Source organism: Brachionichthys hirsutus, chromosome 3, assembly GCF_040956055.1.
Source record: "Brachionichthys hirsutus isolate HB-005 chromosome 3, CSIRO-AGI_Bhir_v1, whole genome shotgun sequence".
In the NCBI taxonomy this organism is placed as follows: Eukaryota; Metazoa; Chordata; class Actinopteri; order Lophiiformes; family Brachionichthyidae; genus Brachionichthys; species Brachionichthys hirsutus.
The window spans coordinates 1,850,303-1,920,132 of record NC_090899.1 but is presented as its reverse complement, the minus strand read 5'-3'; the positions used below and the strand labels follow the sequence as shown (position 1 = coordinate 1,920,132).

Sequence of the window (69,830 nt, the reverse complement as noted above, 5' to 3'; positions counted from 1 at the left end):
TGGTGCAGGGAGCAGGAAGAGCTGGCAAAAACGTCCATTAATCCGGATGTCTGCTAGGCCGCTGGTGGTCCCCCCCCCCCCCCCCAGTGCCAAGGTTGTTAGATTGTGTGATACACTGTGTTTGATGTGGATAAAAAGAAAAAAGAAAAGGGGGGGGGGAATATATATGGGGACAAAAGAACCATATTTCACGTCTCGGGCACGGTTGGCCCCACGGTCCCTGAATTCATAAAAGTGACACTTGAGGGAAAATGAATGGACGGATGTTGCACACTAATCGGAAGCGCTGGTCCTTCTGAAGCATCACAGCTCCTCTCAGAAAATACGGCACATACCACAAAGCACAGAGCTGTAAATTTCCACTGAGCACCAAAGCTACTGCTTCGTTGGCACCCGGTCCCAGAACGGCAAGAAACACAGAAAGGAATAAAAAAGCCACTGCAGAAAGTCGTGATGAGTTAACCTTCAAAACAACACACGCCGCCGCCCCGCGCCGCAGACTGCATTTGTTTCAGCTCCTGGAATTTAAGAAACTGGCAGCTGATTGCAGGCATCCCCCCCCCCCCGGGAGTAGATTTTAGCCGCTGTCCTCTGAGTATCCTTCCTTCCTGAGACGCCATCAAGGTGGAGACGCTCGCGGCTTCGTCTGTGTTCTGCTACAAGAGAGAGCGTCCTGTTGAGACCAGCTTCTGAAAGAAGTGCTACGTCGGGACATGAAAGAGCTGGTGTGAACACAGAGAGCCGGTGTCAGATGGTGGGACTAACTGCAGGATGGCGTAGCCTGGGGAGGGGGCCGGGGGGGGAAGGGGGGTTCTGAGGCGAAGCCAACAACGGTGAAGGTCGCACCTTGCCATACGTCCCACGAGTGCCGCTCACTTTAAAGCAGCTCTGTTCCTCTGAATGGGGAAATGCCACGGCGAGTGTTTGTGTGTCCATCAAAGCGAGGGAACATTAAGATTTCATGCGGACGCCGCTCTGCTTCCAGCCGCTAATATTCTTGGCTAACGTGCTAAAGCTGTATCGCAAAAGACATGCAAACGCAAACACATGAAGACCCATCTCTGCTTTTAATAATCCGGTTGGACCAGCAAAGCGGGAAGGCAGAGAATCCGAGTCTCTATTTCCAACAGAATCAGAGACGAGCGCCATAAATCGATGATTCTCACGCACAAAACTGCACAGTAAAGCAGTTCCTCCTTTCTGCATATTGCTTGCTGTAATGAAATTACTGCACAACCTCCTTGATGAAAAATATACAAACCAGCATCCCTTCTTTATGAGTCCGGTGTGGGAATGCACAGAGTGTGTGTGGGCTAATTTAGTTTGCATTTTGTCAAGGCAATTACCAAATGAAAGGTGTCGCCGTTTATCAGTTTTGTTATCCCAGAGTCTGTAGGTCCTTTGTAAAACACGTACTACTGGATGGATTGCCTTGAAATGGAGCTTTAAGCTGGGAAGGGCCAATCTTCTAATGTTTCCAACAGCATTAATGTTAGCATAGCATTAACGCTGGCGTAGCATGCTGCGTTCAAGTCCTCAGCATCAAAGTCGAGAAGTGTGTATCCACACAGAAAAATAGAGGTAAATATCGTTAAAAAAGAAATCAAAATCATTATTTCTTATATGCATTCATTTCCTTTAATGTCATTATTTCACACAGTAGTTGTATTTGTTACTGTTTGGAAGGATAGTTATTGTCTAACATTTCCTATAAAATCAAGGCAAATGAATACATCCTTACAGTATTTATACCACCATGACTGTAGTGAATATCACATTAATCACTAATCAGTGTGACCTCATCAGACCAGGAAGCAAAAAAAAAAAAAGAAAGAAAGCCAACTTCCCTCTTCTGCTTTTAAAACTCTCGTCAGCACACAGTGTTTTATCTGCCCTCTTTTAGCAGGAAGGAGCGGCGGAGAGTGGCCCGAGCACACTTCTCGACTAATGAGTACCAGTAAACCTGAATTAACCTCACATTCTCCCAGCACTTCATTGATCGGGTTAATAAAGCCAGAGCTGCCTTATAGTGCTTCTAAATATACATAACAAGCAAAGTGACTGCAGCCGTTCTGACTGAACGCCACTCCGTGCAGCAGGAACGCGGCGTGCGTGGAGGAGTAGCGAGCCCAGCCCCCGGGTAATTTCACTCAATGGTTTTGTGGTTATTGAAGAAATAGCAGAGAGAGGGTTCAAGCGAAGCTCTCTCTCCAGGTTTCCAGCTGTTGCCATGGAATCCAGAGGAGACAAATGGGCCGCATTGAGTATGAGTTATGAGTTACAAAATACTTGTTTGTGTCTTTTACATATGGATCAACGCCTTCAGCATGGGAGCGTCAACATGCGTTTCATAACCCGAGCTGTCTATAAATAGCTAAAATGGTCTAAATCTTGACACGCTATCTCGATGCCAACACGAGTTTAAGTTGCTAAATGTGGTCATTTCCCATAATCACTCCTACATGAACAGGAACAAGACCGTTCGACGACACACTTCTGCCACCTTTCCCAGCATAATTCATCACTGACAACTTGACTCATGGAAAAGAGCCAGAACGCCCTTCTACCCCACTTCTGCTTCCAGCATGGGGGGGGGGGGGGACACCTGGAGGCTATTTTTACTCTGCGTGTGGAAGGAATTGATTGGTCAGCTGAAGAGACAGTGACATAATCTCCGCTGCGAGGTTGTTACGGGTGAACAAGGCAGGCTGGCACTCGGGCCTGGTGTGGTGCCAGCAAGCAGTCCCACTATCCATTCCACTACCCCCCCCCCCCCCCCTCCCCGGACAGAACAAACACTTAGCATTTTTAAGACTGAGTTTGAAAACCATATATATCCATCTCAGGTGGTCAGTCCCACAAGGACAGTTTTCAAACTCAGTCCTTGTGGGACTGACCACCGTTGCTGTGACCCTTCACCCAAAAATAAATCACAAATAGTTCTATGCGTGAACGCTGGAGTGGGAATATCTCTTTTACTCCACGTGTGGAATGTTTTGGCACTGTGGCGCAGCCATCTTTAATCCATCCTAGAATGCAAACTGTTCTCCTGATGGCTTTAAGCATTCTTGGCGACTTTCATGTAACGAGCAGAGAAGAAATAGATCAGCCGTCGATTAGGATTTTAGCAAACTAGTAGAAACAAAAGAAAAGCTAGTCTGAACAAGACGGGAGTCTGCCCTGACACGGAGAGATGGGATGGTGGTGAGGAAGAGGGAGGAGATGGGAGGAGGTTGTTTTTGTTCAGCGTGGCAGGTTGATGCTGCAGGCTGGTGTGTCCATATGTCACTACTGCTTCCTCAGGCCCAGCTGTGAGGAAGCAGATGAATTTGGCGTGTGTGTGTGTGTGTGTGTGTGTGTGCGTGTAAGACTGGAAGAAATATGCAATCTATTTCTTAACATGGCAGCAATCAAACACAGCTGGCTGTCCAACTGTGGCTCACATTTGGCCATGCACCTCCACAAAGACAGAAGAGAGCTTCACTACAGCGTGGACGCGCACACACACACACACACACGCACACACACACACACACACACTCCCATGTATTCTGAGAGGCAGTCGGATGAGCCAAAAGCAGCATTTGTCCTTCAGACCAACAATAATGTTCTTTCACTGGCGGATGTTCCTCCTCCTACTGACCTCAAGTTCTGGCTAGTGTTTGGAAATATATATATATATACACTCACAGGCACACACCCCGCTCAATTTGGGCTGGCGTTTTTGTCTCTTTTATTCTCTCTCATTCAGCGTCTGCTATTATTTGCATTTATGAAATCGTAACTTTCAGTATCGTGATGCTGCAGCAAAGATTTTAGTGAGGGAGACTCAACCTCGGCGCACTTTAAGTTCTACTTTATTTCTCAAGTTGTTTTGTTATCAACGCCTCTCGCGCACGCTGGGCCCATTCTTCACAGATTGCACCATTCATCAGCCGCCACCACCATTCTCTGAACTCCAAGGGGGCGATACATATTTATGTCTCAGCGCTTGCCCTTTCGTCTCAGCCTCCCTGGAGAGTCTAAGCGGCAAAGACAAAAGTCTAGTTAGCTGCGGGCAAGATTCAGTTTAGGAAAGGTTTAACTTGTTTTACTAAGTGAATAACGCCATCAAATAAACATCTAGAGCGCAAACATTAGCTGGGTTGGTTTATTACATGCATTAAGTGCATAGTAAAAGTTCAAATCACCCATGAGGGTTCACATTCCACACAGAGAGACCTGACCAGCGCAATTCTTCTTCATAAAACTGATAAATGGCAGAAGATTGCCTTTAAGGTCATCCAGATCTGGCAGTTGCTGCCGCTAAGTTGGCAGGAGACAAATTAGTCCTGGTTTTCCTCATCCTTTAGTTGCCTCCAAGGTATTGCGGAGAAAACGAACAGTTCAGCATCCGCAGAGGGGAATTAATCCAAGCCCTGAGATAAAAGCCGCTTAAACCCTGATGTCTACATGATGACCTTTTGAAAAATGTTTTATTTCTGAGTGAGCGGTGATTTATTTATTTATTTTCCCCCAAAATAGGATGTAATAGTTACTTAAATACAGAGAGCCTCTTGTTCACATTGCCTCAGGGGTTCAGCTCAGCCATCTTACTAAAACAATCAGCCTGTTGCGCGCGTCTCTTCTTTCGAGTCGCTGCCCACCTACATTTATTACATAATTAATCCTTAAGCTCCCACGCGACAGCTACCTGAACGTGTTCTCCGGGGTCGCAAGCAAACATCCACGCCGCCTCTCCGTGCACCGTGGCAGGCTTTCAAAATGCAAACGGAGACGTGAAAGAGGAAAAGCATCCTCAGCAAGCAATTTATTTAGAATTGGTACAGAACTAAATTCAACTCTCTGTGTGTTTTAAAGTCAATATTTCGAAGCTCTTAGAGATTGAGTAAAGATTGTACACCCCATCAGCTTTTCTTGCGTAACACTGGTGCACTGGGGGGGGGGGGGGGGGGGTGGCAGGCAGGGCACATGACTTAGGGGATGGGGCACTGGTGCGTGGCAGTCATATATGAAAGTCTGTCAACTCAGATTAAAGTGAAATGAGAGGAGGATGAAGAAGAGGAGGAGGACGGCAAGCAGACATCACTGCCAGCGCTCTCACTCCCCCTGCAGGACAGAAAGAGTCCGCAGCGGTGCTCGTTGACACAGATCCCACCGGCTGTTCAAATATTACGCATTCTCCTCATTGCCTGCATTGATTTGTCCAGATTTTCTCCAAGCAGTCCACTTAGCGATGAGGTCTATAACCAGCCCCCCTTGTCGGCGCCCTGCAAGTAGCGCAAAACCTTTTGACTGGCATAAGTATATTTAAAATTGTCATTAAGCACAAGGCTGAGTCTTCATATCACTCGTGTCGTCTGACCAACAGTCCAAAGCGGAAAGATATTCAGGTTGCTGTCATCCTGACAGCCCATCCATTATCCTTGGCAACTAAAATGAGGTGGAGTTGTTGACAAGGCAACAAGGATGCAATCCTGATCCAGCCCCATGAAGTGCCTCTGAGTGAGGCGCTACACAGGCGCACGATGAACACGACCTTCTGTAGTGACACATTTCAACCGTAAAGTATCCCTGGAGCGACGCCCCGGCGTTCTGCCTTCTGATGGCCATCATTCGCAAAACAAACAAACAAACAAAACAGAGCGGCAAGCGGGAGACACAGGTGGCCTGTGGGAGAACTCCAGACTCCTTTCCAGTTGTCCCAGGCAGAATGAGGGAGGAGTAAGAGAGAGGGGGAAAAAAAACCCACATGGGGCAAAAGAGTTGAGGGCGGAAAACAGAGATGGTGAGAACGAGGGGGCAGAAAGACGGGGAGGATGTGTGATAGCGACGAAAACGGCAACAGAAGGAGGGGAGGGAAGCAGGAGAGATGGAACAGATGGAATTGATAAAAGGACAGAGAGAGGAGGTGGGAGAGAGAGAGAGAGGAGAAAGGACAAGTGGAGTAGAAATGGACTGGACTGGAATTATATATTATATAGGGCAGTGGTGGCCTTTTCATAATTGTATATTAGAGAGAGAGAGAGAGAATGGGTTTGGAAAGGTGACACTGAGTTCACACAGCCGGAATATGATGGGAAAAACGCAACCGGAAGGCGAGATCCGCTGATCCACCGTGTGGTTCTGGGAATCGGCAGCGTGATTGCTATTCTGTTTTTAGCTCTCTAAAAAAAAACAAATGAGAAAAATAAATAGAAGAGCGACTGCGTGAAAGCAAGTCTGTGTATGAAAATAACAATGAAAAACAAAACAAAAAAACATTAGAGACACCCGCTCCACATGGGGTGACTGGCAAGCATACATATTTAATGCCTCACGCTGTCGCCGGGACGACGGTGGTCCCAGATGTGCATTATTAGGACAATTACACAGGATCAGGGCTGGGATTAATCGAACCGGGCTCAGCGCTGGTCTCTTATCAAGCTAACAGCGTGATCCATTCCTCTGAGTGATGACAAGCTGAAATATTATTGGCAGGTGTGCCACACAAGCCACAGCAAAGTCAGCACTAATCGGCTTTGATTGGCCACGTAGATCCATTTCTTAATTACTTAAATTGCCAACACGGGCCTTAAATCAAACACACACACACATATACATATACAATAGAGTAAAATAAATGACTGCAATGATTAACCATCAGATTTAATGTATTAGCACATATCTGGGTGGGCAGAGTGTGTGGCTTTAAAGCAAATTAAAACTATATCAGTGTGAGACCAGAGCTGCTGGATTCTACGTGACTCCGGTCTACTGATGGCGGTGTTGTTAGCGGAGTTAGGAATCAGCAGACTTAGATTTAAACTGTGTAGTTTTGGGCGTGGAGGCGGTTTTGTTGCAAACCAGTACCCTCTCCTGGCCTGCAGAGCAAGAGGAGAGTTTACCAGCACACAGAAGCAGGCAGCGGGACGCCGAGCACTTCAGGGACGTAAGACAGAAAGACGTCGATTTTCAAGTTCCCACATTTAAATCAATACATAAATAGAATGCCAAAAGTATCAAATAATAATTTCTATATATTACGATGCTTCTGGCTGTTGGATCAGTGGATGTGGAAGCTTTGCACGTCCACTCCATGCACGATTAGTACCCAGATTTCATCGCTATCTCCGTCTCCTCGGCTCTCCGCCCGCCCCGAATGCATAAAGAGCTGCAGGTCCGTGTCTGTTTGACCGAGGCAAAGCTACACGCGGGCGCACGGAGCATAAAGGCCAACAGCGATGATCTCGTTAAACAGTGGGGAGGATTACTCCCCAAAGTTTTCAAAACTTTCCACAGAATTAACAAATTAAAGCTCAGAAGCGAGCCTGAGGTGACAGTGATCCAGGCTGGCGGGGTGGAAACTCTCTCTGACCTCCTTTTTAAAAGATAGCTAAACAAAGCAGGGTCATTTTAAACAGTACAATGTCTGTTTTCTAACAAGTCCATGTTGAAGACGCAGTAAAAACGGTGCTGGAAAAAAAGCGTTTTCTGTGAAATATGTCAGATATATCAGAGGAAGGGAAATATTATGGATGTGAGAGAGATAAACCATTACTTTTACTAGTAGCAGGGTGTTAATGTGCTAAATGTGAGCGAGTGTGTCGTAATCTCTACCTGTTGTGGGAGGAGTCAGGTTTAAACCCACGTGGGCGGAGCCCATTTTCTGTATATGTAGCTAAATCCTGGCTCAGCTGTATAAAGTTGACTATAATTCAGTATATTAAGAGGCTCATTCAATATAAGAGAAAAAACGTATATTAAACTCAGATTGGGAAATTTCCAACCTTGTATTTACATTTTGGATGTTATAATTCCATTTTACCATCAATAATCCAAATACAGGTCACAATAATCTGAGAGATTTGAGACTTGACTTCCGAAAGAATTAAGTGGAGTGCAAAAAAAAAAAACACAACACAAAACAGACATGACAGATTTGTTAGGAATATGAGTGTGGAATCAAGAATTGTGATTAAATGTGTTTGTCAAATGTTTCGTAACCATCAGTATCAGCGTCAGTGCATTTTTCTGCCGTGTGGAGTACAATACCTCCTCCTGGTCCAACATGTAGAGCTGATTTCCAGAGCTCACACGAACAGCGGGGTTCCAGCGGTCGGGGTGAGGACGATCGTGCGTGGGGCGGTCGTAGATGGAGCGATCGTGCAAGGGGCGGCTGTAGATGGGACGATCGTGCGAGGGGCGGCTGTAGGCGGGGCGGTCGAAGGAGGGACGGTCGTAGATGGGACGGTCGAAGGAGGGACGGTCGTAGGAGGGACGTTCGTAGGAGGGACGTTCGTGAGCATAGGAGGGAGCGTGGAAGTTGTGGGCGTGGGTGAGATGATGATGGTAGGAGGGGGGGACAGCACACCTTGCATCTGGACAGGAGAAAAGGAGGAGAGACAAGCCAGGGGAGAGATGGAGGCAAGAGGTCAGTCAGGATCACTAGGAGGATGGAGGTCATGCTGTCATCTGAGCTTTACAACAATCAATACAGAGTCAATAATCATCTTGAAAGGTGTTCCTGTCAAATGTATTTGAGTGCAATCTAAATTTCATGCAGCGTTTAATTCCGAATGATTGCTGAAACTAACATTTTAGCCATCCTAGATTATGCAAAGTAGAATTTCCAATAAACACACTCGTCATTGGCCTGCCTCAAGATGCCCCACCCATGAGAAAGCAGCCCTCCTCTTCCTCTTTTGCTAGCTCCACCTATCGGAAAATATTTCCGACGAAGCACCGTTCAGATCTGAGCACAGTTGTGATGTCATTGTCGGCTTTCTCAGGAGATACCGCAGACGCTCAGAATTTGCTCTACACACACACACACACACACACGCAGGCACGCAAAGCCACACCCACTTCTAGAAATGGGTGTGGCTAGCTTGAACTCATTTGCATTTTGAACCACAGACAGGAGATTTAAGGCCAGGGGGCTGGAACAGAAGGCTGTACAGACATCCCATAAAATGATCCCAAGAGACTTCGACAATGTGCTTTGGGGACGTTCATCACATTGTTAATGAGAGTATAATCCATGACCTTCACTTGATGCACCTGTAGTTCTGATATTGACCTTGTATCGCTCCTCACGCCCTAAGCTTTAAAAGGCAACGGCAGGATTCTCTAAGGTGCTTCAGATTGTGCAACAGGGCACTTTGTAGTTGTGAGGAACAAACGCAATAGCAAACCTCATTAGGCGGTTCTCACACTTTATCCTGCCCGACTCTTCAAAGCCTCCGTGATCCGTTAGAAACCGTCCACTCAGCCCAACGCACAGGCTTCAAACATGGGCAGCAGGAGGAATCAATTGTTTAAATCATCATTCTCTGCATGCTCTGGTCCAGTCGGGGGGGGGGTATTTGGATTCAAAACAGGCCTTTTCCTTTTCTTTTTTTTTTTCATATTTGCTATTTTTGTGACGTTAAAATAAAAGGAAGAATGTGATTTCGACAAAACAACCACACGACAAACAAGCTGAGAAAGACCTCTGCAGTGTGTGTGAATCAAAGCTACATTCCCCCAGTGGCCCAAATCCACACGTACAACATCCGAGGGCTGTGCTGCCAGGCTGGAACACACACACACACACACACACACACACATGCTCAAAAAGAAAAGAAGCCCGTGTTTATTTGTCCAAATACATGCATATTGAAACTAACTCGTCCCTCTTAAAAATGAGCCGCAATCAATCACTTCCCCCCCCCCCCCCCTCCTCCAATGCAGCATCACAACACGTCTTGTTTTATTGCACCACCTAATTGCGGCGAAATCAGATCTCAGTTGATCATTCGAGTTCCTGTTTGAATTATGAATCGAGCTGCTGAAAGTTTGATGAGCCCCAAAAACAAGTACGGCTAATTAATCGGGACGTTTCAGGGAATGGAAGGAAGAGACACACAGAGTGGGTTCGTGGAAAAGAAGACAACACACAACATGAATTCTTTCATGGAGCGAGTTTGGTCATCTCATTGAGAAGCGGGGCGGAGCGTCTTGATCTTCCTTGTGCGAATCCTTCCTATAAACGTGGGGCAGATCATTTCTACACTTCAAACCATCAAATGTTGTCATATTTATATATTTAAATTATTGTTGCTTTTTCTCATGGTCTATAAGTTGTTGTACAGGTTGTCTGGTAATTTAATCTTCATCGGCTACATGATGCATTAAAGGTTGCTAAACTCTTCTGGCTAGCAACAAACAATTAGCATCTCCATGTATTTCCTGACAGGCGATGCTCCTCACTCCTGGCTGGGTGCGTCAACTTAAGGCCAAACTGCAGAAGCAGATGAAATGGATGCTGAGTAAGCACACTGCGACTCCTTGATTATTATTATCACGCGTCTTCAGAGCGATGAGACGCCGCTCTGCCTTTCTCCAAAAAGCGCCCGAGCCTACATGTGAATGCAAACTGTGCAGAGCAAAGTCAAATCGGCTGGAGGATGGCGGTGTGAGTCATCTGCAGCCCAATCTGCGTTACTCTACTGTAGGCCTACCTCTCCGCCCCCGAGGCGGCCTATTAAGGGCTTGTGAAGCGCAGTGGACGGAATTTCAATGAGCAGCTTCCTCCGTCTGTCCATCGGAACGTTCGGGGTGCTCGTATACGGATAACTGCTGAGGCAGCCTCTTTTCTCTGCTCGTCTTCCTCCACCTCATGTCTTTCACTCACTCTCGGCCGTCTGCCCTCTGCCTCTCCATCGTTGTTCCGCTCTCTCCTTCCTGCCCTCTCTGTGGGCTCTCCCCCCCCCCCCCTTTTCTGCCTTCCTTAGCAGTTTACAAAGAAGGCTGCCATGTGCCAATTGGGTGACTGCTCAGCCTTCTTCAACGTTGGCATAACTGGAGCCCAACAGGGCTAATGTTGATTTATACGCATCGCTGAGTTCCAAAAACAGCGCTAAAAATAAAGCGTGCAATATCCCCGGGCCGCCCGGGGGCAAATAATGGACTACTGCAAGCATGGCGAACCGAAGCGTCTCACTTTCTAGGCAGGACAGCGCCACACACACACACACACACACACACACACACGAGGCAAACGTTTCATTAAGGTGACCTCAGCTGCATCAAACCTCCGATTGGACAACTGGAAAATATACCAGTGGCGTACGTTACTCTGAACAGATGCAGCGCTGCGCTTCGACATGAGGGGAGTCGGAGTTGTGTTTGTGCACAAGGGGGGGGGGGGGGGGGGGGTCAAAGGTGAGGTCAGAAGGCGGGTCACGCTGAACAAGCAGCTCGGCCATGCCAATACGCTGCGAGCGGGAAAACCCTCCAGCTCGTTAGACTGACATTAGCATTAGCATCAGGAACACTGGCGTGATCAGGAAGTGCAATAAACACAACGTACAGTCAGAAATCGGGGGGTGCCTTGATTCAAAGATCATTAGAGCAATCAACCAGCGACCAATTGCTCAGTTGTGGAAATGACAGCCACAGAGAGTCGTTACTGCGACATCGCCGCTATAATCCTCACGCTTCTGTCGGATTTCTACGTTAATTAAGGAACAGAACGAAACTTTATTTGTGCCAATTAGAAGCAGCGATCGCTCATCTGTTCCGGGGGAGTCTGAGTCGGTGTCGGGATTGGGCTGGAGATTAAAAAATAAATCTGTGTCGGGTGCGGTTTCCTCTGATTACTTAATGTCCTTTTAATGATCACATTTTAAAAGGCAATTTGTTTTTCCGTAATTATAGCGAATACGCGTTACAGACGAAAGCTAGCTTTTCTAGCTTAAAAAACAAACAAATCTACTGTCGCTTTTTAAATCCTTTTCGGGTCGTATTATTTAAAATTATAAATCATTATTTGTTTCCTATTGTAATTACATGCTGTTGGTTGTGTTGTCGTTTATTATCCGTCTCTTACAACCGGAATTCTGGCTCACAGATCCTACACATCCTAAAAAAAAGCAGCGCACGACTCTCTGGACGATAAAGTGGTTAGAGTGGGATGATCTAAAATAGAAGGACAATGGCACTGCCATTTTTCTTCTAAACCGTTCCCAGGACAGATATGTCACCACATTTTTGTATTTTTTTTTAACTGTGTAAGATGGAACAAGCTTGTCTGTCCACTAACGCGGCGCAGGCTTGCATCAGAATGGCTTTCGCCTGAAATGGTGTGGTGATGAGATTAATTTCTTATTTCTACTTTTAGAAACTACGAGGACGAATGTCCCTAACTTAATTTTGTCACTAATCCCGTGACTTCGGCCTTTTGATGAGCGCTGTGCCAGTTCTGAGCTAAATTCTAAGTGTTCCATATCCTTGATATGGTCAGCTTTGAAGCTCTTATGGATTCATGTGTATGAAAGCTGTGCATCCCCACTTGATATGTGGATTTGCAGTCGTCAAATTGCATTTGCAACCCCAACTACCTGCTCATTACCTGAGGGCAAACACGGTTAGCAACTAACAGTGGATCATATGGCAAACAAGAAGTCAGACATGTTTCCTCAAGAGTTGTTTTAAGGCTGGCAGAGCGTAAATATCACCAGCTTGAAGATGAAGCACCAGATACATGCTAATGCTGCACTGTGTACATTTGCTAGATTTTGCTAACACATTAGCCTCGGAAATATTACGACATGAAAATGTATGAAGGTTTTGTAGATTTATTCTGACCCCATCTTCCCATAACAATTGATTAATGCATAAAGGATACCCTCAGATCACACTTAGCAGCTCATGCATAATGCATTGAAGTCGCAGCATAGCTCCGACCACACGTATGCATCACCTTGCCCTAAGCTCTGAGATCCACCTTCCATCAGCACTTTATCCTCCTCTCCAGAACGCTCCTCCTCTTCCTCCTGTACTCCTCTCCTAAGCATTCTCCATTCCCTTCAGGGATACTACCAAACTGAACATAACGCTTCCTAATGACTGTGAGAGTGGGGCAAAAGGCTTGGTTTAACCAGCTGCCTGTGTAATTCTAAATGATATCAATCTGCCTACATGTGTTTTCACGGGTTTCTGTTGTAGAGAGCAATAAAAAATGCAAAAACGACTGGATAAAGCCCGGAAAAGCTCGGCTCTCTGCATGATTCCACCTACAGCAATCAATCCAGGAGGAGGAAGGGAGGATGGGGCTAAAGGTGTGTTTTATGTGTGTGTATGTGTGTGTGTGTGTGGAAGACAGATGGAGAGCGAGTATTCTCACCTATCAGATCATTCACCCAGCCCTCACGCGGCACGTCCCGGGTTCCCCATTGCTCACCCAAAGCGTCCACACGGCGTCACTGTTGCTGCGCTGCTAGCGCCTTGAATCCGCCCCCAACTCCACCACACAGGAAACAAGGTTACTGCCCAAGAGATGTCACTTCCGAAACACCCACTCCCGCTCGCTTGCTCGCGCTCGCTCCCTCACGCCCCCAGCCTATTGCCATGACAACCGAGAAAAGAATAGAATATAAGTGAGTGTTAAAGAGACAGGGAAAAAGAGGGATGGAAAGCGAGTGTGAGGGGAGGATGGAGGGACAGGGAGGAGAACTGGGGGGGAGAATGAGAGAGCAGACAGAGTGAGTGAGTGGGCGTGGAAAGGATGGATGACGGAGGATGAGAGAGGGAGAGAGAGGAGGCATGTGGTGGGATGGGAGCGGGGAGAAAGGGAAGAAGAGAGAGAGAGGCTGCGGTTGCCGTGAAGTGGAAGAGAGAAAAATGAAGCGATGAGAGAGAGAGAAGGAAGGGAAGGAAGGAAAGTAGGAAGGAAGGAGGACACTTTTTTTGGGGGAATAGGGAGCCCACATCTTGTTCCTATAGCAACGCATCCATCCATGCAATACCGACTTGTACCTCCCTCTGACTCTCTCTCTCTCTCTCTCTCTTTCTGTCTATCCATCCCTCCCCCTCTCCCTTTCCATCTATAACTATATATATACACACACACCGTGAGCGTAAGTTGGCACTGAGTAAGTATGCAGTAATCCAAGCTCTGTGATGCCGTCAGACATCAGAAGGGATCATATATACCATCAACGCGTCGCTCCGGCGCAATGAATCTGTGTCCGAGCCATCGGAGGAGCTGTTTCTACGAACTGATACGCCTCAGTCGGATGGCAGAATAACTCCTCTGATCCCTAACGGAAGCGTCTATACACCGCAAAGACGAGGAAGTTCACAGGTCATCCCTCCGAAGTTTAACGTGACCAACAGAAACACTCAATCCAACAAAAGCACACAACAGTGCCCACTGAAGGAGAGCTGTGGCGTTGCACGCGGTGAAAAAGAAATGAGCTGGAATCTGGAACGTTTGCAACTCGCCGCCTGAAGAATGCACAGCTGTCAGCTTGAGATGATTGTATCAAGGCAAAAAAAACTACAACTTATACAATAAAAAATAAAAAAAAGCACCTGGAAGTGACGCTACCGGCTCCAATAACGCAGAAAAACGACAGCAGGTCGGACAAATCCCTGAAAGGCTCACCAAGGAACGAACGCCAAAGCAACACCGAGGGAATCTGTCAACCGTCATTTTGATTTGGCTGAGATTTTTTTCGTTTTTTACTTCAGGTGAACTTTAGAACAGATTTTCGGAGTCTCGATATGAAGGGATCGGCTCATCGGGAGGAATGATTAGAAAAAACAAAGGGAAACTGGGCATGTGCAGCCACACTGGGCGCCACCTCCAACCGTGACCCGACCTTGGTGGAGACGGATGTGTCCGTGATCCCACCATGACTCCCAATGCTGTCCAACTCCTGGCAGCCTCCGTTTTCCCATCCATCCCTCCCGTCATCCTTCAGCCCATCTGTTTCACTCTCACTATCTGCCTTCTTCTTCCCGAATGTGACCTACTCTTTCATACCCCCCTTCATAAACCCTTTATTTATAACTGTGCAACCCCTCCTTTTGTGTTTACGCTGTCACTCTTCACCCTTTCATCTTCAGCATTCCTCTGTGCGGGATTATAGAACAAAATCATCTGCCCTAGAATCCTTTTTTTTTACTCACCTCTCTGTATTTATATTTCTAGATCGATGATGTTTTCGCCACCTTTCTTTTGACTTCTAGAATGATCTCCCTTTTTTCCCTGCAAGTGTCCTTTACCTTCTTCTTGATCTTCCTTGTTAGATTATTAAACTAATGTTGGCGAAGGCACACAAAGCGGCGCTGCTAAAAATAACTACATAAAGAATGTTCAATAAACCCAAACGTCTGCCATCTGCTCAACGTTTGTCTTCATCACTCGTAATGGACCGGTAGCGGCGCAAACAGCCCGGAGACAAAAGTTAGATTTTGTTTTTTTTATTATAAAATGTGGGGATTCTAAGGAATGAATAAATGAACGACTTCAACCATTCAGGCTTTGGCTAGAAGCGAAGGCGGCTTCGGCTGTTGGAGCTGAACTTCTCTTTCAGTCCTCCTCTCCACTGCTCTCTCGCTTCCTCTCAGTCTCCCACTCGCTTACACTCACTCCCACAACTCTCCAGGCCTCTCTCCTTCACTCGCGCTCATCACCCTCGCTCTCTCCCTCCCTCAACTAATGTCTTTTAACAGCGACTCAAACTCTCACCTTTCTCTCAACGGCTCACTTTCAAAAACGGCAAATATATCCACGCAAACTTTTACAATGGCACAAATTTGCAGGGTGACGCTCGTCCCAGAAAGTGTTTTGAATGTGCATGTTGAGTGTATTTTCTTATTTTGCATGTGTTTGTTCTATATATGTGCCATCCCAATTCAATAAAGGTATGGAGGATTGGGGAGTGGAGAAACAAAGGAAAACAGAGGAAACTGGGAATCACTCATTTTTTAAATGAAAATAAAAGATTTCCCTTGGAAAAAGGAAAAAAAAAACTCTTGTTGTTTTTTAAAGATATTAATAGAAGCATTGTTTGCTGGCAGAATTTATGAATGCTCATTCTATCTCTATGAAATGACATGTCATGTTCAGGGACCTTCGCTATGCGGGGTAATTGGTACTGACTATTTCCTGACTGACTACGGAAGCTTTTAGGGGAAACGCTGGTGTAGTTCGGTTTTAAATGGCGGCTTGTAAAGCGTAAAATCGGTCAGACAAAAAAAAAAAAAATCTGCTGCAACGAGAGGCCAAATTGTTTTCAGCGACTTGTTTAAGGTCGCCTTGATTGTTGGGTACAAAAACAGCTCCTTGTCCGCCCTGTTTCTGAACATAGTACACACTCCTTCACACACCTTCGGCTTTCTCCCCCCCCCAACTCTCTTCCAAATTTCCGTCAATCCACCTTTTGATTTCTTACTGACTACATCTCTCTCCCTGCATTTTGCTCCAAACCAGCCTGACAGGCTACATCTCTGGGTTTCTCTGGAGAGGCCCTTTTTCAATCAGGGCGTGGATAAATAAACGCTGTGGGAGTTAATGCGACGCAAGACATCTATGTCTGAGTGGAGGTTGGGTTCTGCTTCTTCACCTGGCAGCAAAGGTGATACTCCACGCACTGAGAGGAGAAAATAAAGATGCGTGGGCCGGAATAGGTTAAAGACGTATAGGCTAATACTAGATATATGCATGCAGTTATCTCATATGAATTGTTTTCAACCCGTTTTACGATCAATCACGGCAACCCAGAGAGCGCTTTCAGCATCTGCCGCTGCATAATGCAGAATATATAATGTGACTAATGGAACACTACATCTACATGGCACCCTGAAGTCCGATGCTCCATCATGGGTGTTAGCAATTTCAACATTTCTCAGAGACAGAACTGCACTTGAGGCTGAACCAGTCAGCAAACGCCATGAATCACAATTTGGTTGGACATTTAAATGGAAAAATGTATAATAATAAATGGGAGAGAGCACTTCTGAAAACAAAGCAAAAGAGGAATAAATTACAATCACGAAGGCTGGGAAAATTACGACGAACAGAAAAACAATCTGCAGGGGTCCCCAAACTTTTTCCTGTGAGGGCCACGTAACTTTTCCCTTCTCTGATGGAGCGCCGGGGTCAGTTTGTACAGGAAAAGTGTGACGATTGCAGGGGTGCCTGAACATTTATCAGGATATAAGTCAGGATATAAATAACACTATTAATACCAAACCAAATAACCCTTTCCAGTTCGTTACAGAAAAAAAGTATCTGGTATTGTCCAGGGGGGGGGGGGGGGCAAATGTGGAGGCGGGCTGCAGTTTGGGGACCTCTGCTCATGAGACTTCATCTCACCGTCACTACTTCTTACCAGATAATCGAGTGAACTAGAAACACGCACGCAAACTGGCAGCCACATTAACCCATGAACCAAAATCCAGTGTCGCACACGCAATACCTCTCACACCCAAAACCAGTCTCTCTCCAGCATTATCACAAAGTGCAAAGGCAAAGAACGACCGGAGAGCGAGTGTCTTCAGCCGGCTGGCTCAATCAGCTGATCCAATACAGCTGCTGAGGACCAAACAACAAACTCTTGTAAATTCTTGTAAATAATCTGTACGCTGTTTCAAAACCTGGACCTTCTGGCTGGGAGTCAAGTGTGCTACCCACCACACCACCGAGACCTGTATGTTACCCTATCAAACAGTAGGATAAATAGACAGTAGCATTGTTGACTTTAGGCCAGAGGCACTGTTTCGAATCCAGGACGACGTCACCCGGTCGGAGACACGTCCGTGCTTGCTCTGTTTGGCTTCTCACCTGATACGATGGAGCCATCACTTACACCCGGACCTGCCTTGGCTGAGAGCAACATGGTACAAGGGAGCCAATGTGTTATCTCCTCCCATTGTAAGTGAATTTATGGTGCCAGATCATCTAAACCTCCTATCAATAGAGCGTCAGACCGCTGTGACGCACTAAGCGCCGACAACAACCGCTGATAACGTGAGAATTATAATCCAACTGTTCCACAGTGCAGCACAAATATCAAACAGTAAAATCGCCAGTGGCCTTGCTTTGTGTGTCTGAACGCTCATTCGCCATGGCCTTGCCATACCTGGATGATTTATTTAGCGGCGAGCTGCTTAAATTGGACCGGTCAAGGTCGCCCGTTTCTGTCCTTCACTGAGGCTCAGTAGTTAGGAATTAGCATGTTAGCCTTAATAAATTTGACGTCTCAGGAAAGGACTTGCACGTTGTGCTGGATTGCATTTTGCACCCAGGTGCAGCAATGTGGGTGGCACTGATGAGTCCGGGCTGGACAGCAGGTATGACCGCCCCACCTTCAAAGCCTGGGAGCGCGTCGCTTCTCTCATGGGAAACGTTTCCTACTGGACTCTTATTTTAGCTATTAAAACGAATGCTTAAATAAAGACTAATAAACAATTCGACTAAACGCTTTGTTTCCGTCCCTTCGCCCCAACTGGATTTTGCTTTTTGCCCGTTTGAGGCTATGTCGCGTTGACCAAGCACAGAAACATGCTTATAAAATCATTGATTTTGTTGGCGGCTAGAGCTAAGTCTAAACCCTGTTGTTGTCAGAGGTTGAAATGGTTTGGAATCAGACACATTTGACTGGAGGCTTCACAATCAATAATTCCAACGAGTTCACGTTTCAGCTGTACCTTAAAAGTTAGATAACAGAGCTCAATTGTATATATCAACAGCTAAAACACAGATGCAAGTAATTCCATTTCACAGCAACAAATGCATTTCCTGTTGAGACCACGCTCATAAAATGTTTCCTCTTTGAGTGCCATTAATGTCTAAATAAAAACATATCTGAGCATTAAGGTTTTAGCAGGGCTGCAACGGACCAGAATTCCCTTCCACAGAATATTTCCAACTTCTGTTTTAGCAAGACAACTTGGAAAAAGTTCAAAAGAAACAGACGATGCCCATTTGTTGATAACCAAACGTTAACCGTGCTGGCGGTCCGGCCGCTTGCGCCCTGATCCCTGTGTGTTTGTGTTCCTCTCTCCGGCATCACCATGCTGATTGAAAGCAGGACGAGCCAAGCTGTCCCTAAGAGATAAAGAGCAATTAGAGTCATCTGACCTCAATACAGAGATGGACTAGGAACCGTGTCATTGTCCTCTTACCCCTAAGGGTTGTTGATTCATCTATGCGATCATAAAACACCACAAGCTCTACGTTAGCAACTTGCTAAACTTTTCTGAAAATATCAAATGACAACTTGGCAGAGTACTCGATGCTAACAAAGATGATGACTTTTGTCTTTTATTTCTTTTAATGGCATCCCCATTTCCCTAAAAGTATGTTTAACGTCTAAAGTTAGTTTGATAAAATGTTCTAAATTATACTAATTCTGACATCACTACATCTTTATTCTATTCCGAGCTTGCAGATGCCAGAACTTCACCTTGCAGATTTGAATGAACAAGTCCCCCCCAGACTCCACGATTCCCTAATTACCTGCTTAGAAAACCAGACTTTAACTCAACGCAGGTTTTGAGCCAAAAAAGGAAAAGAAAATGAATGCAAGGCAGAATCTGGCCCTGAGAGCTTTTGAACGTTTCTGGCATAGAAAGAGAATGCTAGCATGGTGAACGCCGGCGGAAACCTGATTTGCAGCCTCTGTATACAAACACGTGTATAATCTCAGAAAGCCGTCATTTGTTTGGCAGCAGTGAGATGAAGATCGTAGGAAACGGCATGGTTGGTTCCACCTGGCCCATCTCTCACCTGAATGAGCAGCCAGCATTTCTTCACTGGCAGGACGCTTGAGATAAGAGCTGCACACTCTTCCTACACAGATACCGTGGATTAAAATAATCCAACTAATATTTGAAGCTTCCACTGAAACACCGATGAACTTTCTGAAATCCTATCGGGAGCGTTCTGAAAAAGTCTTTAGTGATTATAGCATCATCAATGGGGCCGATGATGTTCATTGTTCCTGGCTGGGTTTGAGGCTCCGGGTCCAACCAGAGAGAAACAACCATCACACACCAGCTGGACCTCACAGCAGAAGAACTTGGCAGCAAGCGAGGCTACCTGGACTCTATTGCTAACAAAATAAAGGCACCTTAACAAAATGTGCAGCGCACATCGCTTCACGTAAGCGCTGCAATTCCTGACCAGTTCTTTTTAAATAGAATAGCGAGAGGGAATGCGTCTCATTGGAGGAAAAAGCGCAAATTATTTATTTCCAGTTGTTGCTTTCAGCAGTTTATTTGAACATGCATTACATGCATTTCATTTGTGTGTGTGTGTGTGTGTTGCACCATGTAGCTGAAATTCCTACATTGATTTCAGCTTTATTCTTCCCGTATCAGACCACAAGTCTACGGCGTTTAATTGAATTAAAAACATGTCCGACAAAACTCCGCACATAAACCAAAGCCTTCAATAGCAGTATAAACATTTCAATATTTCCAAAGAACTGGGACTCCAATTAAAGTTGAACTTTGCCGAACTTCACTACATTCTGCATTTTCGTGCCTTTTCTGGCCTCTTGGGGGCAGCACGGAATTTACATGATGCCATTATGACGTGTTGAGTTGATCGGCAAAGGGGCGGATCCAGGAATTATTCAATAAAATTTTATTTCTACAGCGCCAGATCACAACAGAACGTTATCTCAAGGCACTTTGCAGGTGTAGCAAGGAAAGACAGAACCCAACTGGACCCACAAGAGAAAGCACTATGGCGACGTAGGCAAGGAAAACCTTCCCTTTAACAGGCAGAAACCTTGGACAGAACCTAAGGCTCATGGGCTTAAAAAACAGCAATTATACTGGTTTTAAATGTAAATAAGTTCAGTCAGCAACAACATACGTATTTCTGTCTGTGAATGTGGGTTTATGTTTAAAGCGCTCTAGCATGAGTCACAGCCCGGCTCAGTGACTGCGACAAAAAATAAAAATAAAAAATAGGAGACTTGGGAGAACACGAGTTGGTGTCTCGTAAAAGGCAATCTATAAAAAAATATAATAATAACCCACAAGGATAAATCAACTAATCAGACCAATCAAACAACAAAAAACAAACAAACTACAGCTTTCACTTGGATCACCGGGCGGGGGGGAATTTCCCCAAGGAGAAAGATAGAGCAAGGCTTCAGAGTGTGGGAGGTAATTATGGGCAGAGCACACCGGGCCCAGGTGCGGCTCATGCAGCTGACGGGCCTCCAATCAGCACCTGCAAACACAAGCAGGAAGAGCAGCAGGAAGAGACGGGGGAGGGGGGGGGCATTCACATGAGCTTGACAACTTCCCCTGTGAACTAATTCATTCATCCCCATCACCGTAACTGATGATGTCAGACTCTATGAAGTGATGTCACTGTCAGATCCCCTAAGGGCTCGCCTCTGCCCTCCAGCCTGCTCAGTTCTGCCACTAATGGAAAGCAACTGAACCCCAGCAGGTGCAGCGGGGGGGAACGAGCAATCACTAGGAAGGACTGTGCAGGAATACCGCAGCCGCGTGAGGCGTCTCCCAAGTGTCTGAATGTGAGACTGCGTGAATGAGGAGCGGAGGGGTTGATTTAAAAGGTGCACGGATGCTCCACACAACCTCCCCAGAATAAACGACGGCTTCCAGATGCATTCACTGACTTGCATTGGTTTGTCATTTCCTGCTGTTCCTGAGTCAACGCTTGAGCGAAGGCTGGAAGACCACTGTGTTGGTAGAAAGTGTGCTCTCTGACTTCAGGGGGCAGTTTGGTGTTTGTTTCGTGCACGTCAGCGCTTCCCGTTTCAATAACGTCTCCAGTAAATTAACTCCCCGTCTCACCTCAACTTGGTGCATTTATTCAGGATGGGGTGATGGCATGGCTCGCTTAATGAGAAAGCAGCCACCTTTCATTAAACCAGACAACTACCGTAATATCTGTATGATGTCATAGAAGATATTTTCTTCACGGCTAAATACTTGAGATTAAGGGTGCAAAGTGTGAACCCAATCTCTGTTTATACTCCATTTTAACAGTTGATCCTGTTGGGAATTGGAAAAAGAAAAGTCATACAATCAGGCTATTCACACTTTGAATTGTATTTCTTTTACTTTGGTGTGTGTGTGCGTGAGTACAAACGTGATAAATCCCATGAGCGGGCACTGAGCGTGAAGCACTTGTGTCATGCAGCATGTGCGTTTTCCACTACATTAAATGTGTTACTTAAAGCGAGGCTCCAGGATCTGGGGGTCAGACCGTGGCGGCGATCCACTCGGATTGCAGCGTCCGCGGGGGGAACCTCTGGCCTGTAAGTCATGTCGGCGTGTGCAGGCGGTTGGTAATGCGACTTGCGCAAAAACCCTGCAGCCAATACTGCAGGAATAAATTCCAAGAGAAGCTGCAGATCCTCCCAACTCTGCTAGTACAAGGTTTAGCGACGGAGGGGGGGGGTTCACAAAAATACTGCTGTGGTCTTTAAATGGGAGCATTTATTTCATTCTAGTCTTTAGTAACATATTAAATGCTTTTGAGTGGGACTTGTAATCTCCTAATTTAAACGTGTGAGTGGAGTGAGAACCCAAAATTGAAAGTGTGTTTTTGGCGTCCTCTCATCGCTGTCCATTCCTATACCTCTTTGACAACACTCAACAAGTCTTTTGCTGTTACATTCAGGCGCATCCAGGAAAACGCAACACTACTGCTACTGACGCTGTCTGCTTCCAAGGGTTTAACGCTGTGGACTTGTGACAGCTGTTTAGTGATCCGTCTGATTTAAAACGGGACGCGGCCCAGTGCCGAGGCGCCGCATGTCCAGCTTTGCTGTCCTTTATTTATCATGCTGTGTTCGTGCTAATCGAAGCTAATTCACTGTTTAGATTACGACTTGCTGCCTTTGTGTACACACACTGAGAGAAAATGCTTTCCATTCACGAGCGATTAATCGACGACTACCACACCTTCTCCATTGATCGATCGCAATGTCCTTGGATTCAAATTATGTCTTTAAATTGGCAAAAGACGTCCAAGATTCCAAAGAATTAATTCCACCTTCACACGAGGCAAAACACAAACACATTCTGTCATTTGTCAGAAAAGACAGTAACGAGTAAAAAAATAACTGATTATCACAAATTTGAATTCTGTCAGCTCAATATTGCACATAAATCCGGAGGATAGCAAGATGAACGCGGAGCTTTCTAAAATAGTCTGTTTCTTTGTTTTGATCTTTTAATGCAGAGAAAGACGCAACTTATCAATTATTAATAGCCTGATGTTTTAATCATTTATCTGTTTAGTGCCTCTGCCCAGTTAATCATTTCCTGGCACACCTGAGGCTACAGCCAATCCCAGCATGCGCTGGGCAGATGACAGGACACCAGGCGGGTCGCCAGTCCACCACAGGTTGAACACAGATAGGCAGACAGCCACTCGTGCTCACATTCACAACTGCGGGCCATTTAGAGTCTCCACTCTGCCTGCCTCGCACATCTTTGGATGTGGGAGGAAAGAAAGCAGAGAAAACCCACACAAGCTCGCAAACTTGGCACAGGAAGCGGCGAGGATCAAACCTGGGTCTTCTCGCTGTGAGGCGAAAGTGTAGAACCTTCCACTAGCGATCCCGAGGTGGTTGCTTTAAAGAGCACAACAAGTGTGCTGAAACCTACAGACATTAGCAGGCTCTTACAGAGGCCAATGAACGGACCAAACCGGCCACCGTCCAAACGAAGACAACATAGAAGGTGCGCGGGATCACGTCTGGTGTGGAAGCTGCATCCAATGATGCCATTGTTGATTCATCTGTGATTTTACCTCCACCGAGGAGGCAGTATTCATTGGTTGGCTTGTCTGTCAGCAGGATTATGCAAAAAAAAAAAAAACTATTCTGGCAGCTGTAGTGAAGAGCATTTGAAGACTGTTTTTTGTCAAGGCTAGCAGTGCCGTGCAACAGGATCCGCAAATGCAGCCGGCGAGGGAGGCAGCGGAAAGACATCAGTGATTGGCTTACAGGTAGAATGCTAAGCAGGCAGGTGCACAAGCTGGAAGACAAGAGACGAGACGGCTCGGATGAATGACGGAGTCTCTGTGGGAATGGGATGGTTGAATATCTGTAGGGCGGACAGGGGCGTAGCTGGTTGTAGAAGCAGGTGATGGATGGAGAATGAAAATGAATCATCCTAAAAATAAGGAAGCGTGGCTGGAAGGAGGGAGCCTGAAAACAATCATTAGCATTCATATAAATGCAGAACGTTCCAGCACTGTACCCCGATCCTTCCCACTGTACCCCGATCCTTCCCACTGTACCCCGATGCTTCCCACTGTAATCCCGATCCTTCCCACTGTACCCCGATGCTTCCCACTGTACCCCGATCCTTCCCACTGTAATCCCGATCCTTCCCACTGTACCCCGATCCTTCCCACTGTACCCCGATCCTTCCCACTGTACCCCGATCCTTCCCACTGTTATGTATCACGCTGAATCAAGATTCAAATGGAGGCTTGGTTCGGCGCAGCATTGCTGTAAAATCATGTCCGTGTCCTCATGTGACCCGCTTCTCTCACCGGAGGACGCTTCAGCACTGCAGACGCACAAGCAAACACGCACTGTAAAAAACTCAGGGATACAAATCCCCGCGAGGCAAAATAGAAGAGATGGCGGTAATGAATGACTCGACAGGTGCCTGATGAAACAACGTGGCGTGGCGTGGGGTTGGTCGTCGTCGTCCCCCCCCCCCGATTCATTTCAGATGTCATTATTTTATCATTCGTGGATGCAAGGTTTATATTTGTAGCCTTCGAGCTAGCTCATGGAGAATTATTAAAGGAGACTTCTTACAGTAACTCCTCACACGTTTTTGCTTTGCCAAAACGTCACGCTTCTGAATCACGAGCATCCACCGGATTAAATGACATCGTGCCGCCCCCCCCCCCAAACTATACGAGCCAACCGCATCCAGAGGGAGATCATTATCCCGGATTGGCGGCCCACCGATTGGCTCAGGAGAGAGGCGAGAGCTCATCCTGACCTTTTTTTGCCGAGGCATTCGCTCTCTCCGGACGAACCCATTGAGTCATTTCACTCACGCTTTGCAGCAGAATTGAATTACTCCTCCCCCCCCCCTCGTGTACAGTCCCTCAGCATCACTAGAGCACTAAAGGCTCTTCAGGATGAGGGTTTGGGCATTCTTTACCGAAGCGAGATTAGTGTCGGATGACCGAAGGGGTGAAAAGAGGAAAGAAGATCAGCTGAGGGCTCGACTCAATATATTGATACTAAACAAAGAGAGACATCAGAGACATATCAGAGTGTCTGTAAGATCGTGTACATGTTTGAACAAGCTTCCTCGGTGACCGCCCGTGTGCGCTCGCTCATCAGATCCGTGCACACGCACGTGTAAGATCTGCATGTAACTTGTTTATTATGCGCTCAACCGAAGGCCCGTTGAACACTGACTTGATGCCTGCAGGCCAGAATAAAGTCCTGGGGGACAGTCCTCGACGTCTTGACATCGTAGGGCGTCTTTTGACCGGGAAGCTTTTGGGGGGGGGGGGGGGGAGGCGGGGCTTCAAGCAGCTGAAGTCTGTTTTGACATTTCTCTGATTCGCTATACATCTGTCAAACTCCGGAATCTCCATCCGCCGTGAGAATTCAATTAAAAGCAAATGATTTCCACCCGATGCTTCTGGTCGGTCGTCTCTGCTGCTAATTCAATGAAACATTGGAGGAGGCTGCTGGGGGGGGGGGGGTCAGAGCTTTTACTTTTGATAGAACATCTAGTGCAAAGAGCTGGATGGATGCTGCGCATGCACGACAGTAACAGCCGAGCAGATGATGGCTCTTGGCACAGCCTGAAAAGCGGAGGGGTGCAAGGCAGTCCCTTATGTCACATGGGAGAAAGAGGGGGGGGAAAGAAGGGGGGGGGGGGATGCTGCAGTGCATTGGTGGCGTGCTGTCTCTTTAACCGTGCTTGACAGGAGCCGCTGTATCAAACTACTGTAAAATCGACGAGGCCAAGGATAGCTCAGCGGCTAGCTGCTCGCTTCCACGGTGTCCATCCAGCTATTCCTGAGACGGGAAGCGGCGGTGGGGGGGGCGGGAGAGCATAGCGGTATAGTATGAGTGTGTGTGGGTGGTTCATCGGGGGGGGGGGGCGCAAAGCGGAGGTGAAAGAGAAAACGGGAAAGAAAGCGATGGAGTTAAAGGAGGTGTGAGTTTAAGAGATCGAACGAGGGAGGAAAAAGATAGGGAGGGGGGGGGGGGGGGGGCGTCTCTGCCGTTGCTGCCTGCCTCCCACTGACTGCCTGTTCGTGTGAGCTGGTATTTGGCATGACTGCAAATGGCTCGCCTGGTGAATTAGCTTAGCATGCTCGTCAATCTGGCCTCACATGCATCTGCAGGATCACTGGGGGGGGGTCTGCTCAGAGTAGCACAGGTTCAAGATAATCAAGGAGGTCAGTTTCGCACAACGGCGACATTCCTGAATAAGATTTCATCAATTTTAACTCAAAGATCGGCTGAATCGAAGAGCGTGTTTTTTTGCTGCCGTCAAACAAGCTGATAAAGGATCGAGGATCGATCGAGGATCGATCGAGGGACATTAAAAGGAGAAATAATAACAAAGGATTCTCACAATGTGCCTAGAAACTTGATTTTATCTGGAATAACGCCATCAATTTCCAAAAATCTCAGGTTTGGGGAAAATCAAATTTACAATTTCCTAAGGCTGTCGTCACCATTTTCTTTTCTTTTTTTTTTACAGTACGCTTTGCTCCAAAACACAATGTCTGAACCGAAACGCCTGCTGTGCATTCACAGAGAAGTATAGTTGGTGCCACTGCTGGCAGGTTCTGGAGGTGCAGCGCTGTGTGTTCACAATTTCCTGCCAATGCATCCCAGAGTGGGCTCGAACACACACACACACACACACACACACACACACACACACACGCACACACCCACGCACACACACACCGACATTACGCAACCAACTTCTACAGCTGCTCTCGACGAGAGGCCAAGAAGACAAATGAAAAGGAGCCAGTCAGGCTCAGATGGAGAGGTCAGGGGTCACAGCGTCCACGAGCCGAGAGGTGCCTTTTTTTGTCAAATTGAGATTAGTCTCCATTTTGGAAGTATTGTTCTGCAGGAGGTTACAGGTCTGTCTGTGAGCGTGCACGTCCACGCTCGCTCTGTTTCAGTCACGCCTCCGCTCCCTCCTGAACCCACACTCTGACTGCGCCGCTCTTCTTCTTCTTCTCCTGTCTCGGTCACACGCTCGCATCCATCCTCTCGCATCCATCCTCTCGCATTCCTCCGCCATCCCCACGGTAACCGGCATCCATCCTCACGGACAGCAGGAATCCTGCGCCGCTCCTCCAAACTTTGCGCTAAGCGTTACATCACTCCTCTCTGACTCCACTCCAGCATGCTCGATGACACCCACCCACACACCCACTCACACACCCACTCACACACACACACACACACACACCCCTACCCCACACATGCACGGATACACACGGTAACCTGAGGCAGCCCGCTGCAGCGCGCCTGCTCACACACAGCATTAGTCACAGTTGCAGTGGAGCGCCGCCGACGGGAAGCTGCCTCCGCCGCACGCCGAAGCCTCTCACCCACTCACAGCGGGAGAACGGGGGAGTGAGATGACGCAAGAACGAAGCAGTCTCTTGTTCTGGTTGGTCATCCACATCCCCATTTTTTTTTTTTTTTTAATGGGCTAAAGTTTTTATACGCAGGAGGCAGTCCCTATATAGGAATGCATTTCATAAAGGATTAAAGAAAAATACTTCACACTGCATGAAGAGTACAGATACCACAGCTGAGAGGTACTATGAACTCCTGATGAGTACTATGTGATATATCACCGGATTTATTACACGAATCGTTTAGCAGTGGGATTTGCGACCACGAGAAACAACGCGCGCACATTATTACAACACTACAACTGCCGCATGCACAGCTCCATAAGGAGCGACGCTGCGCTGGATCCGTGCGCGTTAATGCGTGCCTGCGTGTGGGCATCCATCCTATATGCACCTGTCGGCTATGGTGCGTTCCGACGTGCTGCCAGAGAGACAGGGGAAGAAGAGAGGGACAGTGGAAAAGGAGGATGGCGAGGACAGAGAGGGACAGAGAGGGACAGAGAGGGACAGAGAGGGACAAATCAATGCAGAATATCTGCATGTCTTACCTTGAAAGGGAACATAGGACATGTTCCAACGGCATTGAACGGCGGCTCTGCGTCTCGGCGGTCTCACGGTGCTCTGAAGTGACCGGGAACCAGATTAGAAATAAATCTGAAAGGATGAAAATAAGAATAAAATAAATAAATAAAAAACGCGATAGAAATAAAAACGCTATTCACAGTTGGAGCCGACGGAAAGGCCGATATTCCGCTGGCATCATAATCCACGACCGTTTATAAAGTGCTCGGTTCCCGGTGCATAAAAATACATGATGCAGAAATATGTGCGTGTGAGCGTGCGTGTGTTTATTTGCACGCCGCTGCCGAGGTGTGAGGGTGAAACGCGTGTGTGAGAGAGGACTGAGCGCGAGCGTGAGCGCGCAATATATGCGCGTATATCTGTGTCAGTGGGCGCGCACGTGTCATAATTATACACATTATAAATAAAGATTACTGATAGAGTGTTTTTATTACGAGGGGAGTTTAGGGTTATACATTTGTTGGTGAGCACATTTTTAAAAACCAGAGCTTGAGGTTCAAGAAAACTTGCACCTGTTGGAAGCAGGATGAACATATCGGCGCTGACAATAAAAATATATTTTATATTAAATTAAATTGCTTTCTATTTGACTACAACTACGATATGAGCCTCTTAACGGCAGCATGTTTTTTAAAAGGGGAAACCGTAACGTACCGGATCTTAGATGCGCATGATCAAACACAGGAAGTGCATTAAGGAGAGAAGCTGCTGAGCCAAAATGGCGCCCAGCGATGGAGTAGCACAGGAACGCAGCACAGGACGCAGGATGTAAATGTCGAGGTGTGGCCGCCACCTTGTGGTCATGGTCAGACATTGCAGGCGTCGCTGCAGCAAAGAGACAATTCAACCCATTCTTCTTTTATTAATTTTATTACGGTTGGAGGCAAAGGTTAAAGGTAATCCTTAAAGCATAATAAGCTGTTGTGCTCAAGTCTGTCTCAGTGTGCATAAAACAAAGATGCTAAAAGGGAAGTTTGGCAGTTGTTTATTTTATTGTTTACATATTTTATTCTGTTGAGACGAAGATCGCCGGATCAAATTAGTTTAACAACAAATAAAGGAATCAAGAGCCCTTAGTTGTTCAGGCATATAGAAATATATCGGCTTGGTCAAGCTCTAAATACAGCTCTGACTAATCAAGTCAAGAAAAAATTATTAGATATCAAAAGCTGTTCTTTGAACTTCTTGGAAATAAAACGTCGTTGACTTTAGAAATTCCATTTGTCTCAAAAACTATTTGTAACTGGCCCAAACATAAATATGAATATCTGTCAGCCATGTTGGCAGCAGTATTAAATCTTCTGCCGGAATTTCTTTTAGCTAATCTGTCCTTCAGGACGGATTTGGCTCTGATGCGAATTGTTATTCCCATCAACGGGAATTTACAGGGATTCTCACCAATATTGTTTGATACAGACTGAATGTTTGCTAACTCTCAAATAAAATAAAATAAACACATTGTACGAGGTGAATCTTTTTAATATTCATTTTACATATTAGGTGTCAACGCTGAGTACACATGTACAAACGTAATTTCTCCAAAAATACACGAACTGAACTTGGACTTGACTACAAATCAGAAAAAGGCTTCCTTTGCCAGATTCAATCCTCAGTGTTGATGTCTTTAGTTCCTCCTATGCTGTTTCAAACTAAGCTGTGACAAGTTCCACCTAAGAGTACGACCTATAACGAGCACTTGACGGGTATAGACATACCATAGAAAACACACAAATACATTCATCACCATCGCCTAGAAAGGTTCGACACACCCTTTCCTAATAAGTTAGAGTCAGATAGTCACTGAGGAGGAAGGAAGCTGCAACGCAACATCACTTCGCTGGCCTGAAACGTGAAACAGAGGCGCCGGAGATACTTCCAACAGAGTGGAGATCAAATCTGTGTGTTTTGTATTGTTTGGGCTGCGGAATTAGCCTTTTCGTGATCGCAAATGAACTTTAAATACAGTGAGAAGACAAAACTGGTAAAATGTGTGCGTGAAGTTTCATGGGAACAGATTGCTGAAATAAACCTCTGTATAAAATATAAACTCTGAAACTCGCACCACAGTATTTCTAGAGACGTGTCACCTGTTTGCACGGCGATAAAATCCAACTGCAGCAACGCGCTCGAGTCCGCGGACGCGTTTGTGAGGAGGGGACGTGATCGGTCGGGCGTCGACTCGTGAGTTCTTCGTGCCATGCTGTACCTTTTTTTTTTTTTTTAAACAGCAGCAGAGCGGCTTCTACTGACATCAAAAAGAAACCTGGAAAAGAAGCCATTCCGGTGGGCTCCGATAGATGATCAATAACACGTATTTCTCTTTTTGTTGTCTGCTTGGAATGTGCGTTGACATCATAGTCTGCGCTGATAAGAAAAAAAACCATCGGTCAACAGAAACTGCTCCTTGACACGCAGAGATACGACCTCGCTCACCTATCCGGCGTCCGATTGGTCGAGCCGGGTCAGCAGACTGGCAGGCAGGTACATAACCCCATATAGGCACTATGCAGCCGCGTCAAAAAAAGTTAAATAAAGTTGTTCAATCATAGCAATATAGTGAATATATATATTCAATCTATAAAACAAAAGCCCTGCAGTGGCTCCTAGTTCTAACACACACTGTAGTCTAAATGTAACTTATGACAAAATCTAACATAAAGAAGTAATAACGCGTTTATAATCTCTTATTAACAGACTGCGATGAGAAAAAATATGAAAACCTCCCCCAGAGAATTCCTTCTGAGCCGGAAAAAAAAAAAAAAAGAAGACAGGGAGGCGGAATCTCTCAACCGCTGCTAAGTGCCCTTAAGCAAGGCATTAAACTGCCATCTGTGGTGCCCACATACCGTACGACACCGGCTGCGCTTCCTCATCGGCGAAAGTTTAAAGATGTTTCACAATCAGCCACGAGACACCGCCCAGCTGATGACGATCCTTCATCCGCTGGGCAAAGTAAAGGTGGATGGAGCGGCGCCGGCGGCCCACCGATATCTGAAACACGATCTACGCTGAAGTCATTTTACATTATTCTGGTGCCTTGAAAATAATTTAGGGGCTCGGGATTATGACGTTTGAGGGCTAATATCTCAACGCTTGTGTGTTTGCTTCTCTTCTTGTGGCCGAATCTTCTTCGGGAGGTTTAAATATCTTCCCTCGTCACTGTAGAACGTGATAAATGCGAAGGCATATCCCAAAGTTGACGTTACAAATATCAGAGCAACACATTTACAGTAGCGACGAGCAGAACGCCGGCGAGTCGGGCCGACGCTACGAGAGCAACCTGGATCTGCAACGTGTTTTTTCTCTCGTTTATTCATACTTCTCCTCGCATCACATTCCCGGTATTCCCGCCGCAGCTGCGGAACGGCCCCCGCGTCCTCTTTAGTACAAACTCACATTGTCCCACTCCACGAGGTACTGCACCTTCCCGTCCAGAGTGACGCGTCTCGCCAAGATCCTCACCGCGTCCCCTCCTCCCCAGTTCCTGGACACTGTCCCATCCCCTCCTCCGGCCACCCCTCCTCCTCCATCGCCCCCTCCTCCGCCCGCGCCGCCCTCGCCGGTCTGGTAAGGGGGCAGGTCGCGCAGGATGAGCGGCTCCAGCTGCTTCTGCCCCGGCTGGTGTTGGTGGCTGTGATGGAGCTGGTGGTGGCTGGCGTTGAGGGGGTACGGGATGAAGGGTGGCGTTAATCTGCAGGTTTCCTCCATGCTGGGAAAACCGAGACAAACACGCGGGTTGAAGCGCGTTAGCCTCAACTACAAAGACAAATCAGAGCTAATCCACGCAGGAAGAACAACTCAAAGCCGCTCGGATCGATCCCAACACAAATACTGGATTTAATTGTAATCAGGAAGTGGTAATAATAATTGTGCTTATAAATAAGCAGCGGTTTGCTAATAGACTCACGACACACACGTTTAAACTTCAAGATGCCCCAAGCAGCAGCCAAAAGTCCATTAGTGATGTTTTAATATCTACGACTGTAATGATCAGCCCTTTAGTCTTTTTAAATAATAAAGTTTAAAATCATATTATTTTTCACTTTTATTCAGATTTGTGAAATGCGCCTACATAAAAGGCTATTTTTGTCGCCAATGATAATTTAGCTAAAAAAACCTAAAGCAAAAAATGAGCTGTTGAACTGCCAAAAAGGCTCAAAGGCACCGGCCGTAAAAAAAACCCTAACCCGTCCGCTGGGGACTCCGTGGAGTACAAGTCCGGCAGGAGCGACCGGAGAGGAAGATGATGGGCGAGTCAAACCTGTCGTAGTGATGGAGACTCCTGGAGAGCACGGCGTTCCCGTTGTGTGTGGCGTGGTACAGGGCATACATCCGCTTGGGAGGGGCGCTGTGGGCGGGACGGTCACGCGTCACTGATAAAAACTGAATTATATATTATGTTATCTACCGAGGAAATGATTCCACCTCGTCACAATTATCTGATGTGCAAAAAAAAATGACTGCTTACCTGAGCTCCTCCTCTGACTTCCTGGAGTTGTAAAGGCTGGCCCCGCCCATGTAGCCGTAGCAACATGGCAGTAGCTCGATGGGGTTGGCAGACGCTGGAGGCGGGCAAGCCTGGAAACAGGAACACACACACACACACACACACACACACACACACTCCTGTTTGCTGTTGCTCATCAACATTACCGTGATGGTTTTAGTGCAGGCAACTCTTTTGTTCATGTATGACAGGAGAGCAGCCGTGCAGCCGTGCAGCCGGGCTTGGTAGGGTTGGAGTGCGTTTAATAAATGGCGAGCAGCTCGTGAAATCCCAGTCCAAGTCTGGATGCGAGTTCCCGCCTTCTTCTCTCCGCGGCTTCAACCGAGCTACACGCACCCAAAACCATTACAGCACGGTTAAAAAACGTGTTCGCGTACTAAAAAATCAGAGTGGAAAAAGCATTTTGGGGTGAATTTAATGATCCTGCGTCGCCCGAGGGCAGGTGTGTGTGGGCGTGTCTATAAACCCGACATTATGAGCTTTAACGGACGCGAGTCGCTTCATCAAGGCTCATCAAACACAGCCGTGGGATGTCCTGCTTAAATGCATCACCTCCATAGGACATGTCACGGCGCCGGCTGGTTAGTGAGGCGGGTTCTGCTAACGCCGACTCGGGACCCGTGAAAAGCAAAAACATTAGATCGTCATCAGAGCCATCGATCATGGGAAATGTCGGCGAGGGAGGCGCCGCCTAAAAGTCTCAGAGTTTCTCATGGCCGCCTGCCCCGGCGTTGCTATTAGGAGAGGAGATTATCATTCCGCGGTCCTCGCGGATCCCGGTGGCGTTAATGGATGCGCTTCTGTCAACGCCTGCGCCGTCAAAGCGCCGCTGCCACCCGGCCAAACTGTAATCGACTGCAAAGTGGGCTTGGAAGTGATCCCGGGTTGTACGGATCAGATTAGCATCAGCGCGTCCTCTGAGGAGCGCGTTCCTCCAGGATCGCTGCACAGATCAGACCGCTGCGTGGGAGGACGCGGCGCTACGAGCGTCCGCCGCTACAATGCGGCGTAAAAATAGCAGCCAGCCAGCGGGCCGGCTGGGACTCGGGTTTGATGATGCCGATAAACGTGGCGTCGAACTGCAGACAATGATGAAACGCAACACTTCATCTCCTCCCAAAGAATCGGAATCATCAAACCCAGCGACGACAACATCAAAGGAGAAGCGGAATAGAGACGCTATAAAACACGCCGGTGCATCACGGGCTCTTTGGATCGCAGAGACTTGTTTGTCTGGTGGTTTTTTAAATACAAATTTAAAAAAAGGAATCAGCGAGGTCTCGCGGCCCTCGCCCTGAGGCGGAGGCGGAGCCACTGACCTGCGTCTCCATGATGCGCCGCTTTGATTTACGTGACTCCGCCCCCCCGGCTCTCCTCTGGCAGGGAAGTGACAGCGGGCTGAAGAGAACAAAAAAACACAGATAAATTAACGTCCGCTCCCAATGTGCGATGTTTAGTTTATTAGCATGTCTCCAACGAAGCCTACCGAGAGGCGTAAAAAGCCAGAAGATGAGCACCGTGACATAAATATACCGAGTACTCGGGATATACTTTCATATCTACGAGCTCGAGCATCATCAGCAGGCGCATGGGAAAATATCACTTCATTCGATCTCCGCTCACTCATTGTCTTCTTTGTCAGAGTCTTTTGTTTTGGGAGAACGCTGCTCTGCTAAAACAGGGTGGTGAGATTTTAAATCTGCATACTTCAAGAATAGGATTAACCAAAAGGACCAACTGACCCACGTCTGGAGCAGGAACTAGTGGGTGTGGCGACACGTCCTGCCCTAACTGTTAAATATCACAGTGTGAGCGACTCTTTCTGTTTTCCAAGCGCAGATCTCGTTCAATATGTGCAGTACTGGTACTGCATTTTATATGTTGCAATACTGAATATGTTTCAAGTTCACGCCGCAGAATCCCGGAAAAACCGCGAGAAATAAATAAATATGTTCGGCAAGAAGGTCAGCGGAAAGTGAACCGCCATATAGCGAGGGACCTTTGATTCCTGAAGCTGCCTCACTCTGACCTTCTCCGGTGCGTGATGCTGGTGGGCGGCTCCGTGATGAGGGGCGACGAATCGGATGTCAGCGGAGGCGGAGATCGGACCTGGAGCCCGAAAAGACACTTCTTCTTCTTGATCTCCTTCCCAGAGACGAACCTGGAGCGACATCATTGGAACAGTTGCGTCTGGCGTTCCGGCGTTCTGCCGTGAATTTAACCATCGGCTAATAAAAACGCGCTGATTCTCCAGATGAAAACGGCGGCGGTAATTAAATATATATAATTAGAGCAGACTTTGCCTGGAGAAATCCACCGTTTTGTCACTGCAAGGTTTTTTCTTTTTCTTTTTTTATGTTAATAGAAAATAATAAAAACCAATTAGACCTCTAGACTGGTGATTTAATTACAACTTGTCTCTTCCTCTCCTAACAAGACAAATTAAACAGCCAAAATGGTAAATTCCACCGGCTCTAATTGGCAGTTTCGTTTTGCTCAATCTTTATTCAAAGTCACACTTTTCAGGGCTCTCATTTCAACGGTGCGTGTCCCAACATCGCAATCGAAGAGGCGCTAAGGAGATCCCTCTATTCATGGAGCGCTCCTCATCAACCCGGGCGCGTGTGGGGGGGGGGACTTTATTCCTGACCTGACACGACTCACCTGTCCTTGTGGGAGTTCAGAGCGTTGAGGAGGTTGTGGCATCGTTCTTGCCTCGGCGTGTCGGAGAGCTGCAGGAGAGACGGGGCGAGAAAACCAAAGCTGCGTTCAATCAGTCGAACGGAAAAGGCACACGATGGGTTCCCTCTTCCCTTCCGCTTTGAAGGCAGTGGTGTTGCTGTGTGAAAGTATTTGTTGCTGCTACGCGGCTGAACCCCCCCCCCCCCCCCCACTGTCATACAATGAAAGGGTTTCAAAATGTCTTTTAAAAAGGAGATTGGACATTCTTAGAAAAGTTCTAAGCCTCGTTCATTTGTACAAATCCTGACAAGAGATGATCCCAATCAGGTGTCAGACTACCCGAACCGCGAGTTTCAGGTCAAAGGTTAAACTGATGGAGGTATTCCAGACAGATCATCCAATCACAGCCCTCCTTGAAGCCCTTTAACCTGTTCCCAGCATTAGGATTTACTTTAATGGTGCTTAATGGGCTTGAAGCCTCGTATGCAAACGTGGCCGGTGGAATTTCACATCATTTCATCACGGCGCTCAAACAGGAAGAGGAAGCATCAATACCGCGCCGAGCAGCAGCGACTCCCAGTTCTCGTTGGTGAAGGACAGGATTTCGTGGTCAAAGTCAAAGTATTTCCTCTTGCAGCACAGCGAGAGATGGTAGAGCACCAGGTGAGCCAAATCCACCCTGCATTCCCAACAAAAACAAGAATCAGATCACACAACACCGGCTATAAAGCGGCCGCAGCGACATCGGTCTGTGTTCTACTGTTCACATCACCATGTCATGGGGAGTCTCTGGATGGTCTCCGGTCCCTTCGTGCACACGGAACACTGGAACTGATAGAACCTAGAACGACACGTGGAAAACGGGCATCACGCGACGCAGCGTAAAAACGGGTTCCATCTCCTCAATGTTTCTTATTTAGCTTCAAATAAACATCTGCCATTAATTTCGCCGTTTCGTCCTCGCTGGCGTAATCTGTGCATCGCCGGTGCAGTTTTAAATGCACCCCCGCCCCTCCCTCGCCGCCCCCCCCTCCAAAACGAGGACTTTTCCACCTTCTTCATTTCCGAGCGAATCACATCCAGGGTGATATTTCCCCCCCTCTTTTTATCTCCCTTGTCGTTTCTCCATCACATAAATCAACCTGAAGTCGACTCAACGCGACGTTCATCTCTCTTCCTGCGAGGATGTGCTCGCTGAAGGTCACTGGGAAAGATGAGGGGCGGGCTGGAAGGCGCTTGCTATTCCTCCTGTGAGCGCCGCCAACGCTCTTCCTCCATCACCTGCTCGGCAGACGCCGCGCCACCCCGGCTAGGGAGCGCCGCGGCGTCAGGGCGGGTGTAGAAGTCAGTCTAACGAGTCAGTCTTAAGTTAATTGCGGTAATTCTACGACAAAGTGAAGGCGCCGCCGCGTCGCCGCCTCCGTCCGAAACCTGCCGCTGAGATCATCCGCCGCTAAACAGGAAGCCTTTTTTATCACCGTCAGCTTCAATAATTAATAACGTGCAATTCATTACTCATGTGTGGCGTCTTAAATGTGCTGCTTTTCTGTTTCATACGATTGTAAACTGACTATCTTGGGAGGGGGAGGGGGAGGGGGGTCTGAAGACATTAACTATTGTGGTTTTACAGTGTTTCCTGACATCTTAATGAGAAACAACCCAATCATTTGTGATAAATTAAAACATTTCTGAAGTGAAATAAATAGTGAGTTGTGGGAACCGGAAGGGAAGCAATCAGGCAGAGGTCAAACGTAAATCTGCTCAAACTAACTTGAATATTCCCTAATAGAATGCATAGATCTGCACCACAGGATGCAGAGGTTTTCTGGGGCCGCCCACCTGTCTCCATACAGCAGCGGCTTCATCAGACACTGGGTGCAGGCCTCGTGGAACCACTGGCCGCAGCCCCCGCACTGCAGCATCTTCAGGTTCCACCTGCAGGCCGACATGACAACGCCGGCGGGCTTTACACCCAGGAATCAATGAGCCAATGAGCAGAGTTCCAAAAGCGTCACTCACTCTCCAGGTCCGGCGCAGTAGCAGTAACACTGCTGCTGATTGGTCACGTGCTGCGCGTCCCAGTCCAGAGACGACAGCTGGTACGGAAGCCGGAGTTTCATGAACTGCATGAGCCGAGCGTAGCGTCCCCGTTTCAGGGCCCCGCCTCTCTGAGAAAAACAATTCCAGCACAAAAGTGATGAGCCGTCAAATCAGCGTCACATCAGAGCCGTGAAATTCCTCGGATATCCGATACGGGACTCGACACAGACAATCGGTGCGTTTTCGCCTTTAATAAATCCATTTCCTGCTGCACACAAACGCACAGCGACAGCAACGCCTGATGTATTTGGACTGGATCTCTCCCATATTGCATGCTGAATGCCCCCCCCCCCACAGTGAGACGGAGAGATTAGCGGCCTGACCTTGGTTGAGACTGCAAAGACACATTGCCGACATATCCAGGAATCGCTGTCAGCCTCCGGTTCGATGGCTGGCGTGTGGCACTCTGGATGATAACCTGTAATGGGGGGGGGGGGGGGCACAGCGTTTAAGTCATGTTTAGAAGACAGACAGCTGGAGTGATAGCTCTGCAAGTTTGTACAGCGGCACGCAAAACGCTTAGCGATACTATTTGCATCCAAAGGGGGCGGAGTTTGTCTGTCGGCTGCTTCCTGGAGAGGAACTGTCGGCAAACCCTGTTAGTCTCTCCTGATGCAGCGCTCCGTCTTCCTAAATTCAACACCGAACTTGCAGATTTCAGCGCCGCCGGTCTCTGTCCCCCCCCCCCCCCCACCACCACCACCAGCTGGAAGACGAGCGTCTTCTGCGCTGGGTTTGGGTTTGGAGACGCACGTATTTGAATAATCAGCATCTACTGGAACACCGACGCTGGACTTTTACAGCGAACTGGGAGACGTCTCGTGCCCGTAGTTTGAACTTTTGAATGGGATTTGCATAATCAAAGCATGATTTGCCAACGAGGGAGAAGGAGTAGATGTAGATTTCACATTTTTGTTGGGTTAAAAAAAAAAAACACACAAATTGCAGAAACGTTTTACATTTTTTAAAGTCGACAAATTCAAAGACACAGCGTGGCATTTAAACCTGTGACTAGAATCCCAGGTCTGTCTCATTTTCATTCGGGTCAGGCCGAGGCGTAGCAACTCAGATCTATCGTTTGTGATACGTGGTTGTTTTCCGTGTTGCCGTTTTTGGGAGCAACGCTGTTATTAACCGTACTGTGTCAGATCTTTCAAGGTCAAGCAGCCAGAGCTGGTGGAGAGCGGGCGCCTTACGGCATACGGTCCGGCGTGCTCGCTTACCGTGGCGACATTTAAGACAATTGATGAGGGGTTCTTTAAGAGGCGGAGCGTCACAAATACAGCAAACTTCCTCCACTCCGGCGGCGACTGAGGCAGAAAGAGAGGAAGACACAGAAAGAGCATTCATTTGTGCGTATTGATTCACGGCATTGATTTCAGCGTCTTCTGCATCCTTTTAGATTTCAATTCATTTGGACGGGCCGATAAGGAGGTCGGTCCAACATCCGACGTTTGACGGGGCGAGGGGCGCCGTTTCCCCCCCCGCCCCGCCCCGCCCCCGAGGAGTCACTCATCTGATGAATTCATGAATAGATTCTAATTTGTCAATTTAAGTGCAACTCGGAACACCGAGAAGATCTGGAACCCGACCAAACATCTGAACCAGGAGGAAGGGAAGAACCGGAAAAGTTCCCGAGGTAAACTTCCTCATCGGAAACTTCTCCTAGTTCGGGTCCAGCCGAGCATCGGCGCATTGAAGAACTTGCACGAGGAGCTTTATCAAGATGACAAATGAAAAACAGAAGGCTATTTACTCTTCTATCTGAGGAGAGAGGGAGGAAAGAATAAAGCTTTGCTTACACGAGTGGATGTCCTTTCTCAGTACCCAGAACTCCGAGTTGTCCTCGAACCTCACCAGACAGCATTGCTTGACTCCGTCCACCTGAGAGGGAGACGGCAGGTGAGCGGAATGATTGGCTAAACCAAACGGAAGTCCTTTGCGTGCACCCGGCGCGTGCACCCGGAGCGTGCACCCGGAGCGTGCACCCGGAGCGTGCACCCGGAGCGTGCACCCGGAGCGTGCACCCGGAGCGTGCACCCGGAGCGTGCACTTACTCTCTTCACATTGCCGAGGTACAGTAGTCCATCGCTCCATCGAGCCAACACATCATCTCCTTCACTTACTCCCCCCATCCTGAGAGGAGAGAGAGAGAGAGAGAGAGGGGGGGGGGGGGGCTCATGTGAAATGGAAATCCGATTTATTTGCTGAATACTTTGCTGCCATTGCTGACAGAGGGCTTTGTGGCCCCAGAGTGTGGGCTTATAGGCTGGCTCTCCGACAGGCGGGGTTAAAAGCCCCCTCCCTCCCTTTTCTCTTTATACCAGAGCATAGCGACAGCCTGTATCCGCCACAGTGAAAGATGAGAGTGAGTACACAACCAGAGAGCAAGACAAATGATTACTGCACGAATGAAAGGCGCGCACGCACGCACGCACACGCACGCGCACGCACACACACACACACACAACCTGCATGATGACTGCTGCAATGCAATTTGATTGAGGATCACCGCGCGGCGACTTGAGGCAGCTTCCACGCACTTTGCTGTTTTTCTTCTTCTTCTTCTTCTCCCAACATCTTGAAAACTTAAACAGATGCACGGAATGGCAACGGGAGCGCGCTGAGCATTTATTCCCCCCCCCCCCCCCCAGTGCATGCACTTATAAGACAAGCCAGACGCAGGATATATAACGGTGCGCGCAGCCTTTTGTAGAATGAATGAAAGAAAGGGGAATCGGGCAGATTGAGCGGCGGCGGCGGCCGGTGGAGGGTACCTGTCGGGTCGGACTCCTCTCGGGTCACAGCGATTCCTGGCCGGGCTGGACGTGCCCTCATCTGCTACGGATCCCCGCCGCTGCCCAATTACCGCCCGCACGGATGCGCAGCCTGCGTGCTTCCAAAAAGTGGATGATGTGCATGCGTGCGCCTGTCTGTGCCAAACGCCTGTGTGTCAGTCAGCGTAGAGGAAGGGGGTGGTGGGGGGGGGGGGGCTGTCCGTCCGTCTCCCAGCCTAGTTTGTCCGTCCTCCGCGGTGCCGTCTCCTCATGTCCCCAGCGCGTTTGCCTCCTATCACGCGTCCGCGCCCGCCGCCTATTGATGCTATTAAGGAGGGTTTTTTTTTTTTTTTTTTTTTTTGTCGGAGCAGCGCCGGAATCAAGCCGCTGGAGACGCCATCATCCTCGCCTCGCGCTCTCGACCGACTTATTGTGACGCAGACATAAAACAGCGAGATAGAGTGGGAGGGAGATGCCGATAGGGGGGCTTCCAGAGGTGGCGGGGCTGGAGGGGGGGCTGGAGGGAAGGGGGGGGGGGCGAGAGCAGAGCAGCTTCCTTCCTGTCGGAGACGCTGCTGACCCTAAATCGTTGTGACAAGGTGGGATTGTGATGTCAGGCAGCGCGGAGGGAGGAAGAGGAGGGAGGAAGAGGAGGGAGCTAACGCGCGCGCGCTCGGCGGCGGGAGCCAATTAAGCGGCCAATTAACGAGTTTAGCGACCTGCGTAATGTCAGACAAGAGGGACCGGCCAAGTTTATAAAAGTTGTCTTTAGCCATTAATAGAGATTATTACTCCCCATAAACTGAACATTTAATGGTCAGTTTTAATTATAGGAATACTTTTGAGATTAGAGACGAATGTTCCGGCTGTATATGAAATGAAACGAGTCCTTTACGTACGACAGGTGTACCTGAACGGAGACCCGAGGCCCTCTCTGCTAACTAACCAAACAAACGCGGCTTTATTACGCATTTAATGACAATAAAAGGTCATAAACTATTTTCCATAAACAGGTTTTTTAGTCAGTGCTTTAAGTAAGCGTTGTTAAATATGACTTACTTTTCAGAAAAGCATATTTATGTCAGGTCAAAGTGCTTTTTACTAATAAATAGTTGCTATTTATATAGTAAAGCTTAATTAAGCTTCCCGTGGAATACGCACCGTTAATGTAACGAGTTGTTCCGACGCGTTTGGAATCCAACATGTGTCCGGTTCAAGGCGTTGTTTGCTTGTTGTCCGTGCGTGTGTCGTTTCTTGTTTATTGCGTCTCACACATTACTCACGCCAGCCAAGCGTGTGATATCACAGCCGCTCCGTTCAAAATGGCCCCTGGCAGATTAAAAAGTGATAAAGTGCCAATTTCCAACTGTTTCCACTAGGTGGAGAGCAAATACAAGAGCGCTGACTGCACCGCAATCAGCCTGTCTGCAGTCTGAGGCAAGTTCGGGGTCATTAAGTCGAGTCCGGAGTCACTCTGGAGTGAAGCCCATTCCTCTGATCGAGGCGCGGCGCTATTTATTTCACCAACAGTCTGCAGAGCTGGACCTTCCACCGAACGGAACCGAACATCACTCATCATCTCAAAGCCCACTCTGAAGCGGTGCACAGAGAATATACACGGAAATAAATGTATCCGTTTAACGCATAGGGAGAGAAGGTGTTTCCCAAACATGTAAAATAAAATAATTTTTAAAAAAAAGCCAGAGATTCAGGTCAGGAGGAAGATAAAAGACAGTTCTAATAGGGAGAGCATCAAAGTAAAGATGCTATAACGTGTGTTATGACTACTTAAGAGACAAAGAGCAAATCAGAAGAATCAAGTGAACCATGAAAAGACAGATTTTTATATTTTTTTGTAATGTTGACATTTTGCACTTATCAATGAATTCCGTCTCCCAGAACATTCCAGTCGTGTTCATTTGCTGACGCCAGGTGATCAAGGTTGCAGGTAAACCTTGCAGCAGCAAGAGCTGCTTGTCTGAGGTCAGCCTGGCCTGGGGTTGCGGGTCACGGATCACCTGCATGCAGTTAGATTACAGGACAGGATTATAATCATCGCGGATTAAATGTGAAAGATGTTTATTACCTGTTTTGATTGCCATTTCAAAGTAATCCGAACCAGCATGGGCATGTCGTTGAAGGTGTTTTAATTCCACTGTAAGAAAACTCATTAGATTATTTATATTTAGGGTCAGAATTTGATTAAAAAATAATAAATAAATAAAAAGTCTAACTAGCTCGAATTGGGCCTAATTGTGCCATAAAACTCGATGTCTTTATGACGCATTGCTCCGTTTAATAGTACAGTAAAGAGCTTTTACGCGCTTTAATATGTTGCACGCGCAGTGGCGACAAAAGCTGTGCGGCACGATGGTTTGTTTTTGGGCCTGAGGAGCGTGCGCACGTCCACGCGTGTTTTAGACCGTGAGGAAATGCGCGACATTTCCCACATCTCGACCCCCCCCCCCCCATTCTGACAGGCTGGTGCGCTATCTGCGACCCAAGTCTGAACAGACGGGCTGTGTGTGGACACTGATAGGGAGGAGGAGGAGGAGGAGGAGGAGGAGAGACAGAGGGTGGAGGGGGCGGAGGACCGAGCCGTATCGTCGCGGTCGTCGGTGACGGTGGTACATTATGGGTGCGACTCTCCGCAGCTGAGCCGGACGCAGCTCCAGCAGCACCGGCCGTCGCTGCCCGAATCCCGCTGAGCGCAGTTGGACCGCCCGCGTCCCGCTCATGACTCTCGGCTGCCGGTAAGTGGAACAGCTTCCTTCCTCTATTGTGGGTCCTTTTGATCGCCTGTTATTCCATTTCCAGGGCCGCCGCGCAAGTCGGAAGCGAGCGCTCCCTCCTCTTGCGCGTGTTGCAACAGGAGTGTCAACACGCTCAAAACTTATTTACAGCCTTCGTGCGCGGTGTCGGCCTTTCGTTTTCATCATCCAGCACTGCGTTGTGACAGACGGGGACGACCCGGAGCCAACGTCGGAGCAGTGCCTGCGGCAAGGGCGCATGGGCGGGTGTGACTGAGCTGTAACTATAGTTACAGCTGTGGATGTGTGTGTGTGTGTGTGTGTGTGTGGCGGAGCCGCTGAATGGGAGCCATTCAGTGGTCTGGAAGGACTCCCTACCCTACATGTGTATCTTTCCTCTCTTGTGGAGGCTGCAAACTTCAAGAGCAAAGTTGCAACGATGTGATTTTGCACAGTTGCTTCAGATTTGCAGGCGTCCGGTGCAAAAATGGAACGTTGGGACTTGCCGAACGCAACGGACACAAGCTTTTTTAGCTTGGCCTCCTTGTGGTCCAGAGCTGCGAGAAGCTGCAGAGGTCGGATTCTTCAGAGGTCGGATTCTGTGGACTTTCAATCACCACGCTGCATGTTTCACTCACTGCCAGTCGTAATGCACGGCCTGCCCGACCGACTCCCCCAACAGTGCCTCCATTGTAATACGACAGTCTTGCGTCACCCTGCAAGTTCACATTTCCATCGCTCTCCGACTCTCGGCATCTTCCCCCTTTCCAGTAAACAGCGTTTGCTATCGATGCAATCTTCACGACAATCCAAATACCGACAAGGGGAAAAGGAAATGAAAGGAGGGGTTGCTCTGCTGTGGCCACAATGAGCCTGAGACGTCTCGGGTCTGCGTTCAGAAGTCACTCTGACCCGGCTTCAGCAGGCCGGCTGGGTTTTTTGGTCTTTAGTGAATTCAACACATGCTTGTAACCTTTGAAGACTTGCACAGAACAACGTCTGTGTGTGTGTGTGTGTGTGTGTGTGTGTGTTGTTGTTTTTTGTCTAGGGCTAATACGTAATGTTTTAATTGATTCGTCTTCCAATTATCCATTGATTAGGCGTTAGACACTAACATGTCCAAAGAGAAAAGACTTTTCACAATTCATAGAGTCAAAATAGACATTTTTGGATTGCCTCTCTTGCCCAAAACCCAAAGACGCCTCATTTGCTGTCACACGGCCGTGCAATTCAGCAGACCCTGACATTTTAGAAGACAGTATATGTCGAAGGAAACTAATTGTGTCTCTTTGACCGATCAATCAATCAATCGACCGGCCACTGCACCTAACTTTGTCCCTCCTGGCAAACGCTACTGAAAGCCATTAGAAAAGGGATCTAATGGTCTCCGTAGTCGAGAGTCCTTTTTAGACAGAGCAAATCGTGTCTCGGTATTTTTAGAGTTACGAACCGGATTTAAACAATTTCCACTTAAAGGTACAAAAAAAAAAAAGATATAAATAAACATAATCGAAACGGAGTGAGCAAATAAATGAGCGTTGCAGTGCAGCGAATGAACATTCCTCTGATCAATGAATAAAGGGAAGCATTTCGCCATCATGCTCAAGGCTCAGTTTTAAAGAACTGAAACTTTGAAGCAAACCTCAGGGCTTCTTGAAGCGTCTTTCCAGCCCGTTTAGTTTCGATCCTGCGGCGTCTCAGATGATGTTAGCGGTCTGGATTATTCATCATTCGCTGCAGAGCCGAAATGTCTCAACCATTCAGCGCCTGGAAGCGACTGCAAAATAGCTATTTTAAGGACAGGAAGCTCTCTTATCTCTAGTGACTGACAAGGAAAGTAAATATCAAGTTTCATATATCAACCGGATTAAATGTGTGTCTGAATGTCTCCCCTTTTCCGTCTTGTGTCCTTCCCGCCTGCGGCAGCTGGCGCCATGCTGCCGCGTAGCATGAGGACAGGTGGTTATGACCTGCCTGGGGTGGAGTCCAGCAGCGTACCTCTCATTGGCTACCGGCCCTTACCACCTGACCGCGCTCCTCAGAACAACCAGTCGGGGAGGAGGAGGGGCGCCGGCGGCGATGAATTGGAAACTTCACAGGTAAGTGTTTCCCTTTCGGCCCGTTGGAAAGCATCCATCGCTGAGTCACAGATAGGATGCTGGAATGTTTCTCACAGTTTCAGAGTTGTTTGAACATCACCGATCTCCCGGTGCTTGCTTTATTAGTACAACAGCTGATTGGAACATTTGACTTTAGAACTGGATAATAACATGTAAAATATATATATATATACTGAAGCGTTTGTTTGTTTGTTTTTAATCTCGTTTCTATGGTTGCGAGTTGAATGCTCAGTGGAATTTCTCTCAAATGAAGATTTCAAGGGCAAAAACAGCCCCACGCACTGGGCTTGATGTTTGGGGAATTTTACGCAATTTATTTGTCTGTTTTTTATTGTGAAACAGGAACTGGGATTTGGATCCGGATTATATCATGATTCCCATTTCCCTATTTCTTTCTGTGATAATTAGCCTTGGCTTTAAATAGCCTTCATTGTTAATAAACAAATGTTAGCACTCTTATACGTGCTAATCTAAGATGCTAAACATAGTAAATGCGATACTGTGCTATATGCTTAACATCAGCCTGTTTACATTGGGCATTGCGATAGCGCATTAATGTTAGCATTTAACTTAAAGTCTGAACTGTCGTCTGGTGTGGCGGCTCCGGGCCTGACATCGGTAACACAGAGGAAGCTCAGGGGTTTGCGGCGCAGGTGAAATCTCCGCCACCTTTCACCCCTGTTAATGTTTGGTGACATTCACAGAGCCTTATTATCTGCAGCTCTTCCCATTGTGACTGTTTGAACATCACACAACTAGGATTATATATTTTATAGAAAGTGAATTTTTGCACTGGGGATAAGCCGTCGTATTTTTCAAACATGCGTTAAAGGAATTCGCAGACAGACAGCAGCCGTATTTGTAATGACACCTTTTCCCGGAGTCAAATTGCTCCAAGGTTTTACCTCACGCTTGGCCTCGAGGAACTCCTCCTGCATGGGGGGGACTCTCTCCAACTGAGCGTACTTCCTTGATGCGTGTATCACATGGTGTTTGCTGGTCCTCGCAGTCAATAATACATGCGGTTTGACTGGTTGATGTGGTGTACACCTGTTCCTCCTGTAAGCAGTGTCGGGTGTCGCAGGATGGCTCCAACAACAGTCTGCCGAGGAGGAATTACGGCAACCGCTTCCCCCGTTCTGTGATGAGCAAAAGTGAAATATGCAGGCCGGAATGCTAGAAGTGGCAGCCGTGGGAAAAGTGGGGAAAAAATCCTGTAGGTGAAAGAAACAGACTGAGATCTTAAAGTGCCATAGATGGAGATCAAACCCAAGACTGGTGAAAGATCTAGCTATGGGTCTTTGCATATTTTCTTCCTTGGCGGTGTATGTTTCTACTCTACAGGGAAACTGATGAGATGTGGATTATCCAGACACTCTGGTGTCCCTTTAGTCCGGGGGGGTTGTGTTTCATGTTTTTGTGCTGAAGCTCCTCTTTTTTTTTATACCACTCTCCGAAAGGGAAGCTCGGATCCTGGGTTTAATGTCACGTAGCTGTGTTCCAGGTTGCAAGTCATAAATCATTATCATGCTACCTTTGATCCTAGCATTCAGCCACTTCCTAGATAACATTAGCCACGGGTAGTGTTTGAATTAAATCATCGTTTAGCTCCAGTTTATAGGAAATAATTAAAAAGACGAGCAGTGCTGCCGCAAAGCAGGAAGGTCCTGGGTTCAGATCCAGGCCTGGAGCCTTCCTATGTGAGGTTTGGGGGCCCCCACCCCTTTGTCTTCATCTCTGGATGCTCCCACAATCCACCGACATGCAATATAGGCCAATTGGTTTCCCTCTGAATTGCCTATAGGCGTAAATGTCAATGTGATTGGTTGTTTGTCGGCCCAGGGATGACCTGGCGACCTTTTCATGCACACCCAATATCAGCTGGGATGGGCATCATCTCCACTCTGCAACCCTGCAAAGCGTAGGCGGTTATATAAAGTGGAAGTACAAACATTTGAGGCGAAGAGAGAAAATCGAGTGATGCTAAAATCCTTTAGGTTGGTTCCAAAAAAAATCCCACGGAAAGCCTGAAGGGCGGCGATGATCGTAACGGCACATTAATGTCAAGGTTTGGAAAAATGCATGGTGGAAATGTCAGCTACAAACTAACTGTCAGCCTCGAGAGATTCTTCTTCTTGAAGAAAATCACGGCTTTGACTAATGCGCAGCAGAGCGTTATTTGAAAGAGTATCGATATACCGGGCACCAAGGGATGCATAAGATGAAAGCATGAGAAGAGGAGCAGAGAGAAAGATAGGAAGGAAGTGGTCGTGGTTGTGAACCACTCAAAAACAATGGTGATTAAATAAAGCTTCACAAGATGCGTCTGGTGCCGGCACTTGTGTTGGGTCCTAAGTAAGGGCCTCGGCGTGTGTGTATTTATCCAGAGTCAGAGGTAAAGTTTTGTTTGTCACAGCGGAACCAGCAAAATGGATTTGTTTGAGGAAAAATAGAACTGTCCGAGCTGCTTGGTTTTTTTTTAGATCGGGCGGGGGGGTGAAAGTGGAGCGCTGGCTTCCTGCCCTTTGCTTTGCTGGTGTCCAATAGATGATGTAGTTGTCCAGAGGGAGAAGGTTCCACAGCCTGGGACTGTGATGGAAGAAAAATAGCTTTGCAACACCACTGAATGTCCTACGTCCTACGTCCTACGTCCTGCTTCCTGCGTTTGTCTCCACTTAATATGTACTTCCTGTATGTAGCACGGGGGTGGGCGGGGTGGGGAGGGTTAAGGAACAAGAAATGTTTTCGGGAACCAGGAAAAGATCCCATCAGTCAAAACAACAATGTAATGAATACATATTAGATGGCAACAACAACAATGGGGCAATAAGGGAAGAATCGATGATTTTGTTCAGGCCTTCCAGCTGCAGAGAATCACGGAGCTTCTCCACCTCCTCCTCTGAGGCAGCTGTGTACACGCCATTAACACGTCTTCACAGAAGATGCTGGTTTTATCTGACCCGGATTCAGTCCGGTTTCAATGAGGAAGCCACACCGAAGCTCCACTTTTATCTTACGCGTCGTAATATGACCGCTCTGTCTGGAAAAAGCGACACAGTCATGGATTTCTTTGAGTCTAGGATGAAGGTCCAGAGCATCGTTCTGTTCAGCGACGGGAACAAACGGTTTCCAGTCACACGTTTTAGAAGTCTACAAGCCGGCACTGGAAGAATAATAATAATTTATGACAAAATGACAATATCGAATATGACAATAAACTGCCAGGTAAATGTTCTGATCTGAACCGACCTGTAAAACAAGCTAAGTTTGAGCTTGACTTGTGTTTTGGTGAGACAGGACTAGAAACTATTAGAACAAAATAACATGAATGCAGTGCTTTAAAGTTTTTGTAATTTTACGCTGACAATATTTTGCTTTAAGTGAGCTTTCTCTTGGTTTGAATACTGGTGGAAACACCAAATGTAAGTAACAGTACTTAACCCAATATTAAGGAGTCCAGACTGGTGCTGGTGGCTGATGACTCTGCATAGACTGATTAGGGTGTTGAAATTATGAATTTGGTTAACCTGATAGAGACTGGGTAGCGATGGGAAGGTGAACGGGTTGCATGATAGCGGCACGAGCGGATTACACACACAGAGAGAGTCATTGAATTGAATACATTTATGTTAAGGTCAGAAAGAAAGCAGCATATCCTGCTTTATAAAAGTAACTTTCAGTCTGTGTGCTAGCTGACACAATAATAAGCTAGCATGCACCCCGCGCTTGCTCATGCGCCACCATTTAGCTCGTTAGGCCCTAAAATAAACACAACATACTTCCTGGTTTGCAAGCACCTGTTACATCTTACATCCTAAACATGCTAGGCCTCATGAAAATACAGTAATGTAAACGTGGGGATGTCTTAAACAGGATGGATACTCAGTTAAACTGGTTTAGCTGCCTGGGAAGGCCATCGCTAAGACAAAGAGAGCAGGAGCGGAGTCCCTGAAAGAGACGGAGTATTGTTCTGGAAATAGCTTGAGGTCTTTGTCTCCCAAAGTGTGTGTGTGAGGAAGTGTGTGTGTGTGTATGTGAGGAAGTGTCCATGCATTTGTCTATTTATAAGGGTTTGTATTTGTGTGAGCGGCGTTTGTGTGTTCTGCACGGTATCAGTGTGTAAAAAGTGACTCATTCGAAATGCAGTGTTTCCTATTTCTGTGTGTGTGTGTGTGTGTGTGTGTGTGTACTCAGTGGGTGTTCCCTGGTGATGCACCCTCTCAAGGGGGCTGGACTTAGCTCCTGCTCCAGGTGTGTCTGTGTGACATAGACCCACACAACAGACGGTCGAGACATATCGTGCAGATGCAGGTCAACCGACAGGGACGAAGAGGGAGTCCGGGACAAAAGGAGGGAGCGGTGGATGAGAGAAAATGGAGAAAATGAAATTGCCCCCAGTGCTTTTACTTTATCCTTAAGATTTCCCGGAAGCTTTGGGATCGCTGCTTGTCTGGACTTGAGGGAAGGAGGGAAAGGTAGCTTGTGTTTCCTTTCTTTCATTCCTGTGCTTGATTTCATTGCAAAGCAGAGAGAGAGAGAGAGAGCGAGAGAGAGACAGAGAGAGAGAATAACAGGTTTTGTGCACACATCAATTCAGTGCAGCGTGGATCTTTTTGAACACACTGAGCGCCTGCTTCAACTTGAACCTTCGATCAAGTCAGTTCAAGATCATTTTTATTAAAAGGCTGGCATGTGATTATCAAAAATCCTTCCACCATGAACATTGCTGGGGATAACTCAGGCACTCCTGTTAGCTCTATGAATGTGATCAGGCTGTTCCAATTGGGAAATCTCACAAACCAGTACAAGCGAAACAAAAAAACAAAGTGGGGCACCATGAGCTTGACTTTCTCAGAGGCTTGATCTGCTTATCTTTGCAGCTTTACGAGCTCTCGTGTTTTTGCTGTTGCTGTTTTGTTTCCAAGGTGTCGACCGGAGTCTGGCGCTTTTTTGCCAGACGAGCTGCATGACTTCAGAGTCTTAGTCATGCATTATTTATCTCGGAAAGTGGCCGTTGTAAAACCAACAGTGTCAGCAGAAGTGCAAAGTGTTATTGATCACCATATTTATTTATTAAAATGCACGGCCTATGATCAGATGGAAACTAACAGACAAGCCCTACTCTGCCGCTGACCATCCACATTTCCCGCCACCTTTAAAGACAGTGTCATTTGTGGGCGCTGAGATCTGTTGACGGAGACGACCCGGAGCTTGCACCATTTACACACCAATTACCCAACCCAAGACTCTTTAATCGATAGTTAATATTACATTACACGAAGCAGAAAAACATGATTCAATTCTGGCTAGATTCTTGATGCTTGGTCGCTGGAAATATGAAATATATTGACTGTATATTATTAAATGGGCTAAATTGAGGAATCTTTGTCACATCTTTTGCAGATGCACGTGTCATTAGTGAAATTAAATTCAGGGAAAGAGCTGCAGGAATTTCTGAATATTTTGTAAGATGACTAGAATATTTGCAAAATGTCATTTGGAAAATGCTTATGGGAATGAAGGTAGTGCAAATGTATGACGATATCCAGACCAACATAACCAGGGCTGGGGCCGTGGCGTCGAGCCAAAGCCATCAGTATATCAGCCCCACGATTGTACACATGTGCTGCACTTTACTGCAAAGCCACTGCAAGTCTTCAAGCTGGATGTTTTGCTCCTCTTCCTCAGGTGGAACCCTCACCGATGAAGACTACCTGGTACTGTCCCCTGGATTTGGTAAGGCCAGCCGTCTTGCATGTAGCAGCATGCAGGCTATAATGTGACTGTGAGTCAGTGGCAGTTTAGAATGGGGTTACTGTGTCAGGAGCGTTCCCTGAGGCTAAAACACAAGAGCTTTACCGCTCCCTGTGGGAGCCGAGTTAAAAGCAGCTTTTTTAAAACCAGTATGGAAACCGTCTGTCTTTTATTTCTTTTTTAAAAACAGCGAATGTGTCACTGATGACCTCGATGAAGGTGCCAAATGGTGTAAACCTGTTTAACATATTTAATTTATACTATATATTTATTGCTCCTAATTTCAGTTACAGTTTAAGGAATCTGAAGTTCGGTTCCTGAGCCGGTTTCTCTGCTCCACAGGCTACTGTGCTGGAAGAAGAGGAGGATGGAGTGATCTACACTGTGGTGGTCAAACAGCAGCATGGCGCCCCCACAGGCGGCTTTGTAAGTCGTGCACGCAACTTGACATGTCTTTTACAACGTGTGATGAGATGGGCTCTCGTCCTTCCCGTCCCTTCTCCAGTCGCCGGTGTCTCGATCCCAGTGCGTGAAAGCAGGGACCGAAGAGAAGCTGGCGCTCCACCTCCTTCACTCATTTGCCTTGGGAGACTCCTCCTTCATCTCCATCTTCCTCTCCACCTATCGGTCCTTCACCTCCACCAAGAGAGTTCTGGACATCCTCACTGACAGGTGAGGAGAGCTCGAACCTCTGAGACAAACGTTTAGCCGAGGTTCTTTAAGTGTTAGCTTAGCTTTCCTATTTGTTTTCAAAGCTTGGCCTGATGTCAACGGCAGTTTCTGAACTAGTTTTCCATAAAGCTGAATTTACATGTGCGCCTCTTTAAAATAGCAGCAGCACAAGCGAGCCAACGACATGCTTTGAAAGCCCTCGCTTGTGTTTTTAAGTCTTCAGATGCCGAGGACATTTGCTTGAAACAACTGCGCCAGTTTAGGCGGCTGCAAGAATGCTCGCTAAAACATTAGAACGGCACCTTTGTGTGAAACGTTTCTGGAGAAAAGCAAGCCATAAATAAATGCCTTACAAAAGCGCATGCATTATGTATAACGCAGCAGGCACTCATTTGAAGCCGAATGAAACGCTTCTGTTTTCTTTACTGATCCAACAACCACTTCATTATTTATTTTTTTCTTTTTTCTTTGGTGAACAGGTTGGAGAACCCGCCCGGGGAGAGCGACAGGAGCCAGATGAGACAGTCTTTCAACAGGTGAGTTTTTCATAATGACAGTTTACACCTTTGTGTACAGACTTTTAGAGCGTCTCGTATTTGTACTGATCACGTGTACGTGGAGCATGGCTGTAACTACATATCCTAAAATAAGCCCCTTGAACAAGTTAACATCTCCAGAACTGGGAACCCAAACCGTCTGAGCATTTTCTGCCGATTAACTATATAATGGGAAAATGTTCAACTCAAACAGCAAAGTAAAGCATTTGCCCGTTTTTAATTCATTCATTTTCTTATCCGCTTCATCCGAAATCCGGGTCGCGGGATCTACCGGAGCCTGTCCCAGCGGTCTATGGGCTAGAGGCGGGCTACACCCTGGACAAGACACCAGTTCATCAACACGTAGACAGACAGTCATTCACACAGGCACAGGAAGAACATGCTAATTCCTCACAGAAAGGCCCCCCCAAGTTGGACTTGAACCCACAACCTTCCTTCTGCAAGGCAACAGTGCTACCACCGCGCCACCGTGCAGCGCAGAATTCATTCTGAATCATGTTTGGGGTTTTTTTGGTCCACATGATGAGCGCAAAATGGAACAGCGCAGGTTTAAAACCAGAGACAGAATTGATCACACCTCCCAACCAAATGTGCCGATTGATTTGAAAATTGATTTATTTGTCGTATGAGGCAGGAGGTCAGGCCGGCTCTTGATGACCTGAGGTGCGATTGCTTCGCTAAAAGGGAACTTTTTGTTCTCGCAGCTCTGAAGCATGTCGAGGTCAAAGCTAATAAAGAAACAGGTGTCTGATGTTGAGATGCACAAAATCTACAAATGCAAAAAAACAAAACAAGAATAATTCCTTCCGATGGTTCTTTCTCAAATGTCTGCAGAGCGGTGTGTTCAGTGTTCAGCACTTGGCTCTCTGAGTATCCTGAAGACTTTAGGAGCTTGGGGGAGCCCTCTCGCCTGCTACGCTTGACTCCCCTGCTCCCCCAGGACTCCTCATCAGCAGTCGACCTCCGCGCTCGTCTCCTCAGGATAGCCGAGGAGCTCAGCGAGAGAGCTCTCCTCTCTGACAACCAGAAAGGTCTGTGCTTTAACTAAGCTTAAAACGACATAATTAAGGCCTTATTAGATGTCGTTTTGCATCGTCTAAATGCAGCACTGGGACTGCCAAAGGCAAAAACAAAAAGGTTTTGGCTTCCTTGATAAGGGCAGAAATTTATTTTCAGATTTTTTTTGTGCTATTCTTAATCGCACAAGAAATATCAACACGTTTCACAAAAAAAAATATCTAAAGCTAATAGCTGACAAAATCATGAATGCGGAATCCTGTTCTCTCCCTTCCTCATGTCTGCAGGCCACAAATAGATTATCTGATTATCGTGAGATCAGATAATTATTTCCTCATTAAAATGAGATCTTTCTTTACATCCCCCGAGTTCCCCCTTAGATAAACCGGATAATGGAACAAAATGACGCTTATTGCACTGGACACGGTCAAGGATCAGGTGAACAGCTCCGGGGGGATTCTGACTACTGCTGCTAATGAATTAACAAGATATGCAGGCCTACAAACAAACATAAGCCTTACATTTTGAATCCAGGTTTTTATTTAAGAGCTTCATCCGTTGCAGATCAAACCGGTTTCGCCAGCCCTCTTCCCGACTCGTCCAAGTTTGAACCCACCAGCATTCTGGGATTCCCTTCGGGGCTCATCGCTGAGCAGCTCACCAAGATTGAGACGGTGAGTTATTTTTGGCCTGACCGTGTCTTTCGCTGGTAGCAAAAGATGAATGCACAGGATATGTCCGTATTCTTGTTTTATTTTGTTTCATGCCATCACTTAACAGGAGCTGTTTGTCCGTCTGGTTCCGTACCACTGCCTTGGATCGCTGTGGTCCCAAAGGGATAAGAAAGGGAGGGAAGGTGTGTGCTGGTCCGTCCGGGCCACCATACGTCAGTTCAACAAGCTGGCCAATGCCGTTTTAGCGTCCTGCCTTTGGCCTACTGAGCTGCGCAGCCATCAAAGAGCCCGGCTGCTGGGGAAATGGATCAGCGTAGCAGAGGTATCTAAAAACTAGGCTTCAAACCGAAAGCAAATGCTTAACTCTGCATTTTCCTTCAACAAACCCCCTTTAATCCCATAAACATAATCCTGTTCCGAACCCTCAACAACAAACATGCCATGAAAAAATCCACAATGCAAAAGCTATAGCATCTGAGCCGCAAATAATTCAAGAATTCTCACTTCTATTTGAGTGAATTTGATGGTCGACTGCTTTGTGAGAGATTATTCAACATTTGCACACTTTTATGCAGGAAGTAGACTTCCAGATATCACAGGAAACGCACCCTGCATGAACTCCACATGGCAGGAATGTGTAGAAACAGTAAAGGATTGAGCCTGCATGAAAATGTTAATACTGTAGATTCACTGTGTTAATCTCTCCAGAGCACAACAGTTGGCTTCTTGTAAATAATGAAACGCTCACAGGTTCTGCTCGGGAGCTCACACACCAACATTCAGGAGGCTTTTCTTGGTTGTGATGCCCACATGAGCCATTTATTCCCTTATAAAAACAGGAATAAAATGCAGATTCCCTTCAGTATTCCTGCATAACGCTGCATTCATCATCACACGCTCGCACTCAATCGCACTAACATCGTCTCTGGCAAAGGCAGCTCTCGCTGGTTCGCTTGCCAAACGGCCTCTCTAGACTTGTCCCGAGTGTCTTTTGGGACAAGCCTCTTCGGCAGCATGCATTATTCAGCCCTCCAGGCCGCCACCGCAGCTCAATAGCAGGCAGATCCACAACCCCACAGGTGCTCTCAGTTACAGCGAGCGCATGTACGTGTTCGTGGAAATGAGTGTATCCATGTGTGCACATCTTCGACAGGAGTGCCGAGCCAGGAAGAACTTCTCCTCGCTGTACGCCATCGTGTCCGCCCTGCAGAGTAACCCCATCCACCGGCTCAGGAGGACGTGGCAGGACACCGACAGGTCTGCGGCTCGACCGTTTATTAACCAAGAAACGATGTTTCCATTAAAACAGGACGTTCACATTGTAGTTTAGGTTATCAAGGGATTTTGTTGACCCCTGCTGGTGAGTAAGGAGCTGAAACTATAATCCGTCTCGCAACTCGCTCGGCGTTAAAGTGACGCTAATTTGCTTGATAAGCGGATTATCACATCCAGAAATGCAACAAAATCTTTGTGGCTGGTTTCATCTGTGCTGCGGTGACTGCAGAGAGGAAGGTAACATACTCAGAAGAGGCCACGAGTCATCATAATTCATGCTGACGCTGCTAAACGGTTTCAAATTCATGTAAAAGAAACGTCTGAAAACAGTTTATTTAATGAAGAGCAAAAACAAAAATAGAAATCAACAAACAAGGAAAAAAATCCCTTTTCTTAATGCGCTTTATTTTATTTTATTGCTAAAATAAGACTGGGTATTATTTTCGACTGACATTTTATCGACCATATTTAACAAATGAATCTGGATGAGCATAATGTCTTTGTGGCTTCAAGCAGCAGTTCAGGAACATTAGCATACTTTATTTATTAATCACCGTGGCAACCCTGCAAATAAATGTGAAGTCAACCTCCTCCCTCGGCAACTGTCAGTCACGACATTGTCTTTTTCCCGGCCAGTCTCACAAACCACATGATAGGATTTGGATTCTGCGATTGGATTACAGGAAATATGTTAATTAAATGTGAAATATTAATGATAAGTAATGAAGCATCTCCACGCTTTGCTCACTTCACAGGGAGGCAGTGAAGAGATACGAGGAGCTGTCGAAAATTTTCTCCGACAAGGACAACTACGCACAAAGCAGGGAACTCCTGAAGGAGGTACATTTCTGATGTACGCATGAGATTAACGTGATATTTTCTGTCTTCAAATTTTCTGGGTTTGAAACACGATTTGCGCATTCTTAAAATAGTCAAATGCAAATCGCGCTCATCCGGTGATACATTTGATCCTTGAGTGGCTTGTTAAATCATAAAGTCAAAGGTTTTATTCTGACTCACCACATGAACTGGCTGCTTTGCAGCTGGAGGAGCTGCCAGTTTGAGGCATTGGTCTTATATCCAGAGAGAAAGGAGGGATTGTCGCTGCAGTATAACAGCAAACATCATCGCAGCTTTAGCTCATCCAAAACATCAGAGACTTCTTTTTTTTTGAAACAGGCCTGACGATGTGCAGGCCTGACATCCAGCTAAATGCTAGTGAAACGCAGCGTGTGCTGTTTAGCCTTCATCCGCACCTTTGAAAAGGCTTCTGCACCCTTGTCTGATGTCTCCCTCGCTGCAGCAATAATGAGCCTGTCGAGTTACCTCTGCCGGACCTCGTTTATTTAATCGTAGAGATTGAAGATGAGCCTTTGTCAGCTGCTGCTGGAAAAAAAAAAACACCCACTGTTGGAGAATAATGAGCGTTTGAAAGGCCAGAATCCAGTCTAATCTGCTTGAGTAGAACTGGCCTTATTCTGTCACGGCTTCCCTTCAGAGAGAGAGACTCCCGTCTGAAGATGTGCAGTATATTATATTTAGTTTGCATTTTGTCAGAGGGGGGTGGGGTGGTGGTGGGGGCACTTGGCAGGTTTAGCTGTACAGTATTTGGATGAATTGTTATGGTGCAATGCAGGCGGCAACGCATCTGCATGTAGCTGGGATTTTACCCGCGATGCCCCAAAGGGATTCAACCAAATCTTTTCCTTCCTTTTGAAAGCTTCACTTGGAGCTTTCATCGCACAAAAACACCAACCTTCTGGTGCCCTTTTCTTTCTGCACAGTTTCCTGCTTCTCTTCGCCTCTCATCTTGAAGAAGACTATAGCAGAAAGAGTGTAAGATAAAGTATTTATAATCATAAAAGACTCTTATTGGAGGGAAAATCATTTTTAATCATTGAATCAAACAATACATAGCAACACTATTATATAGGGTGGTTAGTATGATGATGATAAAAATAATAATAATGAGAAGAAGATTTATTTTATTTTATTTTATTTTATTTTAAATAGGACGTTTATTGTAATTGCTATAAATTAATTATATTTTAATAACATAACAGCCTATCCTTCACTGCAAATGACCGTAAACTGCTACTACTAGATGCTACTGCACATGCTTTACTGAAGCAGAAATATATAGGCTAAATAAATATTTAACCATTAATTGCCTTTCACTTCATTTCATGTCAGACCAGAAATAAAAGATTTTTGGATTACAGGAGGAAATTAATAAGGTTCCCAGAAACATGCTTCTCATCTGCTGGATCCATAAACAGCTGCTTGTCTGCTATTAGTTGTATCAAGCCGATCAGTCATTGAAGTTTTAAAACAAATACGCTAGCCTAATTTCCCGTTGCTGTTTGCCAAGTTGTCATAAATGTGAAAATTCTCGTCTGCGTTGGCTAAAAAAAATGGGTTTTAATCCCCAATTTATCAAACATGCCAAGGAAGATCATAATATGCACTCAAAGCCTCGCGTATTCCTGTTTCCACGGTGACCCGGGAATGTCCTCGCTTCTTTTCTTTGCAGGAAGGAACGTCAAAGTTCGCCAACCTTGACAACCACAGGCACCTCGATCGGGTAAGTAAGGACTGTGAGCGATGGAGCGTTCAGGGAGGCGGCCGTGTTGGTGAAACGTCGCCGGGCTGAACATTTAGGCGAGGGAAAATGAACTCCCTCGTAAATTTAACCAATACCGCTCAGTAGAATCCGAGGTCGCGGTTCTAACGTGTAAGTTATTCTCACGAGTGTGTCGGATCATTTTGAGTCAGCAGGACATTTCCGATCAATGACCCCGCTGTGGTGTGACTGTGTGTGTGTGTGTGTGTGTGTGTGTGTCTGAAACCCTGAGCCATCCTTTCAAAAGCAGCCGCTCTCTGTGCGGGTTCTTTATGTTATGAATAGAATCCGCCAGAAACCGGATGAAACACTTTGTCTTTTCTTCTTCTCATTCACACAGTCCAGTGCCCAGGGAACCGTTCCCTACCTGGGTATCTTCCTCACGGACCTCACCATGCTGGACACGGCGGTCAAAGATAGGCTGGATGTAAGCCGCTCACAGATCCCGGAAGCCGCTCCTCGCTATTTTTTTTTACAAACGTCGCTCCGTCTTAACGCATCCTTTTACGCTCCATTTTCAGAACGGCTACGTCAACTTCGACAAAAGGAGAAGGGTGAGTGTCACAATAAGCATCCGTTAAAAGTCGGGTTTCTTTGACGGCGTGCAGGGGAGGCGTTCCCTGAGGCTTTTGTTTCTGCTGCCAAGACATTGGCGCGCAGCGAGAGTCGGAGCGCCCTGTTAGGAAGGAGGAGAGCGGAAAGAAGCGAAAGGGATCATCTTTGGGATTACGTTTTATTAGAGGAAGCAGCTGTGGCATAAAACCTGAGGGAGGAAATGATGAAGTGGAGGGTGCAGGGAGGTGATGAGGCAGAATAAGAGATGGTAGAATAATACTACGGGGGGGGGGGGGGGGGGATTTTGCATTCCGAAACCTTACGGTGATTTGCCTCTTTGTTCGCAGGAATTTGAGGTATTAGCTCAAATCCGACTGCTGCAGTCTTCCTGCAAAAACTGCGTCTTCGCCGCTGACGAGGCCTTCGCTCGGTGGTACCAGAGCGCGCCCACCCTGACAGAGGAGGAAAGGTCCGGTGCGGTTACCGAGAGGAACAAACGGAAGCTCAGTTTGAACCGTCGGTCTTCAGGCGATGACTTCTGCCGTCTCCTTCAGTTACAGGCTGTCCAATGAGATCGAAGCGCCCTCCGAGCCGAGCCCGCGCGGCCTCACTCCGACAGTCGTCATCACGCAGTGCCCAGAGTGAGCCGCGCCGACTGCTGTTCTGCGTTCCTACGATTGTTAACAGCGTAGCGTCGGCGTGACCAGAGAGGAATCCGATTGCTTAGATCTGATTGTTCCTTTGAAATGTTCAAATCAGTTCCAGCTCTGACGTGAACTCGTATTCTTCGCAGCCTGAGCACCTCCCGGATCAGCCTGGTTGGAGACAGCGACAGCCTCTTTGATTTTCCCTCCCCTGTTAATAATCTGCTGTCAAAACTCACAAAGGTAAAAAAAAAACTATCCTCGGATATGAATGCTGGAAAAGAATTCACGTCCCTGGATCATCAATCGGCGTCATTTTTTTTGTTTCCATGGCAGCATATGAAATCGCCGTCTGTGTCCTGTCTGGACGTTGACACGTCCCCTTCGACCGCCGACTCCACCCCCGCCACGTTGACTCCATCCACACCCACCAAATCCCACCGACGTTCAGCCTCCTGCGGCAACAACCCCCCCGGCAGCGCGCCGGGTTCTGGGCCGGACATGCGGATCATCCGGATACGGATGGACCTGCACGATGGGAACTTGTACCGAAGCATACTGGTGCGAACACACACTATCTGAATCCCATTTACGGAAGTGGCACAATTTCGGGGAATGTTCTGTCCCGGAATTCTTTGGGACGCGCTGCACTAACAGCTTTTCCCTGTAATCTGCAAGCATCCCATAACGGCAGTCATCAGAATCACATCCTCGGGATGTAATGGACCCAGGATATCGTTAGCGCAAATCAAGCTGTCCCAAGCGTCATTGTTATTCTCCCGTCTCCCCTCAGGTGACGAGCAACGACAAGACCCCCGCTGTGATCAGCTCGGCCTTGGAGAAACACAATCAGGACCCCAAACAGGCTTCCAGATACGAGTTGATCCAACTTCTGCCTGAAGGAAAAGGTAAAGACGTGCAGCAAAAGAAAATCTAACCCCCCAGCTACTAATTTAAAAGTATTCCTGAGCCGTTGGCTTTTTTTGCACGCTTCGTGGCAGTGACATCATCGGTCCAGCGTCTTTTGCAAAGCGTTTACCGAGCTGTTTTTCCACTCCGCTCCCACAGAACTGGTCATTCCCGCCACGGGAAACGTCTTTTACGCCATGACGTCATCGAGCGTCGACTTCCTGCTGAGACGGAAAGGCGGGAACCCTCTTCTGGACTCGTCTCCGATCAGCACAGAGACAAGCGCCACTTTCCCTCGAATCAAAGCCAAGGGGAGGAGACTGGTCAGGACTCTGTTTTGACGGAGGCTTATTCCTCACCCCAACCCACGGCGAACAACGAGGCCTTCTCTGTGCGAGACAAAAGTCTGCAGACGCCTTTTCTTCCACCAAGTCCTCCTTGTGTTTTTTAATCTCTGGATCTTTTGCAGGTTTGTTCACCAGAGTCCGTTTTCTGTCTTTTGCCTTTCTTCCGAGAGGAAAAGCAGCGGAAGTCTTTATCTGTTGTTTTTGGCCGGTGGCTCTGGGGTCCCTATCAGGTAGCACTGAATTCAATGTTGTTGTTTTTTTTTTCATTCAAACCGTTCTGATTGGTTTATTCGGCTTCGCTCACACCGAGGTTGAGAGTAAAATTTGCGTTTTAATTTGCGTTCCGGTTGATCTGGATCATATCACTGTGAACAGATCTTCCCTCACAGTTCGAACACCGGTCTTCCTCAGCCACCGATGGTTGGTCCATATTTATATATACATGAGACATGGTCATGTTTTGTATAGATTTGATATTTTATATGTCAGTGTTGTGTTTACACTGACCATGAGCTCTGGGACGGATCTGAGAGTCAATAATCCAGCAAACGACTGAAGGACAGATTCATTTCAACATAAATTCAAACCTACATCGATTAATAATTTTACATGAAATGAAGTTACTATTAATATTGTGAAAAGAGTTGCTTGTCGTGCCTCAAGCCGAGGGTCGACTCCAACGCTGCAGCTCTGCCGGGCCTTTTCACCTGTTTTTAGAGGTGTAGGAATTGACTTGACGTTTCATTGTCAGCTGAACCATCGGAGGTCCTCCCGGTTCGGTGCTTCCCCCGGCCTTGCCGATATAAAACGTTGGCAACGAGCTCAGACCAAACAGCCTAACAGGAAACACGCCGCCAGACCAATCAGACGCGTTTGTCGGCAGCTTTTTCTTTTTGCGAACGCGCTTAGCTATAACAACATTACAAAGCTTGAACATCTGCTTCTGATCCCGAGTGGCCATAAATGTATGATTAAGAACAACAGGTGAGATAACGTGGAAACACACAGCCCTACCTGAGTTTAAGGTTTCGGGGGGGGGGGGATTTTAGACTTTGTTAACGGCGCATAAGCTAAATTAGCGGACGGAGCCCACGCGCAGATTCCGTGTCATGAAATCAGAGTTTGACTTCAGTGAAGGTTTAAGCTTTGGAACAAGCACAAAGTCGAGGTGAGCTCCTGTGACCCCTGGTTGTACCTGCTCAGTGCCGGTGAGGCCTCCTGATTGGCTGAGGCATGAACACAGCCGAAGCGGGGAGAGGACTCCCCGGATGTCTGTTTCCACTCCGCTTTGCTACGGATTGTTTGAGTGCCTTCCTCCACAGAATGCTCTTTTTGCCCCGTGTTTGCGTTCACACGCGGCACCGTGCAGCTCTTTATGCACTACATTACAGGATGTCTTATTTTTGTGGTAATAAATGTACTTTTATATGAATTTCATTACTCTTTCTTGACTAATTAAATATTCCAAGTTCAATGCATGCTCAAAAAGGTAGAAAAAAAGAACTTAACAACAAGGCGATTGTACAAAATAAATGTTTTATTTTTTTGTGTTCAGATTCAAGACAGCTGGCTTTTTTTTTTTTATGTCCGAGCAAAGACAAGGTCAGAAGGAATTTATGTACGGCAAAATGCGATAAAGCTGAAGGCAAGCGTTGCAAAAGAAGAGAATACAGAGACCGGTTAAAACAAATGCAGTTTTAAAGCGCGTCTCACGCCTCAGTATCAACTTGTGTGTCGTTGAACGTCAGCAGAGAGCTGTTGTGCGCTGAATGCTGCATGCCATTATTTTTTGTGCAATTAAATTTCCATAAAATAATCAATCAAGTAAGCTCGACATGGTCCCTGAGGGGAAAATCTGTAAACCAGCTAATGCAGATATAAACAGACAATCATCTCATTCCTGTTTAACCCGGCACTTAAAACAAATGGCTTCATTTCCGCCGGCACTTTGAGCCTCGTGTCTTTTTCCAAAACCAACGCCATGAAAGCGCTTTGCTTCGCGTCAGACTCGCCACTCCAGGCCGTTTTTTTTGCGTTGGAGTTTAGCTTGACGAGTGTAACAGCCGATAATCGCTCCGAATAAGTCAAACGCTTTCTGTTTTGTGTGATCAGTTTCAGTCGTTTCACTGAAGATGTTTCTTTTGCACGACTGTAGAAACAGATCATTCCCAGTATCAAATGCAATAAATGATTCACTTCAACGGTTGATTATTGGCATTGCGCCATCACTCCCCCACAAGCCTCACACTCCAGGGCCGCAGTCCGGTACGCCTCCCACACCACCGGGTCCCGCAGGCACACCGTCCCGCCGCCGCGTTTCATCTCCGCCTCGTTCCGGTTTATGTCTCCCACACACACCCAGCCTCCCCCAGCCCCCGGAGCCTTGGGGCTGACGGCCCATTTGGAGTGGTCCCGGCTGCGGCTGAAACTGAACGTTTGTCCCGGATTGATGAGCGTGATGTCCAGGACCTTCCAGCCCAGCGAGCAATCCGAGGGGAGGATGTGCCTGGAGCGGATCCAGAACTGGACTAGGAGGTCGGACTGGAGGGTGGGGGCCACCCAGGAGTGGTACAGGTCTGGGGGGGGGGGGGCAGAGACAGAGGATGAGTGGGAGTGTGTTCCCAATAAGTGCATTCTGATCAATAACTAGCCTACCGTGGTGAAAAGACGACCCTTTGGCAAAGCTGATGAAGTCGGCGCCATCCTTGGAGGTCAGAGTCACGCTGCGATTGGACACGGTTTTGACAGGTGGGAAGACGTGACCGGAGAGACGTCGCTTCTCACAGAGAGCCGCCAGCGAAGGCACAAGGGGGGCCAGGGACTCTGGGACGCTGCAGTCGTACACGTTGGGCTGATTGATCTGAAGCTGCTCTCCTGTGGCGCAAAGCAAATTCCATTTCAGGCCGCCGCTGCAAACGGCACGCCCAAAATCCCAGTCCTGGTGACGCTGGTGCAAACTGGAACAGCGGATTCACGCATGCTTACAGTGAAAGGCCGTTTCACAGAAACATCGAAGTGTCCATATACTTATATAGGATGTTCTTCGAATCGCTTTATTGGGATTATTGCAAATTAAGTTTAAGGTCATCCAGGCAGAGGGTGGGGGCCACCCAGGAGTGGGACAGGTCTGACGGGCCGGAGCGGGAGGACGGAACATTTCGATCAGTCAGAACAGTCAGATCAAAGAGAAAGTCAAGCTACCAAATGGCTCACGTTACACCTGATAAATAACAGAGTCAGAGACCAGTGAGACATTTGACCAATACAGCTAACGGTAACTCGGGCTGTCCCGTCCACGTCCACATGTCTTACCGATGGTCTGGAATCGCTCCAGAGGGTACGTAACGCAGATAAAGTTCTGTCCGTTGATCGCACCGCTGCTGGGGTAGTAAAACAGCCCCGCCTTACGTGCTGGTGGAAAGTGAGGGGTGCTGTGGACCAACCAGAAGCCCTGATTCTTATCCAGCAGGACAACACCTGAGGACAGAGATACGTGTTTAACATCTATTCCTCCTGTTCCACCATGTGAAATACTCAATGAACGCGGGATCATGGCTTAAGGGACAACGTGAAGCTCCACTGCGCCGGTTCTCACCTTTTGTGTGTCCCTTTCGGCTTCCTCTGTCGTCAAGCCGTCTGTCACTCGAGTCAGCAGCTGGAATTTGGTCATTGTAGAGGATGTAAGCTAGCGCTGTCTCCTGTGAAGAGTGAAGAGCTTGTGATTTAAATATCAAACACAACTAAAGATAAATGCACGCGGAAAATAGAGACCGAAAAAGCACATTGATAAGTTGAGGTGTTTTTTTATATGATTTATATGTGCTGTTTAAACTACTGTTTTATCTCTGCAACAGATCAGCTGCAAATCAGTTCTTGTTCTCAGTTTCTTATACGGATTTAAACGAGTGTCTATAAAATGCAAGTCTTACAAACTGAACCAGGCAAAAGAAGAAGCTGGTGAAAGTGAAGACATTTCTGATGCATGGGGGGGAAAAAACGAATTTGTTACATTGTGAAAGTTAAGGGAAACCTTTAATATACCCCAGGAAAATTTACGATCACTTTGTCAAAAGTTCATGTCTAATCAAATACATAAAATGTACATGACTATTATTTACTCCATCTTTAAAGAGCTGTTTTCGTTCCAGACAAAAAGACATCCAATGGAAGCCGACCTTTCCTTGAGAGTAAAGTTGTCCGACTGTTCTTCCCAGGGCTCCAGTGGAGTCGTTCACCAGTCCCTTCCCGTTAATCCATCCTCCGCTTCCTTTTTCCAGCAGCAAATACAACTCACCCGATGAGTGTTCTTTTGGCAGTTTATAAATATAGAACCTAGAAATGACAGGATGACTTGTCAATTGCTTCTTTCTGAAAATGAAAACATGGACTTAAAATGAGCCATAATCTGTGCAAGTGGCCGGAGTGGCCAGGATTGTAATAAATGGATCACCAATCAACTGCATCGCCTTTGTCGTTGTAGCAGCTGATTGGGGAGGTTTCGCCCCCTAGTGGCAAACAGAAGATCAGCAGGGACAGGAGCAGGAGCATCTGAGAAGAGGTAGAAGTTCGCACACATTCACTTAAAAGTATAAGTGTATTTGGATATTGAGTTTTCAGAATATGGATAGTTAATTTTAGTACTGGCTAGTGCACTTAGTTTTTTTTATGGTCCTGCTTTTCAACAACAAAATCTATCTTCCTCAATTCAATATGTTTTGTTCTTCCCAGCAGGTGAATTTGTTTTTACAGTAACTACTAATACAAAAGTGAAGAGGTACGAGGAAAGGCCATAGTGTCATTTAACTTCTAGATTCCATTTCCCCTTTTTTAATTCCTCATATCCCCCCACGCACGCAGTTTCGGTCCCGCCGGTCCCATCGCAGAAACTTTCTGAATGTGTGTGGATTCTGTTTTAAAGAATAACATGAAGAAATGACTACAGAAAAATGATTTAGACAAAACCCTTTGATGAAACTGAATTATTATATCTTTTAAAAAAAACACATATGAATAAAAGTATATTCAAAATGCTAAATTTGATCAAGTGAGGGGAAAAAATGCGGGGGGCGGGGCTTAAGTTTCTGAATGTTATATAACACAACTATTGTAACGCTATAAACATACATGTCAATACTTAATAAAGCAGTAACTGTATTTTTGACTCCAGTTTAATAGAAGATGCTCGTAATAAAATGTGCGCTCTGTTGTAGGATGGACGGAAGAGCCGCACGCAAACTCACAAAGAGAAAGTGTAAACGCAGCGAGCCAGGAAAACGTTTTGACAGGTGTTACCCACCTCTTCCTGCGCGTATTGATTGTCTTTCGTCATCGATAGATTCTTATCTTTCTCTCGGCGTGTATTTCCGACGTTTTTTCACCCCACAAATTCAGCTGCATCCGTGTTTCGGACAGGGACAACAATAAAAGGATGAGACGGTGACGGAAGACACAGCCGGCTCACGGGAACCGGAACCGGAACATTTATAACAATCAAAATTCACGGTGAACACAAACAAAGTAGTTTTTATTGTAAGATAATTACATTCAATTATCTATTAAAAACAAAAAAAATTATACGTTTTAAATTATCTTTGACCTTTAGGTGGCCCTTGTCTTATCCCGAAAACAACAGTCCCATATGTTTGTCAAGTGACTCCCGACGTCATTAGATGGGCGGGGCATCACGAAGGAGGCTGACACAGTGACGTCGATAGATTGAGACGCGTTTTCACTCCGTTGAAAAGTCATTGGAGTTCCGTTTTTTGGGGGGATTTCGTATTAAATCTATAGAAGCAGGATAAGTAGGACGTATCATAGTAGAGTAACTAAAAGTATTTATAAATGTATTCCTGTACGTAAATATTCAAATACATAATTGTATAAATTGTTATTTTTATTTTAGATTGAAGATCAATAGTTTCCTCTAGTATGGCGTTAGGGTACAAGCAGTGTGAACTTTTGTTTCGATACTCCATGCTGGATTGATTGGGTTATTTTTGTCATTGTTTTTTGTCTCTTTTTTTTTTTAGTTCAGTGCAGACCTCCTCGCTTCCTCTTCTTTTCTTTTGAGATATTTTACATTCAGTCCCGTGGTGATATGGAGCAAAGGCCAAGTAGAAGAAGAAGAGCAGGTCATGTGATAAGAATTAAGAATCATCAAGATTTTTATCATGACCTTTGACCTTCATCAATGTAGTTGCTGTATCTTTACATGTGTTTTTTACCAATAATATATATTTTAACCAGCAGAGTTTGTCTGAGAGTTGTAACTTACACGTAACACAACTGTGCCGTGTTTGAGGAAATGACGCACAATCCCTTCGTCAGCTGCTACACTCTGACATGCAGTCTGGCTAAGTCTTCCTCAGAAAGCTAACCCTAACCCAGAGGTCAACTGGGTTAGGGTTGACCAGTAGCCCTGGTTCATCACAAATACACATGAAATCTCCAGAAACAAGCAGTTCAATACAGAAGTTTTAATAAGAATCATTTCTTCTAATAGCAATAATTACTGTAAATTTACGTTATTGTTACAGTTCAGGTAATTTCATGTAAATTCATCTTCAATTAATATCAGCAGTCTTAAAAAAAACAACAACACTAAATTAACAAAGCTTTAGCCTATAAAATATCTCAGTCACGTAAATATAGATTCTGCAACAAACGCCCATTTTCAGTCCCTTTACGTCAGAAAAAATGTACATTGTTATTTGTTTTGTGTGTGTGTGGGGGGGGGGTTGTCCTATAAATAGAATATCACAAATGTTCCTCTATCTACGGGAATTGTTTTTTTTTTACTTGTATGCAAGGAGAAACAGTATCATAAATGTCACATGTTTATGGGAATGTGGCCGACAATGAAAAGATGGTTCATCACGAAGATGAACAGAACAGGTTTATCTTCTTGTTACAGTCACTGCGAAAAAGAATTCCATCTGTGTGTGTCAGATACATAACGAAAGGTTTTTGTTGAATCTCTTTGTCGACTAAAGGTTTTGGACAAAGGGAATGCAAGTGGCTCGGATGCATGTTGAATTTAAGGAGGAGAATTACACCTGCAGATTAGCAAAGTGTGCCGTTATATTATAGCCAGGACTGTATTCATTGGGATTTGAAGGTTTTCTGTACATATAAAAAAGGAGCGACAATAAAGACCAGTAGACGACCTGCTCCCAACACACAGTAGACACTTAATCTAAAATTTGGTGAGCAAGAAAGCGGGTCTAATGAGGAAAGACACAAGCGCCAAGCCAGCAATGAGCTCTAAAAACTCTTCAGGATTTAAAAGTTCTGTTGAATCTCGTTCGTTTTCTGCAATGCAAAAACCTGCTTTAAGAGGAAATCTATGTTTTAAAAAAAAAAATGCTCCAAAGCTGGACAGCTCCCAGTGTAAACCCTATAGTTTGTATTGTCCATCTCAGGTTTGCAGCAAGCATGGCAGCTCAGTCCTCTGCTCGTCCATACGTCCCCCCTGGACCCTCAGGAGCAGGGAGAAGAAGTCCTCGTCGTCCATGGGACCAGGAGCTCTGCTCCTCTGCTCCTCCAGCCTGCCCTGGGCCTGTGGTCGGAAGGAAAAAGGGAGCATTAGTGCCTGAAATGAAGCGTAAAGTCAAGCATTTACTGCTGATTTGACACATTGCTCCTCTGCCCCGCTATAAGACGCTTACTTGGGTTGTGAGGATCATATTGTACAGCTCTTCTTTGGGCACCGGAACTGGCGCAGGAAGCGGTGCGGGCTTTTTCACAAACGACAGCTGCTTCAGGCTGCCTCTGAAACTTCTGGCTTTTGGTTTGGCCGTCGGAGACCTCTCGAGCTGCGCCCTCTGGTCGTCCAGCCGGCGAGCTTGAGCGGTGGCCACCAGGTCGAAGAACTCCTCCCTTTGCAGGGAAGTCATGGAGGAAAAGATGACTGTGGAGATTTGAGAGAGACAAAGAGATCCGACGGGTCAGATGGTGAGAGATTTAAACTGAAGCGCACGTGGAAACACGCGGGGCCCATGGATGGATGCATCGCCCCTCAAAGCACGGCCACCTCTGTTGGCTGGCTTGTTGGTGTTGGGCTCAGAGTGGCACCTCCTCCTGTTGAGCCCATTCTGCAGCGTGAAGGAGCAGCGCTGGTCATTGAGACGTCTCCCCTCCTGGAGGGTGAACAGCAGTTCGTACAGTGCCTCTGGGAAGTCGGGAGTTAACCGGCGTGCCTGGGAACACACACACACACACACACACACACACACACACCACACAGGGGAGGAGGAAACGCTTTCGGTGAGTGGCACAGACTGTTTGTTGGCACAGCGAAAGAATTTGTTCCACTCCTTCATACTCCCACATTCTCAGAAACCAAATACCTGCGTTCTCCACCAGAAAGCGTTTGCTGCGTGGAGAACAAGGCGGCTAATTGGTTGGATTGCTGGATGAGCTGCCATTTGAGCTGCTGCAGCTGATTTCAGAGGAGAAATTAACAAAAAGAGCAGCTCACAAACCTTTTTTGGGTCCTCTTCTTGGCTTTCTGTCCCTTCAGGTGGTCCCTCGGGGGACTGTAACCTTTTCGTGTCCACTTCAGGGTCATTTTGTGCCACTTTTGCTTCCTTTCTTTCACTGGGTTCCTCAGGTTTTCGGTGAATCCCTACCGCTTCATGCTTTTGCCCTTTGTTCTGACTGACGCTTCCGTCATTCTTCTTCTTAGTTTCCTCTGATTTGTCATCTTTTCGTTTGTCCCCATCATCAAAAAGTTGTTTGATTTCTGCGTTGTGTCGCCGTTTCACCCGGCTCTGATCCTCTAAACACATTTCACTTGCTGTTCTCTCTTCATTCTTGTCCTCGACTGTGTGTTCCTTTTTCAGAGCCACGTCTCCATCGCAGCTCTTTGTGATGACAACCCAATCGGTTTCACCTCGCTCTTCTGTGATGATGAGCGGCTCCATCAGTCCCCCTTCGGCCATTTCGACTCTGATCTCAGTGTTTAAACCCTGACAAGTTTGAACACAAAGAAGGATGAGGTCAAATGTCTTCGGTCAAAAATCCACGAGGGCCCTTTTCGTTCATAGCTTTGTGAGAAATTTGTGATGTGTATTTTTTAAACCCGCAAGCCACTTGCAATAGGTTTGAGCAATGAGCTACAGAAGCTGTGTCGTTATGTTTCAAACCAGTTTGGCGTGTCCGAGCCTGTTAGCAGCAAATGTTAAGCTCCTATATTTCTTTCAGCCGCATGACAACAAAGAAATGGCTGTTTCAGATATGTTGCTGATTCATGTGTATATTTTATCGAAGATTTCACTGTAATCATGGTTGACGGTTTTATATATATGCCCCCCCCCCCCCCTCAAAGGTTTCCTTGTTTACCAAACAGCAAATAAAAATCCACAAATTTCATTCTTACCTTTCTGCTTTAAACTTTGTGTCCTCAAAGCATCATCTCTTGAATTCCCGACAGACACAGCATATTTTAGTTTCTCCAAATCTATTTGACGAAGAAGAAGAAGAAAACTGCAATGGTGAGCAGACCAACCAAGCTGTCGCACTCTGCCTGCTTCACTACCTTCTCTCCTCTCTTCTCTTCCTGTTCCTCTTTCAGCTGCCCACCCCTATTTACTCGGCCCGCATCGGAAAAGTCACGCTATCATGAAATATTGCTGTCCAAGTAAGAATCAACATGACCATTTTGTTTGGCTAGATTAAGAATCGGTCCAGACAAAGGTTGTGTCCATTTAAGATAAGGCGAAAAGGCTGTCAAAGAAGCTGTTGCATTCACTCCTCCCGCTCATTTGACTCCAAAAGCCTCTGAAACGTGTTGAAACAGGCTCACAGTTCTTCTGACACCGTTGTGGTTTTGGCACACATCCTGTTGACGTGCTGCTGAAATGAGAA

At 46.8% G+C, this 69,830-nt stretch overlaps 5 protein-coding genes across 5 annotated transcripts in view; 1 reads left to right on the top strand and 4 right to left on the bottom strand.

Moving 5' to 3' along the window:
- The window catches only part of syngap1b (synaptic Ras GTPase activating protein 1b), a 59,931-nt gene extending 49,245 nt beyond the window's left edge, over window positions 1-10,686 (bottom strand). The window contains exons 1-4 of the mRNA XM_068757430.1: window positions 10,658-10,686; window positions 10,485-10,560; window positions 8,655-8,697; window positions 8,035-8,360 (exon numbers count right to left, since the gene is read on the bottom strand). Of these exons, the coding sequence (XP_068613531.1) occupies window positions 8,035-8,360; window positions 8,655-8,697; window positions 10,485-10,560; window positions 10,658-10,686 (474 nt within the window). The remainder of the gene's footprint in view (window positions 1-8,034; window positions 8,361-8,654; window positions 8,698-10,484; window positions 10,561-10,657) is intronic.
- A 20,695-nt stretch (window positions 10,687-31,381) lies between these two features.
- Window positions 31,382-39,424, bottom strand: phf1 (PHD finger protein 1). The gene is made up of 14 exons (XM_068760075.1): window positions 39,347-39,424; window positions 39,092-39,173; window positions 38,513-38,599; window positions 37,613-37,707; window positions 37,209-37,357; window positions 37,029-37,124; window positions 35,962-36,030; window positions 35,745-35,868; window positions 35,172-35,239; window positions 34,537-34,668; window positions 33,827-33,905; window positions 32,469-32,578; window positions 32,262-32,348; window positions 31,382-31,709 (listed from the first exon to the last, which is right to left on the bottom strand). Exons 1-14 carry the CDS (start codon window positions 39,422-39,424, stop codon window positions 31,382-31,384), a joined length of 1,584 nt encoding a protein of 527 aa, XP_068616176.1.
- A 3,286-nt stretch (window positions 39,425-42,710) lies between these two features.
- rgl2 (ral guanine nucleotide dissociation stimulator-like 2) lies at window positions 42,711-61,354 on the top strand. Its single transcript, XM_068756218.1, has 20 exons — window positions 42,711-42,819; window positions 44,743-44,915; window positions 50,625-50,672; window positions 51,033-51,116; window positions 51,196-51,362; window positions 51,842-51,898; window positions 52,754-52,950; window positions 53,501-53,610; window positions 53,717-53,932; window positions 54,764-54,867; window positions 55,641-55,725; window positions 57,419-57,469; window positions 57,849-57,935; window positions 58,030-58,062; window positions 58,411-58,532; window positions 58,618-58,704; window positions 58,857-58,950; window positions 59,044-59,268; window positions 59,501-59,615; window positions 59,776-61,354. The coding sequence occupies exons 2-20, from the start codon at window positions 44,751-44,753 to the stop codon at window positions 59,955-59,957; spliced, it is 2,229 nt and encodes a 742-aa protein (XP_068612319.1). The 5' UTR covers window positions 42,711-42,819; window positions 44,743-44,750; the 3' UTR covers window positions 59,958-61,354.
- Window positions 61,355-61,479: 125 nt separating this feature from the next.
- dnase2 (deoxyribonuclease II, lysosomal) lies at window positions 61,480-65,346 on the bottom strand. The gene is made up of 7 exons (XM_068756227.1): window positions 65,260-65,346; window positions 64,414-64,511; window positions 64,139-64,295; window positions 63,559-63,661; window positions 63,276-63,440; window positions 62,619-62,837; window positions 61,480-62,539 (listed from the first exon to the last, which is right to left on the bottom strand). The coding sequence occupies exons 1-7, from the start codon at window positions 65,290-65,292 to the stop codon at window positions 62,172-62,174; spliced, it is 1,143 nt and encodes a 380-aa protein (XP_068612328.1). The 5' UTR covers window positions 65,293-65,346; the 3' UTR covers window positions 61,480-62,171.
- A 1,084-nt stretch (window positions 65,347-66,430) lies between these two features.
- Window positions 66,431-68,187, bottom strand: LOC137917508 (G-protein-signaling modulator 3). The gene is made up of 3 exons (XM_068760238.1): window positions 67,996-68,187; window positions 67,631-67,872; window positions 66,431-67,521 (listed from the first exon to the last, which is right to left on the bottom strand). Exons 2-3 carry the CDS (start codon window positions 67,856-67,858, stop codon window positions 67,381-67,383), a joined length of 369 nt encoding a protein of 122 aa, XP_068616339.1. The 5' UTR covers window positions 67,859-67,872; window positions 67,996-68,187; the 3' UTR covers window positions 66,431-67,380.
- Window positions 68,188-69,830: the final 1,643 nt, after the last annotated feature.

Coding starts and splice junctions, on each gene's coding strand:
- phf1 (XM_068760075.1), bottom strand. CDS start 39,424: ATGGGGGGAGTAAGTGAAGGAGATGATGTGTTGGCTCGATGGAGCGAT. Junction 39,174..39,346: donor ACCTCGGCAATGTGAAGAGA/GTAAGTGCACGC, acceptor TCTCCCTCTCAG/GTGGACGGAGTCAAGCAATG. Junction 37,708..38,512: donor TTGTCTTAAATGTCGCCACG/GTAAGCGAGCAC, acceptor CCCCCATTACAG/GTTATCATCCAGAGTGCCAC.
- rgl2 (XM_068756218.1), top strand. CDS start 44,751: ATGCTGCCGCGTAGCATGAGGACAGGTGGTTATGACCTGCCTGGGGTG. Junction 51,117..51,195: donor GCGCCCCCACAGGCGGCTTT/GTAAGTCGTGCA, acceptor TCCCTTCTCCAG/TCGCCGGTGTCTCGATCCCA. Junction 59,616..59,775: donor ACTTCTGCCTGAAGGAAAAG/GTAAAGACGTGC, acceptor CCGCTCCCACAG/AACTGGTCATTCCCGCCACG.
- dnase2 (XM_068756227.1), bottom strand. CDS start 65,292: ATGACGAAAGACAATCAATACGCGCAGGAAGAG. Junction 64,512..65,259: donor ATCAATACGCGCAGGAAGAG/GTGGGTAACACC, acceptor ACCTCTTCTCAG/ATGCTCCTGCTCCTGTCCCT. Junction 64,296..64,413: donor AAAGGCGATGCAGTTGATTG/GTGATCCATTTA, acceptor TGTCATTTCTAG/GTTCTATATTTATAAACTGC.
- LOC137917508 (XM_068760238.1), bottom strand. CDS start 67,858: ATGACTTCCCTGCAAAGGGAGGAGTTCTTCGACCTGGTGGCCACCGCT. Junction 67,522..67,630: donor ATATGATCCTCACAACCCAA/GTAAGCGTCTTA, acceptor TTCCGACCACAG/GCCCAGGGCAGGCTGGAGGA.